The 71516-nt window shown below is 42.1% G+C and overlaps 4 protein-coding genes across 8 annotated transcripts; 2 read left to right on the top strand and 2 right to left on the bottom strand.

The window, feature by feature from the left end:
- Positions 1 to 33645: 33645 nt before the first annotated feature.
- LOC120046754 (glucose-induced degradation protein 4 homolog) lies at positions 33646 to 42335 on the bottom strand. Its single transcript, XM_038992235.1, has 6 exons — positions 41947 to 42335; positions 39298 to 39357; positions 36346 to 36453; positions 35697 to 35798; positions 35427 to 35557; positions 33646 to 35068 (listed from the first exon to the last, which is right to left on the bottom strand). The coding sequence occupies exons 1-6, from the start codon at positions 42133 to 42135 to the stop codon at positions 35005 to 35007; spliced, it is 654 nt and encodes a 217-aa protein (XP_038848163.1). The 5' UTR covers positions 42136 to 42335; the 3' UTR covers positions 33646 to 35004.
- On the top strand, positions 41850 to 45433 carry LOC120046753 (ATP synthase mitochondrial F1 complex assembly factor 2-like). 2 transcript variants are annotated; one of them, XM_038992233.1, is made up of 8 exons: positions 41850 to 42944; positions 43054 to 43098; positions 43203 to 43354; positions 43534 to 43631; positions 43795 to 43875; positions 44039 to 44151; positions 44376 to 44491; positions 44628 to 45433. In XM_038992233.1, the coding sequence occupies exons 1-8, from the start codon at positions 42740 to 42742 to the stop codon at positions 44763 to 44765; spliced, it is 948 nt and encodes a 315-aa protein (XP_038848161.1). In that variant the 5' UTR covers positions 41850 to 42739; the 3' UTR covers positions 44766 to 45433. The 2 variants fall into 2 exon arrangements, with proteins under 2 accessions (XP_038848161.1, XP_038848162.1); XM_038992234.1 differs by having other exon boundaries at positions 41853 to 42944; positions 43206 to 43354.
- Positions 45434 to 46381: 948 nt separating this feature from the next.
- On the top strand, positions 46382 to 61612 carry LOC120046752 (TOM1-like protein 2). Of its 4 annotated transcripts, none has more exons than XM_038992231.1 (15): positions 46382 to 46520; positions 47230 to 47314; positions 48016 to 48244; positions 49009 to 49143; positions 49289 to 49480; positions 49629 to 49745; positions 49980 to 50113; positions 50259 to 50307; positions 51515 to 51677; positions 51876 to 51999; positions 52179 to 52260; positions 58073 to 58132; positions 58680 to 58716; positions 58793 to 58942; positions 59106 to 61612. In XM_038992231.1, the coding sequence occupies exons 1-14, from the start codon at positions 46469 to 46471 to the stop codon at positions 58933 to 58935; spliced, it is 1602 nt and encodes a 533-aa protein (XP_038848159.1). In that variant the 5' UTR covers positions 46382 to 46468; the 3' UTR covers positions 58936 to 58942; positions 59106 to 61612. The 4 variants fall into 4 exon arrangements, 3 of the variants coding, with proteins under 3 accessions (XP_038848159.1, XP_038848160.1, XP_038848158.1); XR_005476850.1 differs by having other exon boundaries at positions 46384 to 46520; positions 58793 to 59515; positions 60083 to 61612; XM_038992230.1 differs by having other exon boundaries at positions 46384 to 46520; positions 58793 to 61612.
- A 7804-nt stretch (positions 61613 to 69416) lies between these two features.
- LOC120045700 (forkhead box protein L3-like) lies at positions 69417 to 71323 on the bottom strand. The gene is made up of 4 exons (XM_038990643.1): positions 71217 to 71323; positions 70433 to 70534; positions 70278 to 70344; positions 69417 to 69884 (listed from the first exon to the last, which is right to left on the bottom strand). Exons 1-4 carry the CDS (start codon positions 71321 to 71323, stop codon positions 69417 to 69419), a joined length of 744 nt encoding a protein of 247 aa, XP_038846571.1.
- Between the last annotated feature and the right edge of the window lie 193 nt (positions 71324 to 71516).

Genomic DNA, 71516 nt, shown 5'->3' with positions numbered 1-71516 from the left:
GAGCATGGCATGACACTTGGACTGGTACGTTTTATCAGCAACTTGTCAGAAAGGCTGATGCATGGCACGTGGAACATCATTCCACTCTCAAATACCAGTAACACATAGGTGAAGCACCTATCCTTTCATTCAGTCAGTTCCTGGAACCTTACCTTACATTTGGAGATGAGGCACTGGAGTCTGTCACTTCCCTTTCCTTGTTGTCTCCTAGAAAAAAAGCTGCAATAGCCTATGTATCCATGGCCATACAGAATATTAGAGAATATTACAGTTGTAGGGTCTTTACTTTCAAAAAATAGAAAAAATTGCCTATGCCAGCATTGTTGTTATCTTATTTTTATAACATCATAATGAGGCCGGTAGTAAAGAGGTAAAGGGGGACCTTTTAAATACAGAAACTGTGTGTGCAGGCCTTTGGTTTTGTCTGTATCAGGCATGTGGTTGGCGCTTGCAACACCACGATAGTGGGTTCGATTCCCGGGACCACACATACATCAAATGTATGCACACATGACTGTAAGTCGCTTTGGATAAACATATCTGATAAATGGAATATATTATATTATTAATATTATATTATGTGCATTTTGACTCTTGATTAAAGAAATTGGCAATGGATACTTCGTCACCCACTTTTGCTGTAAACTGTATAGTGTAGTAACATAATAAACACTGTATTTTACTGTAAGTAAATCTATTCAATCTTATTGTTTTGGGAACCAAATATGAAATACCGCTACATGTTTATAGCCACTTTGTGGCTCCTTCGTCTCCAGTGAATGTGTTGATATGTAACGTGTTAACCAAGACACAATAACAATAAAACGATGTCTATAAAATGTGTGTCTGTGTGCGTTTGTGTATGTGTGCGTGTATTGTCGTGGAACATTTCTGATTCAAAGGAGAGAGACTTTTAGATTTAATCTAAACAATCAAACGTTATTATCGATTAAGAATTGCAATAATGAAGCTGGTCAATGACCACCCTTAAGTGATCGCTGAGAGCCCAAATAAGCAGGGTTAGGTTACAGCTTTTTATAGAAAAGTACATCCTCCTGAATGTTCATGACAAACCACAGATGTATAGAATTATACATTGTGCTATCAAGCAACAGATAGCAAGATTTACATTGCGGCAGGTTTCTGTCACTAGCTCATTTACTGCTTGTTATACAGGGTTGGCTTCTCAGGTTTGCAATCCTTAACACACAGATACTAATCATTCAATGGAATGCAGACTGTAGGTTCTATCACCAAGCCATCATAAATTAATTGTTAGCGCCAAGCCCCAGAGGTGCAACTCAGTCCTACAGACACAGATGATGCAATACGTGGTGTATACTACTGTCATGTTCCTGACCTGTTTTCTGTTAATTTTGTATGTGTTTAGTTGGTCAGGGCGTGAGTTGGGGTGGGCATTCTATGTTTTGTGTTTCTATGTTTAGGTTAGTGGTAATTAGCCTTATATGGTTCTCAATCAGTGACAGGTGTTTGACGTTTCCTCTGATTGAGAACCATATAAAGGTAGGCTGTTCACACTGTTTGTTTGTGGGTGATTCTGTAACGGTCGTCCTCCTCCTCTTCGGAAGAAGAGGAGGAGTAGGGATTGGACCAAAGCGCAGCGTGATAATTTGACATAATGATTTTATTAAAGTAAAGACGAAAACCGAAAACACTTCAACAAACTACAAAATAACAAACGAACGTAGACTGACCTAAAACATGAGAACTTACATATAACACGAAGAACGCACGAACAGGTACAGACTACAACAAACGAACGAACAAACCGAACAGGAGGGGGAGGGGGCTGAGTACGCACCCTTGTGGGGCCCCTGTGTTGAGTATCAGCAAAGTGGAAGTTATGTTTCCTACCTTCACCACCTGGGGGCGACCCGTCAGGAAGTCCAGGACTCAGTTAAACAGGGTGGGGTTCAGACCCAGGGCCCCGAGTTTAATGATAAGCTTGGAGGGTACTATGGTGTTGAAGGCTGAACTGTAGTTAATGAACAGCATTCTGACGTAGGTATTCCTCTTGTCAAGAAGGGATAGGGCAGTGTGCAGTGTGATGACGATTGCATCGTCTGTTGATCTATTGGGGCGGTAAGCAAATTGAAGTGGGTAATGGGTGTCAGGTGTGATAGAGGTGATATGATCCTTAAGCCTCTCAAAGCACATCATGATCACAGAAGTGAGTGCTATGGAAAAATAGTCATTTAGTTTGGTTACCTTTTCTTTCTTGGGTACAGGAACAATGGTGGACATCTTGAACCACTTTGTCATTATCGGGTATTGTGTGTAGATTGATGAGGACATTTAAAAAAAAAATCAATTTTAGAATAAGGCTGTAACGTAACAAAACGTGGAAAAAGTCAAGGGGTCTGAATACTTTCTGAATGCACTGTAAAACACAGGAAAATCATGTTTTTGACTGCACTTGGCCTATTTGTTTTAGCTTTGTTGAAGATATAGGCATTTTATGAATTAGATTTGCTCACCTCACGTGTCCTCTCTCCTCCGTCCTCTCTCGTCTCCTTTTGAAAAAGGTCCAAGTTAATTGAGGAGAGTCGGCGAGGAGAGTGAAAGTGGATGGAATGCAGTTGATTGAAATGAGATAGTGCTTCACTCGCACGTTATTAGGGGGTGGATCTCAAAATAATGACGTTTACGGGGTGGATCCCAAAATAAATGTGTAAAGTGTTCAAAACAAATTATGTATGTTGTGCAAGACATTTTATAGATAAAACAATACGTAGCATATTGTTTTTAATCGTGCATATTTTTCTCCTCTGACAAAACAAAAGATGATTCAACCGTTTCAAATTTTTACTTCAATGGGGTGATGTCAGAGTTGGGATGTCCCATTGATGTCCCTGTGACAGATTTCAAAACTCTTCCATGGTAACATACACAATAGTATCCTCAGATTAGTAGTGTTGTGGCTGTCCCCCTTAAATAGCTGCCGCCGCAGTACCATAGGGTCCGACTTCGAGAACCAACTGGGGCAATGAGTGTTCTCCTGAAATGCAAACAGGTCCACCTGTGCTCTCCTGACCCTGTCCTAAAGCTGTACCACCACCTGAGGGTGTAGACTCTAGGCCCCCCCAGCGGTCCGTCTCTCGAGAGCATGCCGCTGCTTTGTTCAGGACCCCGGGGATATGTGCTGCACGCAGCGATGTCAAGCGGGTCTAGGCCCACGGCAAGAGCTCCCGAGCCAAAGGATCAGGAAATACTGTCCTACCAGGTAGGGCTGGAAGTGTTGAAGAGCTAGGTGAACCACCCTGAGCTCCAGCACATTGATGTGATGACCACTCCATGGGGGGAATCCAGTGGCCAGCTGCCAATGAACATGGCACCTCAACCCGTCAGAGAGGCTTCAGTGCACACCAGCTCTCTATGGTGGACTCGGATCAGGCTCACCTCCTTTACCAGGAAGTAGCGGGATAGCCACTTTGATAGGATCCTCAGACTTGCACCAACAGTTGACAGTGTCTGTGTTGTTTTGACCGCCAGAATTGAACCATGGCTGGAGTGGTCTGACGGAGAATGCCCAGTGGAACCAACAGTGAAGCCACACTAACAGAGTAACAGTTGGCAATCTAACACCGACATGGCTCGTCCGAGCCGGAAACGGTTGAGATAGGATAGGATTTTGTTACTCTCACCTGAGGGAGCCGTGCCTTCATGAGAGTCAAGTCTATGGACATCCCGAGATAGGTCACCTTCCGTGAGCGTGTCAGGTGACTCTTCTCCTCCTTTAGGGTGAGGCCCGTAACTCGAATGTGGCTCAAGAGGGCGCTGGTGTCCGCTGTGGCGTGTTCCCTGAATAGGGTAGACTATCCAATCGTCCAGGTAAGGCAGTTACTCCTCCAGTAGAATGTGCCACCACAACAAAAGGCAAAGGCCGGCGGGCCAGCCGAAATGCTGCAGTAATAGTGTCAATGTGAGAGTCCGCTCAGATAGGCCCTGGCCCAAAACTCTCTCACCATAGTTAATGAAAACTGAGAAAGATTTAATATTGCCTGTGTCTGTGAAAAGTGTCCTTTTCCCTAGCCAGGCACAACACACTGGGGGAAGCCCCTAGTACACTTGCAACTGCGAGAGAGGCGTGTGTGGACAACTGTAATGGCCGGTTAACGTGTCTGTCATACAGAAACCATTGCCAGAATGAGGGTTTTGGATGTAGATTGACACTCCTTCATCTGAAGTCATTCGGAAACATTCAGTCAACTAGTGAGTCACCACTAGAAGACCCTGACTAGAAGACCCACTAGAAGACCCTGACACATTTGAGGCGCCAGAACTATAGTGGTGGTCTTTATTCAATGCCCATGGGGACTCCACTTGTCTCTCTCAGTTTGGCCTTTGGACCTGTGAGAAGCTGCCAATGCCAGCGGCAAGCACCTCAGGGTGACTGCAGTGCCACCATTCTTAGGCGCAGTCCGCTGGCTGTGGGCAGAGACACCTCACATTTCTAAAGGCGACAAGCCATACTGGAAATGGTAGTTTCTCTCTGTGGGAAGAAGAGATGGGTAGTATACCCTGCACTATAACAAAATAGTATGGCAACCCCAGCTACAAACTGTAAGACCAGCAGTGTAATCTCGCTGTTATGTGAGTTTCAAAGGGAAACTAGGATAGCTACTGTCTGTATGTAAACTAATGTAAGAAAACTATAGTAAGCCCAGCTATAGTTGAAAGTTTACCTACACCTTAGCTAAATACATTTAAACTCAGTTTTTCACAATTCCTGACATTTAATCCTAATAAAACTTCCCTGTCTTTAGGTCAGTTAGGATCACCACTTTATTTTGAGTTAGAGTTGAGTGCGAGTTGAGTTAGTCGACTCGTGAAGATTTGGACAGATTAGACTCCCAGTCCCAGGATCTCCCTACCCAGGATCTTGGGTAGGCCCAAGGTGGCTTAGCAGTTCAGACGTCTTTTTCCGTATTGTCGTGTCGTGTCCTGTATATATATATATTTACACCTTTTCTTCACATATCTTTAATTTATTTTATTATCCAAGAACTCAACTACAAAAGCTTTCCTGCAAAAGCTTTCCTGCAACCCGCTTCACCAATTACAATAAGTATTATTTACCTCAATCTGAAAATCCATCGTGGAAGACAGCCAGGGGCTAATTCAGAAGCTAGCCTGAAAGCTAACCAGAAGCTACTCCGATAGCTAGCCAGAAGCTAATCTGTAGCTGCCCCGAAATTAGCCGGTTTGCTGGCTAGCGTTGGTGTTTCAGCTGCCCACGTTTTGCGGTCATCAGCTATTCCTTTAGCTCGATAATCTACCGGCACTTTTGTGCAACGCGACTCGGACCGGAGCATTCCGGGACTTTTTTTTTTTTTTCTCTCAGTTTCCCCGGATTCCAACCGCAGGCTCTGGACACTTGCACCTTGATTTCGCAGCTAGCTAGCTGCATACCGTGTGACTATTGGCTTACGTCGACCCCGGAGCAAACTCAAATCATGCTGGAGCTAGCCAGCTGAGGAGTTCCATCACCATCCGGACCCGTTTCTTTTGTTGCTGCTGCAGATACGGAACCCCACCGGGCCTTCACGACTGACTGCCGACGTTATTCTGCCCGAGGGATTTATCCAACCGGCACCTCCGTCCCGACGTTACCTGAACGCTCATCTGAGGCCCGCTAATCGTTAGCTGTCTTATCGGCTGCTATCTGAACAAAACCCCACTACACGGAACCTACCGACGGAAACGCACGAGGTATCTACAAACAGACCTCCATCCTATGCTGCTACCGATAGCCATATACCCGGCCAGCTGTCTGGATCGCCACGACCCCAACCAACCTCTACTCACTGGACCCTTATTGATCACTCGATTAAGCATGCCTCTCCTTAATGTAAATATGCCTTGTCCATTGCTGTTCTGGTTAGTGTTTATTGGCTTATTTCACTGTAGAGATTCTAGCCCTGCTCTCTATACCATATCCAACCTCTCAGTTCCACCACCCACATATGCGATGACATCACCTGGTTTCAATGATGTTTCTAGAGACAAGATCTCTCTCATCATCACTCAATACCTAGGTTTACCTCCACTGTATTCACATCCTACCATACCTTTGTCTGTACATTATTCCTTTAAACTATTTTATCGCCCCCAGAAACTTCCTTTTACTCTCTGCTCTAGTAGCTCTAGGCGACCAATTCTCATAGCTTTTAGCCGTACCCTTATCCTACTTCTCCTCTGTTCCTCTGGTGATGTAGAGGTGAATCCAGGCCCTGCAGTACCTGGCTCCACTCCTATTCCCCAGGCGCTCTCTTTTGATGACTTCTGTAACCGTAATAGCCTTGGCTTCATGCATGTTAACATTAGAAGCCTCCTCCCTAAGTTTGTTTTGTTCACTGCTTTAGCACACTCTACCAACCCGGATGTTTTAGCCGTGTCTGAATCCTGGCTTAGAAAGACCACCAAAAATTCAGACATTTTTATCCCCAATTACAATATTTTCAGACAAGATAGAACGGCCAAAGGGGGCGGTGTTGCAATCTACTGCAAAGACTGCCTGCAGAGTTCTGTTATACTATCCAGGTCTGTTCCCAAACAATTTGAACTTCTACTTTTAAAAATCCACCTCTCTAAAAACAAGTCTCTCACCGTTGCCGCCTGCTATAGACCACCCTCTGCCCCCAGCTGTGCTCTGGACACTATATGTGAACTGATTGCCCCCCATCTATCTTCAGAGCTCGTGCTGCTAGGCGACCTAAATTTGAACATGCTCAACACCCCAGCCACCCTACAATCTAAGCTTGATGCCCTCAATCTCACACAAATTATCAATGAACCTACCAGGTACCACCCCAATTCCGTAAACACGGGTACCCTCATAGATATCATCCTAACAAACTTGCCCTCCAAATACACCTCTGCTGTTTTCAACCAAGATCTCAGCGATCACTGCCTCATTGCCTGCATCCGTAATGGGTCAGCGGTCAAACGACCTCCACTCATCACTGTCAAACGCTCCCTGAAACACTTCAGCGAGCAGGCCTTCCTAATCGACCTGGCCGGGGTATCCTGGAAGGATATTGATCTCATCCCGTCAGTAGAGGATGCCTGGTCATTTTTTAAAAATGCCTTCCTCACCATCTTGAATAAGCATGCCCCATTCAAGAAATTTAGAACCAGGAACAGATATAGCCCTTGGTTCTCTCCTGACCTGACTGCCCTTAACCAACAGAAAAACATCCTATGGCGTTCTGCATTAGCATCGAACAGCCCCCGTGATATGCAACTTTTCAGGGAAGCCAGAAACCAATATACACAGGCAGTTAGAACAGCCAAGGCTAGCTTTTTCAAGCAGAAATTTGCTTCCTGCAACACAAATTCAAAAAAGTTCTGGGACACCGTAAAGTCCATGGAAAATAAGAACACCTCCTCCCAGCTTCCAACCGCTCTGAAGATAGGAAACACTGTCACCACCGACAAATCCACTATAATTGAGAATTTCAATAAGCATTTTTCTACGGCTGGCCATGCTTTCCACCTGGCTACCCCTACCCCGGACAACAGCACTGCCCTCCCCTCTGCTACTCGCCCAAGCCTTCCCCATTTCTCTTTCTCCCAAATACAGTCAGCTGATGTTCTCAATGAGCTGCAAAATCTGGACCCTTACAAATCAGCCGGGCTAGATAATCTGGACCCTTTCTTTCTAAAACTATCTGCTGAAATTGTTGCCACCCCTATTACTAGCCTCTTCAACCTCTCTTTCGTGTCGTCTGAGATCCCCAAAGATTGGAAAGCAGCTGCGGTTATCCCCCTCTTCAAAGGGGGGGACACCCTTGACCCTAACTGCTACAGACCTATATCTATCCTACCCTGCCTTTCTAAGGTCTTCGAAAGCCAAGTCAACAAACAGATTACCGACCATTTCGAATCACACCACACCTTCTCCGCTATGCAATCTGGTTTCAGAGCTGGTCATGGGTGCACCTCAGCCACGCTCAAGGTCATAAACGATATCGTAACCGCCATCGATAGGAAACAATACTGTGCAGCCGTATTCATTGACCTGGCCAAGGCTTTTGACTCTGTCAATCACCACATCCTCATTGGCAGACTCGACAGCCTTGGTTTCTCTAATGATTGCCTCGCCTGGTTCACCAACTACTTCTCTGATAGAGTTCAGTGTGTCAAATCGGAGGGTCTGTTGTCCGGGCCTCTGGCAGTCTCTATGGGGGTGCCACAGGGTTCAATTCTTGGACCGACTCTGTTCTCTGTTTACATCAATGATGTCGCTCTTGCTGCTGGTGATTCTCTGATCCACCTCTACGCAGACGACACTATTCTGTATACTTCTGGCCCTTCTTTTGACACTGTGTTAACAACCCTCCAGGCGAGCTTCAATGCCATACAACTCTCCTTCCGTGGCCTCCAACTGCTCTTAAATACAAGTAAAACCAAATGCATGCTCTTCAACCGATCGCTGCCTGCTCCTGCCCGCCTGTCCAACATCACTACTTTGGACGGCTCTGACTTAGAATATGTGGACAACTACAAATACCTAGGTGTCTGGTTAGACTGTAAACTCTCCTTCCAGACCCACATCAAACATCTCCAATCCAAAGTCAAATCTAGAATTGGCTTCCTATTCCGCAACAAAGCATCCTTTACTCATGCTGCCAAACATACCCTTGTAAAACTGACCATCCTACCAATCCTCGACTTCGGTGATGTCATTTACAAAATAGCCTCCAAAACCCTACTCAATAAATTGGATGCAGTCTATCACAGTGCCATCCGTTTTGTCACCAAAGCCCCATATACTACCCACCACTGCGACCTGTACACTCTCGTTGGCTGGCCCTCGCTTCATACTCGTCGCCAAACCCACTGGTTCCAGGTCATCTACAAGACCCTGCTAGGTAAAGTCCCCCCTTATCTCAGCTCGCTGGTCACCATAGCAGCACCTACCTGTAGCACGCGCTCCAGCAGGTATATCTCTCTAGTCACCCCCAAAACCAATTCTTCCTTTGGACGCCTCTCCTTCCAGTTCTCTGCTGCCAATGACTGGAACGAACTACAAAAATCTCTGAAACTGGAAACACCTATCTCCCTCACTAGCTTTAAGCACCAGCTGTCAGAGCAGCTCATAGATTACTGCACCTGTACATAACCCATCTACAATTTAGCCCAAACAACTACCTCTTTACCTACTGTATTTATTTATTAATTTATTTTGCTCCTTTGCACCCCATTATTTCTGTCTCTACTTTGCACTTTCTTCCAATGCAAACCAACCATTCCAGTGTTTTTTTAAGTTTTTATTTTACTTGCTGTGTTGTACTCACTTCGCCTCCATGGCCTTTTTATATTTTTATTTATTTATACATATATCTGTTTGCCTTCACCTCCCTTATCTCACCTCACTTGCTCACATTGTATATAGACTTATTTTTTTTCACTGTATTATTGACTATATGTTTGTTTTTACTCCATGTGTAACTATGTGTTGTTGTATGTGTCGAACTGCTTTGCTTTATCTTGGCCAGGTCGCAATTGTAAATGAGAACGTGTTCTCAATTTGCCTACCTGGTTAAATAAAGGTTAAATAAATAAAAATAAAAATAAAATTTAAGAATGTGAAATGTCAGAATAACAGGAGAGAGAAGGATTTATTTCAGCTTTTATTTCTTTCATCACATTCCCAGTGGGTCAGAAGTTTACATACACTCAATTCGTATTTGGTAGCATTGCATTTAAATTGTTTAACTTGGGTCAAAAGTTTCAGGTAGCCTTCCACAAGCTTCCCACAATAAGTTGGGTGAAATTTGGCCCATTTCTCCTGACAGAGTTGGTGTAACTGAATCAGGTTTGTAGGCCTCCTTGCTCGCACACACTTTTTCAGTTCTGCCCACACATTTTCTATAGGATTGAGGTCAGGGCTTTGTGATGGCCACTCTAATACCTTGACTTTGTTGTCCTTAAGCTATTTTTCCACAACTTTGGAAGTATGCTTGGGGTCATTGTTTATTTGGAAGACCCATTTGCGACCAAGCTTTAACTTCCTGACTGATGTCTTGAGATGTTGCTTCAATATATCCACATAATTTTCCTACCTATTTTGTGAAGTGCACTAGTCCCTTCTGCAGCAAAGCACCCCCACAACATGATGCTGCCACCCCGTGCTTCACGGCTGCGATGGTGTTTTTCGGCTTGCAAGCCTCCCCCTTTTTCCTCCAAACATAACGATGGTCATTATGGCCAAACAGTTCTATTTTTGTTTCAACAGGCCAGAGGACATTTCTCCAAAAAGGACAAACTTTGTCCCTATGTGCAGTTGCAAACTGTAGTCTGGCTTTTTTTATGGCGGTTTTGGAGCAATGGCTTCTTCCTTGCTGAGTGGCCTTTCAGGTTATGTCGATATAAGACTTGTTTTACTGTGGATATAGATACTTTTGTACCTGCTTCCTCCAGCATCTTCACAAGGTCCTTTGCTATTGTTCTGGGATTGATTTGCACTTTTCGCACCAAAGTACGTTCATCTCTAGGAGACAGAACGCATCTCCTTCCTGAGCGGTATGACGGCTGCGTGGTCCCATGGTGTTTATACTTGCGTACTATTGCTTGTACAGATGAACATGGTACCTTCAGGCGTTTGGAAATTGCTCCCAAGGATGAACCAGACTTGTGGAGGTCTACAATTTTTTTCTGAGGTCTTGGCTGATTTCTTTAGATTTTCCCATGATGTCAAGCAAAGAGGCACTGAGTTTGAAGGTAGGCCTTGAAATACATCCACAGGTACACCTCCAATTGACTCAAAGGATGTCAATTAGCTTATCAGAAGCTTCTAAAGCCATGACATAATTTTCTGGAATTTTCCGAGCTGTTTAAGGGCACAGTCAACTTAGAGTATATAAACTGACCCACTGAAGTTGCGATTTATTTAATTATAAGTGAAATAATCTGACAGTAAACAATTGTTGGAAAAATTACTTGTGTCATGCACAAAGTAGATGTTCTAACCGACTTGCCAAATTATAGTTTGTTAACAAGAAATTTGTGGAGTGGTTGAAAAACGAGTTTTTATGACTCCAACCTAAGTGTATGTAAACTTCTGACTTCAACTGTATATACTGAAACCCTCAGTGTAATAGAGTCGAGATGTAAGTTTCCAGGGGAAAATAGGATAGGTACTGTCATAACTGTAAGTTAAACAGAACTAGTAACCTCAGCTACACACTGTACAAGACAGCAGTGTAATAGAGCTGAGATGTAAGTTTCCAGGGGAAAATAGGATAGTCACTGGAAACTAACATAGTTACTGTATGTAGTCTACTGTTAGTAGTGCAAAAGAGAAACTAAGGTAAACCCAGCTACACATTGTGTGAAAAAAACAGTAGTGTAATAGAGCTGTCAGTTTCCAATTAAGGGATAGTTACTGTTTGTACTGTAAAGTAGTGCAACATACAGTGGGGCAAAAAGGTATTTAGTCAGCCACCAATTGTGCAAGTTCTCCCACTTAAAAAGATGAGAGAGGCCTGTAATTTTCATCATAGGTACACTTCAACTATGACAGACAAAATGAGAAAAAGAAATCCAGAAAATCACATTGTAGGATTTTTAATGAATTTATTTGCAAATTATGGTGGAAAATAAGTATTTGGTCACCTACAAACATGCAAGATTTCTGGCTCTCACAGACCTGTAACTTCTTCTTTAAGAGGCTCCTCTGTCCTCCACTCGTTACCTGTATTAATGGCACCTGTTTGCACTTGTTATCAGTATAAAAGACACCTGTCCACAACCTCAAACAGTCACACTCCAAACTCCACTATGGCCAAGACCAAAGAGCTGTCAAAGGACACCAGAAACAGAATTGTAGACCTGCACCAGGCTGGGAAGACTGAATCTGCAATAGGTAAGCAGCTTGGTTTGAAGAAATCAACTGTGGGAGCAATTATTAGGAAATGGAAGACATACAAGACCACTGATAATCTCCCTCGATCTGGGGCTCCACGCAAGATCTCACCCCGTGGGGTCAAAATGATCACAAGAACAGTGAGCAAAAATCCCAGAACCACACGGGGGGACCTAGTGAATGACCTGCAGAGAGCTGGGACCAAAGTAACAAAGTCTACCATCAGTAACACACTACGCCGCCAGGGACTCAAATCCTGCAGTGCCAGACGTGTCCCCCTGCTTAAGCCAGTACATGTCCAGGCCCGTCTGAAGTTTGCTAGAGAGCATTTGGATGATCCAGAAGAAGATTGGGAGAATGTCATATGGTCAGATGAAACCAAAATAGAACTTTTTGGTAAAAACTCAACTCGTCGTGTTTGGAGGACAAAGAATGCTGAGTTGCATCCAAAGAACACCATACCTACTGTGAAGCATGGGGGTGGAAACATCATGCTTTGGGGCTGTTTTTCTGCAAAGGGACCAGGACGACTGATCCGTGTAAAGGAAAGAATGAATGGGGCCATGTATCGTGAGATTTTGAGTGAAAACCTCCTTCCATCAGCAAGGGCATTGAAGATGAAACGTGGCTGGGTCTTTCAGCATGACAATGATCCCCAACACACCGCCCGGGCAACGAAGGAGTGGCTTCGTAAGAAGCATTTCAAGGTCCTGGAGTGGCCTAGCCAGTCTCCAGATCTAGTAAACACAGCTCCACACTGAAACCCTCAGTGTAAAGAGCTGATATATGAGTTTCCAAAGGAAACTATGATAGTTACTGTCTGTACTGTAAAACAGTGTAACAAAAACTATTGCAACCCAGAAACTGTGTGAAAAAAGCACCAGTGTAATCTCACTATGGTTGGGCTAACATACAATAAATGAAGCCAACAGTGTAATATTAATGGTCTATAGTATACACTGTAACCACTGTATGATCATATAGAATGGGACCTACAGTATCAGCCTTTGTCTCATACACTATCTGAATGAAGGAGAGGAAACATGAATGGCTGTAGCTTTCTCTTGTGGAAAAAGAATTAAGCCAACAGTGTAAACTGCCTGACCATGAAGGGGTAGGGCATTCTACCTCACACACATGATCACTCCAATAAGGATCACTCCAATAAGGATACCATATTGGAGTGATCCAATATAGTATTACATAACCAGACTGTAAAATGTTGGAAAGATGGGGGGAGGGTGAGTCAAAGGGCAATGGGCTGGATTCAAACCCAATGCAGACTCTGGCATACGTGTGTGGCTTGCCAGGGTCAGAAGCTGTAACCACTGGACCACAAAGGCCACGGATTTGATTTGCTTTCTGAACTGACTGGGATTGAAATGGAATTGACCCCAACCTTGATGAGCACCTCTTCACGTAAGGCTGCTCCCTATTTTTGTTGTAGCCTATAATTGTCACGCCCTGACCTTAGAGAGACGTTTTATTTCTCTATTTGGTTAGGTCAGGGTGTGATTTGGGGTGGGCATTCTATGTTGTTTGTTTCTATGTTTTGGCCGGGTATGGTTCTCAATCAGGGACAGCTGTCTATCGTTGTCTCTGATTGGGAATCATACTTAGGCAGTCTTTTTTCCTTTTGGTAGTTGTTTGTAGTTATCTTTGTTAGTGGAACTATAGCCCTAGTAAGCTTCACGGTCGTTTCTTTGTTTCTTATTTTGTTGGCGACATTTACATAAATAAAGGAAAATGTACGCTCACCCCGCTGCACCTTGGTCCGGTCATTTCCACGACGACGATCGTGACAGTAATGCAATTTCATGCCCTGCCCTCTCTGTCTCATTTCTGTACTTAAAGTGAAACGGACAGCGTTTTAGCAACTTAAAATCATATATAAATCTGTTCATATACAGGGCATTTGGAAAGTATTCAGACCCCTTGATTTTTTCCACTTTTTACAGCCTCATTCCAAAATTAATAACTTTTTTTTTTCTCCTCATCAATCTACACACATACCCCATGATGACAAAGCAAAAACAGGTTTTTAGAAATGTTTGCAAATTGTGTTTAATTTAAAAAAAAATGACATATCACATTTACATAAGTATTCAGACCTTTTACTCAGTACTTTGTTGAAGCACCTTTAGCAGCGATTACAGTCTTGAGTCTTCAAGCTTGGCACACCTGTACTTGTGGAGTTTCTCCTATTCTTCACTGCAGAATACCGCTGTAACATAGCAAAATGTGGAAAAAGTCAAGGGCTCTGAATACTTTCTGAATGCACTGTACACCCCCAGGAAGAATATGACACCTTTTTTTACATTTACTTAGATATGGTCATTCATAGAATATTTGGGGATGTTATATACTAAGGCATTGATGAAAATTCTATAGCAATATAGAGTGAGAAAGCTGCCATGCGTTTGGACAATAAATAGACACTGCAAAACCTAATAAAAACATCTGTCTTGTCCAGGACCGGAGTTTACGCAGACCGGTGAGTCATAGCCAATCACAGCTACAGTAAGCCTACATACAAATAAGCCATTTGCCACACGGGCCTGCCATCATTCACTTTGAACAGGATTGTGTGTTTACAGGCAGTAGTAACAGCGTGACTTTAGATCATTAGAATGCATTCGCCAAAAGCCACAAAATGTACTTGAACAGACTTCTGCAAATATGTAAATACCACAGGAGTCCTCTAACATTTGGGAACTTCACAGTCCCATTGATCAAACAACCATGAAAAGGGAGGCTCTCTCCCTTTTCAATTCCACAACAACTACCTAATACACACAAATCTAAGTAAAGGAATGGAATAAGAATATATACATATAAATATATGGATGAGCCATGACCGAGCGGCATGAGCAAGATGCAATAGACGGTATAAAATACAGGATATACATATGCGATGAGTAATGTAAAATATGTCAACATTATTAAAGTGGCATTATTACATTGACTAGTGATCCATTTATTAAAGTGGCCAATGATTTCAAGTCTGTATGTAGGCAGCAGCCTCACTGTGTTAGTGATGGCTGGCTGTTTAACGGTCTGATGGCCTTGAGATTGGATCGGGTGGTTGTTGTCCTTGATGATCTTTTTGGCCTTCCTGTGACATCGGGTGCTGTAGGTGTCCTGGAGGGCAGGTAGTTGCCCCTGGTGATGCGTTGTGCTGATCACACCACCCTCTGGAGAGCCTTGCGGTTGAGGGCAGTGCAGTTGCCATACCAGGCGGTGATGCAGCCCGACAGGATACTCTCAATTGTGCGTCTGTAAAAGTTTGTGAGTGTTTTTGGTGACAAGAGGGTTTTTGGTGACAAGCCAAATTTCTTCAGCCTCCTGAGGTTGAAGAGACGCTGTTGCGCCTTCTTCACTTCACTGTCTGTGTGGGTGGGTGGACCATTTCAGTTTGTCCATGTGTACGCCTTGATGATTGAGTTGGAGGCGTGCATGGCCACGCAGTCATGGGTGAACATGAAGTACAGGAGGAGGCTGAGCACACACCCTTGTGGGGCCCCAGTGTTGAGGATCAGTGAAGTGGAGATGTTGTTTCCTACCTTCACCACCTGGGGGCGGCCCGTCAAGAAGTCCAGGACCCAATTGCACAGGCTGGGGTTGAGACCCAGGGCCTCAAGCTTAATGATGAGCTTGGAGGGTACTATGGTGTTTATTGCTGAGCTGTAGTCAATGAACAGCATTCTTACATAGGTATTCCTCTTGTCCAGGTGGGATAGGGCAGTGTGCAGTGTGATGGCGATTGCATCGTCTGCGGACCTATTGGGGCGGTATGCAAATTGAAGTGGGTCTAGGGTGACAGGTACGGTGGAGGTGATATGATCCTTGACTAGTCTTTCAAAGCATTTCATGATGACAGAAGTGAGGTGCTACGGGGCGAAAGTAATTTAGTTCAGTTACCTTTGCATGCTTGGGTACAGGAACAATGGTGGTCATCTTGAAGCATCCTCCCAGAAGCTAGCTAGCTAGCTAACGTTAGGCTCTGTGTTTTTAGCTTGATCAACAACTAATGCCAGCCAGAGCGAGAGCCAGAGCGAGATGAGCTAAAATCTAACAAGGGAACATCAGATAAACTCTTTCAAACTTTGACAGCTAATTGGCGGTCAAAATTGCATTGATTGATAAACAATTGGGAATAGTAACCTACTCGTCCTTCTGCAGCTTGCCTGCTAATGCATGCTTGTCCCAACCCACGTTTTGAAAACTGAATGGGAACTTGCCTGCCTGCCCGCCCATTTGATCGATGCCAAATACATTTGATTGACAACTAAGAGATATGTTAACTGTGGATAACAGTCGTTAAAGTTCAGCATAGTTAGCAAATTCACAGGCCAGACATAGACTATTTGTTTTTACAAAAGAACATACAACTGTGACCCAAACTGCCCATTATTGTACTAGAAAACATATGCCCTTTATAATGTCCACTTACAGTGCATTTGGAAAGTATTCAGACCCCATGACTTTCTCCACATTTTGCTACGTTATTATTATTATTATTCTAAAATTGATTAAATTGTGTTTTTTTCTCATCAATCTATACACAATGCCCCTTAATGACAAAGCAAAAACAGGTTTTTAGAAATGGTTGCATATGTATTTGAAATAAAACACTAAAATATAAAATTTACATAATTATTCAGACCCTTTACTAAGTACTTTGTTGAAGCACCTTTGGCAGCGATTAAAGTCTTGAGTCTTATTGGGTATGACGCTACAAAATTGGCACACCTGTATTTGGGGAGTTTCTCCCATTCTTCTCTGCATATCCTCTCAAGCTCTGTCTGGTTGGATGGGGAGCATTGCTGCACAGCCATTTTCAGGTCTCTCCAGAGATGGTTGATTGGGTTCAAGTCCAGGCTCTGGCTGGGCCACTCAAGGACATTCAGAGACTTGTCTCAAAGCCACTCCTGCTTTGTCTTGGCTGTGTGCTTAGGGTCGTTGTCCTGTTGGAAGGTGAACCTTCGCTCCAGTCTGAGGTCCTGAGCGCTCCGGAGCAGGTTTTCATTAAGAATCTTTCTGTACTATGCTCTGTTCATCTTTCCCTTGATCCTGACTAGTCTCCCAGTCCCTGCCGCTGAAAAATCCCCACAGCTAGATGCGGCCACCACCATGCTTCACCATAGGGATGGTGCCAGGTTTCCTCCAGACGTGATACTTGGCATCCAGGTCAAAGAGTTCAAGCTTGGTTTTGTCAGACCAGAGAATCTTGTTTCTCATGGTCTGAGAGTACTTTGGGTGCCTTTTGGCAAACTCCAAGCGGGCTGTCATGAGCCTTTTACTGAGGAGTGACTTCCATCTGGCCACTCTACCATAAAGGCCTGATAGGTGGAGTGCTGCAGAGATGGTTGTCCTTCTGGAAGGTTCTCCCATATCCACAGAGGAACTCTGGAGCTCTGTCAGAGTGACCATCGGGTTCTTGGTCGACTCCCTGACCAAGGCCCTGCTCAGTTTGGTGTCTTGATGAGTCTTGGTGGTTCCAAACTTCTTCCATTTAAGAATGATGGAGGCCACTGTGTTCTTGGGGACCTTCAATGCTGCAGAAATGTTTTGGTACCCTTCCCCAGATCTGTGCCTCAACACAATCCTGTCTCGGAGCTCTATGGACAATTCCTTCAACCTCATGGCTTGTTTCTTCGCTCTGACATGCACTGTTGGACCTTATATAGACAGGTGAGTGCCTTTCCAAATCATCTCCAACCAATTGAATTTACCACAGGTGTACTCCAATCAAGTTGTAGAAACATCTCAAGGATAGTCATTGGAAACAGGATGGACCTGAGCTCATTTTGAGTCTCATAGCAAAGGGTCTGAATACTTATGTAAATAAGGTATTTCTGTTTAATTTTTTTTTTTTGAATTAGCGAAAATGTCTAAAAACCTGTTTCCACTTTTTCATTATGGGGTATTGTGTGTGTGTATTTAATCAATTTTAGAATAAGTCTGTAACGTATCAAAATGTGGAAACAAGGGGTCTGAATACTTCCCGAATGCACTGTATGTCATGGAATTTTTTAAAACCTCTTAAAAGTTGGTTTTGAAGCATAAACTTGTGGTTTGATATTTGTTTTTGATTTTATGATTGTCTGTTTGTTTCATTTCTGCAAAGTTGTTAAAACGCAGTCAGTTCCATTCTGTGGAACATTCATACACTCATCATCGACCTCTGAGCCTTACATAAATATAATTAACTCACAAGCCATATTCTTGAATTAAAACACACTATGATGGGACACAGGAAAATATAACTTTATTTAATTCCAGTGATGCTTTTTTATTGTCAGGAAATACCAGCCATGCCCTTGTGTCACTGCAGAGCAACACTGACCTTCCTACTATTTCTGGGAAATAAATAACATAAAGATCCATTGTTCTGGTGTAAACGTGTCTAGACAATGGGTTTTTCCTCCACTGCATATCAGTTGAATGAGAGGGATGGGGGTTTCCAGACCTGCTACTATATACCCTACCAAACCAAAAGGGCTAACTAACCAACACATCATATCTACAAGGACAGTAGATACCTGAAATTATACTGCAACTTACAAGTTATTTCTATGACAAGGGCACAGGACAGAGGATGTGCAATGATGATTTATGGAGTGATTGACTGGGGTTTGTTACCTTGGACAGGGAAGTTATTTCTTTATGGGTCATCATGAAACTCTGGGGAAAATACATGTTTGGTATATAGAATGTGGTTATCTGAGTTAGTCATATATAAATATGACAATGTATATGTAATTAGAACTATGTTGTGACTGGGCTTTCAGTTGCGCAGCTCAGCGGAGACTATTAGGGCTGCAGAGTCTCTGTCCTGCTTTAAAGCACAGCTCAAGACCATGTTGTTCAGAAAAGCTTTCAAGGAACTCTGCTAATTCTGTTCTCATGTCCACCAGATCTAATGACACCTGTAAATAGTGTCACGCCCTGGCCTGAGTATTCTTTGTTTTCTTTATTATTTTAGTTAGGTCAGGGTGTGACATGGGGAATGTTTGTGTTTTGTCATTTTGGGTGGTTATATGGTAAAGGGGGTGTTGGGTGTAGTGTATGAGTTTGTGTTGAGTGAATGTTTCTAGGTATGTCTATGGTTGCCTGAGTGGTTCTCAATCAGAGACAGATGTCTTTCATTTGTCTCTGATTGGGAGCCATATTTAAGGCAGCCATGGGCATCATGCATTTGTGGGTAATTGTCTATGTCTAAGTGTTTAGTATCAGCACTTATGTTTGTATAGCTTCACGGTCGTCTGTTTTGTTGTTTTGTATAGTGTTCGTTTCGTTTTCGTCTTCTTCCTTAAATAAAGAAGATGTACTTTCCACACGCTGCATTTTGGTCCTCACTCTCTCCCATTGACGATCGTGACAAATAGCTTTGTTTGTTGTCTATGTTTTGGAGTGTTTTTATCATTATACATGTTTTTCGCCTTGGCTGTGAGAAAAGTATTGAAGATTATTAGGGCCTAGTGAAGAGAAAAACGTTTATAAATGGTGAGGGGTGGTGGTACTTGGATAATATATTATAATATTTTTTTTTTTTACGGTATAGTGCTTTACAAAAATATTTAGAGAATGTCGAAATAAAATTTAGTGAATAAAGTGGCAATATTTCGACAATGAAGTGGCAATATTTCGACAATAAAGTGACAATATTTCAAGAATGAAGTGGCAATATTTCAAGAATGAAGTGGCAATATTTCAAGAATACACACACACAGTATCCCAAAAGCAATACCATTCTAACGGCAATGGTGAGTTGTCAGACTGCGAAGAGACATGGAGTTGTGAGCATCAGTCACAGGGACTGGCGGGTAGGATAGTTGGGCTGGTAACCGGAAGGTTGCTGGACTGAATCCCAGAGCTGACAAGGTAAAACTCTATCGTTCTCCCCCTGAGCAATGCAGTTAACCCACTGTTCCCCAGGCGCTGATGACGTGGATGTCGATTAAGGCAGCCCCCCGCACCTCTCTGAGTCAGAGGGGTTGGGTTAAATGCGGAAGACACATTTCAGTTGAATGTATTTAGTTGTACAGCTGACTAGGTAATTCCCTTTCCTTCACGGTGCCCTTTGAATTCGCTACAATGTTATCCTCAATCCCCTGGGTATGTCAACACCTTGTACAGTATATTTTAGACTAGAGAGTAACAGCTAGACCAGCAGCCTATATGTTGAAACGAAAGGTTAACTTACAAACGTGTGCGTAATGGCATGGGGTTTTATGTTGGCTACACTTCCAATGAAGTAGCATCATAGGCCTATGCTTATTATCTTGTGAATGTCACGAATTGCGTGGAGAAGGATTACGTGTCCCTGTCGGGATCAAGGGCTGCCCCCAAACGATTGTCATGGAACTTGCATAGCCACGGAGTATGGGCAGGGGTTTGGGTAAAGCCCCGTATGAGAAGGGTAATTGTATGTTCCATTATTATAACCTAACAGCAAACGGGTATAGCCACTTGCCTCTGTAAGGTGAACAAGTGGTAGCCTAAGTTAGCGGTATAGCTGAGACAAATAGCCTATAACAGGGATGATGCCCCTTCTTTGGGATAACTTATGCATGCTTGATTCCTCCCATCCTTGAAGACATCACCGATATATGGATAGTGAAAGGAGATATTACGGTAGGCTACCAAGTCATGTCAGATAAGTGATTATTTCTTTATAGCCTATAAGAATTTATCTAATAGGCCTATATTTAGATCAATGATTATTTCAAGAAAGGGAGAATCCAGCGATAAATATATTCAAACTATCAAGTTTTAAGGTATGACCCAGGTGCAGACAGTGTTGAAGAAACAAAAGTTTAGTCCTCAAACAGGGGCAGGCAAATGACAGGTCAAGGCAGGCAGAGGTCAATAATCCAGAGAGGGTGTAAGGTACAGGACAGTAGGCGGGCTCAGGGTCAGGTCAGGCAGAGGTCGGTAATCCAGAGTAGTGGGGCAAAGGTACAGGACGACAGGCAGGCTCAGGGTCAGGGCAGGCAGAACGGTCAAAACCGGGAAACTAGAAAACAGGAGCAAGGAAACTGCGGGAGCAGGGAAACAAAACGCTGGTAGGTTCTATGAACAAAACGAACTGGCAACAGAAAAACAGAGAACACAGGTATAAATACACAGGGGATAATGGGAAAGATGGGTGACACCTGGAGGGGGGTGGAGACAAGCATACCTGGTTGAGCGGGGTGCCGGTGTTGGAACTCGGAGATGAGGCTTGGGTCCAGGATGTCCCTAGCGGAGACCCAGCACCTCTCCTCCGGGCCATAACCCTCCCAGTCAACCAGGTACTGGAATCTCCTGCCCCGAAGTCGAACCTTCAGGAGACGTCTCACCATGTACGCCGGTTGGCCGTTGATGAGACGGGGGAGAGGGGTGGGACTGGAAACAGGAGACAAAAGGCTGTAAGACATGGTTTTAGTACTAGACACAGGAAAGGTAGGAAGTATACGGAGGGCACGGGGCAACAGAGGACAAACAGCAGAGGGGCTAATGATCTTGGAGCAGGGGGGAAGGTCTCGGCTTCCGGGGGTGTAGCGGTGTGCCAGCGCATCTGGCTTGACCTTCTTCGATACCGGTCGGTGCTGCGGAAGTGAAGTGGCCCGGGCCTTACTGAACCCCTCCCGGAGGTCCTGGTAATCTGCGGGGCTGGCGGAGAGGTCCGGGGCAACTTCCAAGCCCCCACGAAGACGTCCTGGGGCAGGCAAAGCTGACTTCAGGCAATGAGTGTGGCAGGACGGGCTCGAGCCCACGATGGCACCAGTAGCCCAGTCAATAGAGGGATTGTGTCTCTGGGCCTAGAGAATTCCAATACCACGGGAACCTGCGGAAACTCAACTAGCAGGAATTGGATTGTCTCGCTGTGGTTCCCTGATACTCGTAGGTTGATGGGGGTGGTATGGTTGGTGACCCGGCCTATAGAGCGCCCGTCCAATGCTCTAACATCCATGGGAATGGAGAGGGGTTGAGAGGGGATGCCCAGTTCAGACACCAGGGTGACGTCCATAAGACTCACATCGGCCTCCCGAGTCGATGAGTACCTGGAGAGACTTGGACTGGTCGCCCCACAGCAGGATGGCATGTAGAGGGGGGCGAATAAGGGGAGAAGAAAATGATCTTTAAGACCCATCAGAGTACTTACGCCAACGAATGAGCTATGTCTTTTGAAGGGACAGGTAAACACATAATGACCGGCAGTACCGCAATACAGACAATTCTGGGTGTCAAGTCTGCGTACACGTTCAGCTGGAGACAGCCTAGCCCTGCCGAGCTGAGCTGAGGTGAATCGGCAGTCTTTGGAGGTTCTTGGAGGAACTCGGGTAAGCTCGAATCCTCTCTGGGACATGGACGCCAGGAGCTTCCGGAGTTCATCAGATGCAAGGTGGGATCCTTGAGTGAACTATTGGGACCGCAATCAGACCTCTTCTCCCTCCTACGTTCCCGTAGCCGACCATCGACCTGGAAGGTTAAAGCGATCAGTGAGTCGAGATCCGTCGGTAGTTCCCGGGCTGCAAGCTCGTCCTTTACTTCCTCCGATAATCCGTGCAGGAACGTGTCGAACAGCGCTTCCGGGTTCCAGGCGCCCTCCGCTGCTAGCGTGCGGAAATCCACCACATAGTCTGCCACACTGAGGGAGTCCTGCCGAAGCTGGAGTAGCTTCCGGACAGCCTCTCTCCCGGACACCAGAGCCTCGAAAACTTTTTTCACCTCCGCCACGAATCCCTCCAGACTGAAGCATGTGGCCGACTGTTGTTCCCAAACGGCCGTAGCCCAGTTTTATGTCATTTTTTATGTTTTGTGTGGACCCCAGAAAAAGAAGGTTCTGCTTTCACATCAGCTAATGGGTGTCCTATTAAAATACCAAATACCAAATAAGCGTAACTCCTTGTTTGAACGAGTGTTTTAGATCAAAATAGATGGCCATTTGTTTGTTTTGCCACAACTTTTTACGGCCACACACACACATCTGCAAACACACAACGCTCCCGTCTCTCCCTATGTATGTAACCATGGTTCTTCCTTCTGAAAATGATCTGTGGCACAACCTCTTTGTCCTAATAGTTATAATAATATGGTTATTTAGTTTTTAAAGAGCAAGGATTTCCTTGTTACTAAAGCCAATTCTAAAGCATAGGTTCATCAAACTCAGGCATTTCAACAGTGGTGGACACAGCAACAGGGCTCCCTGCATGTCTCTGGGAGACATGCAATTAACCAAATCCCCATACATTAATCTTGAAATATAATTGCCACTTTAGGAATATTGCCTCTTTATTCTGAAAATATTGCCACTTTATTCTAAAAATATTGCCACTTTATTCTAAAAATGTAATCTTGACATTATTCTTGAAATATTCCCACTTTATTCTCAAAATATTGCTACTTTATTAACTAAATGTATTTAGACTTTATTCTCGAAAGAAATTTAATTTCGAGCTTATTCTCAAAATATTGGCACTTTATTCTCGAAAGTACTATCGTGCCACAAAAAATCTCCAAGTACAACCACCCAGTGGCGACCAATCACTCAGGGCAGGTGGGGTTTTGAGCTCCACACTTATAGGTAAAAAAATGTAATATATATAAAAAATATATTTTGGGGGGTGGTTGCCTGTTTTGCTTGCTATTTTGGCATTAATACGTGTCACATATCAGTTTGCAAACAATGTAAAAAAAAATATATGATTGAGTTAATAAAGCCACATACAAACATGGTCTCTGTTTTGCTTTCTTGAGTAAGGCAGCTCCAAAATGCAGGTGTTTCAGTTTCTGTGGTGGTGGGGCTAGCCAGCAGAAAATACAGAGCGTTGCGCCTGATTGGCTCAGTTTTCTGTCACTCATCGGACAGTACATCACCCCAATTCTAAACGTAAATCTCAAAAATGTTTGCCCCTTGGGTTCTGCCATAGAGTTATATTAGAAGTGCTCATCCAAGAAGGCTAAAGGTCATTGGCCATAGATAGAATGACATCAAATCACGTTATATCTACAATAGCTTTGATTGGACTGATCATGTCAACATCTTACTTTCAAAGTCTTAGCTAGCAGTCCTCATCAGTTGTCATCAAGCCGACAATCCTTTTTAATCCTTGTCATATGAAGATTAATAATGAAGAGAAATTATAAATAAAACGTATCGGTGCTCATCGGCCATTGTACATAAAGATTACACAACAAGATGGAAATCGCAAATTCAACAATGAGTTGTTTGGAAGGAATGCTAACTCCAAGCGTTGCAAAGAAACCACTAATGTTAGCTTGCTATTCAATGGAGTTACTGTGTTTTGTTTTCAGAGTTCCCACCATAAATCCAAAGAATGCCAGACTTTGATGACAAACTTTGCTCAGAAAGGACCGCTGCGCCACCTTCACAAGGTGAGTCCAAAAGTGTCTTGGATGCTGCTGCATGAATTATGTAATATGCAAGGGGGAAATGTTTACTCTAGCTAAGAAAGTAATACTAAGTGTATATTGTGTAGTAAGCTGTTAGTAGCCCATGTGCCTCACCCTAATCATTTTGTCTATTTTCACCAACACGGTATCGTATACCCATCGTTCGTGGCCTGGTGTGTGCTTGTTTGGCAACTTTTTTGTACAGCTTTGACAGCGCCACTGATAGTATTGGTGGTGCTTGACTTGCACGTGCAAATTCATCACGCACAACATTCTACAGTAGAATTGTGTTATTTGACGTGTCAAATTAAAAGCTTATTTAATTGACTGTCTGCTCAGGCTAACAGCCTCACCTGTGAGGGAGGGCCGAGCCAACTCACTCACAGACACACTTAGCAGCCGAGAAGAGAGAAGGACAGCTGTGAAAACAACAGCTGGAAAATTAGTTGGAATCACAGTAGCATTTGGATGCATTTTAATAATGTAGACAATGTTAGAGCACAGAGTAGAATTTGCCAAAACAAAATCTCATATAAAGCCGGTTCTACGCTCAACCTACACCGGCATATGCGAACTGCACCCAACTATGAAGCTAGCTGTAGCGGAGTTTCGAGAAACTAGCAGGCCTGCTAGTGATAGTGGTGGAGCCAGCACCTCCACATGTGGAGATATATCGACTCAGTCAAGTAGGCCTACTCCGCAACCCACAGCAACGCAGTCTTCTATGGATCAGTTTATGCCAAAGTCTATGTCTGTAGCAAAACAAGGCCAAATTGATATCGTATTGGCTAAAATGATTGCCACCGATTTCCAGCCATTTTCGATTGTGGAGGAAAACCCTTTCAAAATCACTTATTCCACAACTGTACGAAAGCACACAGGCTTCAGTATGGGAAAGAGTCCAAAAAGCTACTGCAGTTTGCCTTACCACTGACTGCTGGACATCAAGGGTAACCAGTTCTTACATGTCAGTTATATGTCACTTCATTGAAGATTTTTCGATGTCTAGCTGTCTTCTGGACTGCTTTGAGTTCAGCAACAGACACACCTCAGAGAACTTGGCAGAGGAACTGTTGAGAGTGGCCAGAGAATGGCAAGTAGATGGAAAAGTGGTCTGTTGTGTTAGCGACAATGCAGCTAACGTAACTAAAATGGACCCATCATCCATGTCTTGCCCACACAATCAACCTGATTGTAAGAGATGCTCTGAGGGTGATGATGCCTACTGTGGACAAAGTGAAAGCAGCTGTGGAATACTTCCACAGGAGCACAGTAGGTGCTGAAAAACTACACAAGGCCAGATGGGGATGCCTGAGCTGAGGCCTAAACAAGACTGCACTATAAGGTGGAATTCAACATTTTATATGTTGAAGCGGTTTCTTGAGTCAAAGGATGCCATCATCTCTACCCTGGCCAATGTCAATGCACCTGTTGATGCTCTGACCCAAGAGGAATGGGAGGTGGTGGAGGAGTTGTGCAGAGTCCTGGAACCCTTTGAGCAGGTCACTGTGGAGATCAGTGGAGAGATGTACAGTAAGCAGTTATTACTACATCATTATTTAACCCAGTATTATATATGTATATGAGCAGTAGATTAGAATGTAGTATCAGTAGACAAAACATAAACCTGAACTAATAAGTTACTGTTCTGTCTTTTCAGCTATGTGACAGCCTCAAAAATGATACTCCTGTGTAAGGGTCTAAAGCGAATCACAGCCAGCCGCCAGAGAGAAGCAAATGTAACCACAGGACATGTGACAGAGTTGATGGACACCCTACGTTCATCAATGGACAGAAAGATCCACAGAATGGAATATAATCACGTGCTATCAGAAACCGCTGCACTTGACCCCAGGTTTAAGAAGTTAGCCTTCAGTGATGCCAGAGCGATTGATGAGGCTCTTCAAAGATTAACCTCAGCAGCAGGGGGGGACAGCCCCAGCAGTCAGCTGGCTCAGGCACCAGGGCAACAGGAAGAAGAGGGATCAGATGGAGCAGAAGCACCAGCAGTAGCGCCACAAACGTCTGCTGTTTGGATGCTGTTTGACGAGAGAGCAACTGGGGATGCAGCACAAAGATGCAATAACGGAGGTCAGATCCTTTTTGTTTTAAGTGGGATGCTGCAGTTTTGCACATTGTTAATTATTTTTCTTTGATATGGTGCAATATTCTATTATTATGCTGTTCAGATTGTATTAGTCTTGAATTGTTACATTTATATGCACTTTGTTTATATACATAAAAAAGTTATACTTTAAATGCAAATGTTTAATAGCATTTTTTTTCATAACAAACCAATGCATTTTTAAATATGATTTCATTTAATAATTTAATTAGAATTGTTTTAACACCAATCATAGTCAAACTATCGCAAACTGTTTTTTTTTTAAAGAGCCATTTGGGAGCCAAAGGAGCCAGCCCTTTTTGGTGAGCTGAGCCGAACAAGCCGGCTCACTGAAAAGAGCCGGAATGCCCATCACTACTATTTTCACCTCTTAATTTCACCTACTGTTCTAACTTGGTAGCGCACAAATAGCCTATAACCTGTTTTAGAGCAATGTATTCATCGAATATTGTAAACGCTTTCATTGTCTGTTTATATGCCCCATTTATTTATCCTACAGTTCTAACTTGTACAGGTTCACTGTAAGAACGGCCCATGTTCTGAATTCTGTCATTGTACATTTTCAAAAGTGCTAAACAAATAGTTATAGTGACTATTTCCGAATTCACTTGCTCATGTCTTAATCGAAATTACGGATTGCCTCTTATCCGCTTGTCGTCCCCTTATGCCATAGTTTGTACATCTCAATTGTCAGTATTAAGCAAGTCTGCCATATCAGATATGTGTTTTTTAAAGGTAGTAATTGAGGCTGAATTAATTGTTTCGATAACAGACAAGGCTCCGCTGAAAGCCAGGTGTAGCAGTGGTAAGGTGTTGGGACTCTGCTGTTCAGACTCTGCTGTTGGGACATCTTTATGTAGGCCCTAACAGTTTGTGGGCACCGTTTGTCACTGTTATAGTGCAACTAATGTATTGTTTAGTGTTGTGTAGTGTTGTGTAGTGTAGTGTAGTGTAGTGGCTTTACTGGCATGCATCCCACTTTTTTTTGTTTGCTCCACCAAGATTTACATGCTAAAATCGCCACTGCAACCACCCATCACGTTTATTATTTTTTTCTCTTCACCTGGCCCTAATACTCTTTCATAGAAAAGTGCTTTACAAATTAAATGAATTATTATTACCTTCACAAATAAGCAGTTTATTCATCAATCCTGTAAACTTTTTTTATTTTAATGTTTAACGTTATATTATGAAAGAATAGATAGCAGGGTTGTATCAATGGGGTTTGCTCTACAGGTCTTTTGCTGTTCTCTTGTGGTCATTTGAAAAATAGCAACAACTTTGGTCATGACTTCAAGCACTGCCCTGGGGTTCATCCAGTGACATGAGGTTCATCCAGTGACATGAGGTTCATCCAGTGACATGAGGTTCATCCAGTGACATGAGGTTCATCCAGTGACATGAGGTTCATCCAGTGACATGAGGTTCATCCAGTGACATGAGGTTTATCCAGTGACATGAGGTTTATCCAGTGACATGAGGTTCATCCAGTGACATGAGGTTCATCCAGTGACATGAGGTTCATCCAGTGACATGAGGTTCATCCAGTGACATGAGGTTTATCCAGTGACATGAGGTTTATCCAGTGACATGAGGTTTATCCAGTGACATGAGGTTTATCCAGGGACATGAGGTTTATCCAGGGACATGAGGTTTATCTAGTGACCTGGGCTTTATCCAGTGACCTGGGCTTTATCCAGTGACCTGGGCTTTATCCAGTGACCTGGGCTTTATCCAGTGACCTGGGCTTTATCCAGTGACATGGGCTTTATCCAGTGACATGGGCTTTATCCAGTGACATGGGGTTTATCCAGTGACATGGGGTTTATCCAGTGACGTGGGCTTTGTCCAGTGACGTGGGCTTTGTCCAGTGACGTGGGCTTTGTCCAGTGACGTGGGCTTTGTCCAGTGACGTGGGCTTTATCCAGTGACGTGGGCTTTATCCAGTGACGTGGGCTTTATCCAGTGACGTGGGGTTTATCCAGTGACGTGGGGTTTATCCACTGCTGTGGGGTTTATCCACCGGAGTGCACTGTACTGTATATACAGTGAGCTCCAATAGTTTTGGGACAGTGACACATTTAGTTATTTTGTGTCTGTACTCCATCACTTGGGATGTGAAATTATATAATAACTATTTAATTTGAGGGTATTTTCATCCATATCGGCTGAACCGTTTAGAAATTACAGCACTTTTTGTACCTAGTCCCCCGATTTTATGGTACCAAAAGTATTGTGACAAATTCACTTATATGTGTATTAAAGTAATAAAATGTTTAGTGTTTGGTCCCATATTCCTAGCAATGACTACATCAAGCTTGTGACTTTACAAACTTGTTGGATGCATTTGCGATTTGTTTTAGTTGTGTTTCAGATTATTTTGTGCCCAATTGAAATGAATGGTAAATTGTGCATCACCGCCTGGTACGGCAACTGCACTGCACTGCACTGCAAAGCTCTCCAGAGGGTGCTGCGGTTTGCCCAATGCACGGGGAAAAACTTCCCGCCCTCCTGGACACCTACAGCACCTGATGCCATAGGAAGGCCAAAAAGATCATCAAGGACATCAACCACCCGAGCCACTGCCTGTTCAACCCACTATCATCCACATCCACATACACAAGGCGAGGTCAGTACAGGTACACCAAAGCTGGGACCGAGAAGCTGTTTTTCAGTCTCTATCTTAAGGACATCAGACTGCTAAACAGCCATCACTAGCACATCAGAGGCGCCTGCCAATAGGCATAGATTAGGAATGTATAAACTGCACTCCACACTATTCTACAGTATCTTAGTCACTTTAAATTGTGTTTACATATTACATCACCCATTTCATATGTATATACTATATTCTATTCTATACTACACCACTGACTGTTAAACAGCCATCTCCAGCACATCAGAGGCTGCTGCCTACAGACATGGATTAGGAACCACTGGCCATCTTAAGGAAATGAAACACTAGCCACTTTAATAATGTCTCCGTATCTTGCATTACTCATCTCATATGTGTAAACTGTACTCTATAATATTCTACGGTATCTTAGTCACTTTAATTGTGTGTAAATACTGCATCACCCATCTCATATGTATATAGTGTATTCTATACTATGCCACTGTATCTTAGTCCAATGCTGCTCTGACATATATGTATATATATTCTTAATCCATTCCTTACTTAGTTTTACGTGTATTTTCGGGTGTATGTTGTGAAACTGTTAGATATTACTTGTTAGATATTACTGCACTGTCGGAGCTCGAAGCACAAGCATTTCGCTACACCCGCAATAACATCTGCTAAACACTGGTATGTGACCAATAAAATTGCTTTGATTTTGATTTGATTTATACCCACTAAGCCTACTTTATATTGGCAGCTCATACCCTCTAGGTCTACTTTATATTGGCAGCTCATACCCTCTAGGCCTACTTTATATTGGCAGCTCATACCCTCTAGGCCTACTTTATATTGGCAGCTCATACCCTCTAGGTCTACTTTATATTGGCAGCTCATACCCTCTAGGTCTACTTTATATTGGCAGCTCATACCCTCTAGGTCTACTTTATATTGGCAGCTCATACCCTCTAGGTCTACTTTATATTGGCAGCTCATACCCTCTAGGTCTACTTTATATTGGCAGCTCATACCCTCTAGGTCTACTTTATATTGGCAGCTCATACCCTCTAGGTCTACTTTATATTGGCAGCTCATACCCTCTAGGTCTACTTTATATTGGCAGCTCATACCCTCTAGGTCTACTTTATATTGGCAGCTCATACCCTTTAGGTCTACTTTATATTGGCAGCTCATACCCTCTAGGTCTACTTTATATTGGCAGCTCATACCCTCTAGGTCTACTTTATATTGGCAGCTCATACCCTCTAGGTCTACTTTATATTGGCAGCTCATATCGTCTACTTTATATTCATTGTGAGAGGACAGAGGATATGGCTTTTGAGTCTCGCCTCATAAATGGAAGGGGAAAACAGTGGAATTGAATCACATGTTGTTAGTCTCTGAAACACTGTTACCCCATCTGACCACAAACGCTTGGCGTTTAAGATCTCCCATTGGTGTCCTCGAAATAGCGATAAGATAGTACTTTATTAATCCCCCAGAGGGGAAATTTGATTGCACCAGCCAACACTTACACTGAAAACCTTCCTAATATTGAGTTGCACCCTCTTTTGCCCTCAGAGCAGCCTCAGTTCGTTGGGGCATGGACTCGACAAGGTGTTGAAAGCGTTCCACAGGGATGCTGGCCCATGTTGACTCCAATGCTTCCACAGTTGTGTCAAGTTGGTTGGATGTCATTTAGGTGGTGGACCATTCTTGATACACACAGGACAACTACAAATACCTAGGTTTCTGGTTAGACTATAAACTCCTTCCAGACTCACATTAAGCATCTCCAATCCAAAATTAATCCTAGAATTTGCTTCCTATTTCGCAACAAAGCCTCCTTCACTCATGCTGCCAAACATACCCTCGTAAAACTGACTATACTACCGAACCTTAACTTTGGCGATGTCATTTACAGAATAGCCTCCATCACTCTACTCAGCAAACTGGATGTAGTCTATCACAGTGCCATCTGTTTTGTCACCAAAGCCCCATATTCTACCCACCACTGCGACCTGTATGCTCTCGTTGGCTGGCCCTCGCTACATATTCGTTGCCAAACCCACTGGATCCAGGTCATCTACAAGTCTTTGCTAGGTAAAGCGCCGCCTTATCTCAGCTCACTGGTCACCATAGCAACACCCACCCGTAGCACGCGCTCCAGCAGGTATATTTCACTGGTCATCCCCAAAGCCAACAACTCCTTTGGCCTTCTTTCCTTCCAGTTCTCTGCTGCCAATGATTGGAAAGATTTGCAAAAATCACTGAAGCTGGAGTCTTATATCTCCCTCTCTAACCTTAAGCATCAGCTGTCAGAGCAGCTTACCGATCGATCACTGTACCTGTACACAACCAATCTGTAAATAGCACACAACCTCATCCCCATATTGTTATTTATCTTTTTGCTCTTTTGCACCCCAGTATCTCTACTTGCACATCATCATCTGCACATCTATCACTCCAATGCTAAATTGTAATTATTTTGCCTCTATGGCCTTACCTCCCTAATCTTCTACATTTGCACACACTGTACATAGATTTTTATATTGTGTTATTGACTGTACGTTTGTTTATGTGTAACTCTGTGTTGTTTTTGTCGCACTGCTTTGCTTTATCTTGGCCAGGTCGCAGTTGTAAATGAGAACTTGTTCTCAACTGGCCTACCCTAGTTAAATAAAGGTGAAATATATATATTTTTTAAAACAGCTCTGGTGGACATTCCTGCCGTCAGCATGCCAATTGCACGCTCCCTCCAAACTTGAGACATCTGTGGCATTGTGTTGTGTGACAAAATTGCACATTTTAGAGTGGCCTTTTGTTGTCCCCAGCACAAGGTGCACCTGTGTAATGATTATGCTGTTTAATCAGCTTCTTGATATGCCACACCTGTCAGGTGGACGGATTATGTTGTCAAAGGAGAAATGCTCACTAACAGGGATGTAACTTAATTTGTGCACACATTGTTTTAGAAATAAGCTTTTTGTGTGTATGGAACATTTCTGGGATCTTTTATTTCAGCTCATGAAACATGGGACCTACACTTTAGATGTTGCGTTTAGATTTTTGTTCAGTGTAGTATGATATGTTGGACAGATGGTTACTTGAGGCAAACATAATTAACGCAAACGTCTAGCATATGCGAGTTCGAAGCTCATCACGGGTCAAATTTAGCATCTAATGATTCTCCATTCCATTCGTATTTGGGAAAAGGAACATAAATTCAGGAGGTGGAAAGAACCAATATCGCCAGGCACCCGTATTTGGAATTACCCCACTGTACCTCCAGCGTTTAATGATACCACCTTTAAATTCTGGTTCCCAAGCAGCATCATACATTTTGAGCATGTGTACTATGATGGATCTCTGCTGTCATTCAATCAGTTACAAGAAAGATTTGGATTATCCAAAGCAGATTTCTTTATGTTCTTACAACTCAGAAATCTTATCCAATTCGCTTCAACAAATCTGGATGAACCTAAAGGCATCTAGCATAGAAAACATAACGAAAGAAGCTTCTACGCCAAAGACGTTGATTGCCAAGTTATATCAAGGGTTGATTGAAACTCTACCTGATCTAAAGGAAGAAATGGAGAACTATTTGTCACAGATATGTGAAAATGCTCATACCTGCTCCTACAACATGGGACAGAAACTACAGCAATTTAAGATCATTCATAGGATTTACCACACTCCTGCCAGAATGAATGTAATGCACCCAGAAATGTCACATCGCTGTTGGAGATGCAAAAAGTTTCCATGTGTTTGCTGTGTTCAATACAGTTCCATATATTCATTCCAGCCATTACAATGAGCTTGTCCTCCTATAGCTTCTCCCACCAGCATCCTCTGAACACTATTTTGGGATAATGTATGTGCTATCATTTTATTGTTTATAGGAATTTTATATCCACCCATCTCCAAGATTGTCTGTTGGGAAATGTAAATATTGGTGATCAATATCAGAGAAAGTTTTGCAATCCAGGTCTAATTTCTACGGACAAATGAATAGCGATCAATTGGTACGCCTCATATTCACCCTTAAACTGGAGGACTGAACTACCAAGCTACACCCCATTAGATTCTATATAACATAAACCAGACACATTTGACAGAATTTGGAAATCGTATGTTGACCGTCTCAGAGAATGATTTGTGTAGTGGGCGTTTTGTTTTTGTGTTGTTTATGAAAACATAAAAATAAAGTAATTGGTTACTTTCACTGACCGCCAAGGATTTAATTAAGGCGATTACGCCGAAATGTAATCCGGTTGTATGTCAGATCAGATCGATGCAGAAACAGAGCTTAGTTTTTCTTTATTTTCCAGGCGTCACCAGTCGAAGCGTCCTGTGTTAAGGAATCCTTTTTTTCGTTATGACCCAGAATACTTGTAAACTATTGACAAAACATTGTGTATCAGATAGGTATGACCACTAGAGGGCAGTGGTTTGTAGGTAGGAACAGGTAACCAAAAAATGCACACATTTTTTCCGCTGTGCATTCTTGACCTTGATGTTGCTCAGAAAATACAACCAGATAGAATATTTATTTAGCTCATTGTAGGTGTTTGTATGAGAAATATAAAGAGCAGGACCCATTGCTAGTATGTCATTGCAGTACAGTTAATACAACAGTCATTTATTTTTCAAGAAAAAGACAAGGCGTTTTGATATGATTTACTCCATTCCTCATATCCACAACCAGTCAGGTCACACCAATCTACTTTCACTCCACACACACACACACACACACACACACACACACACATTTTGATAAGCTTTAAAAAGATGGCACCATTCCATGGCAAGGGACTGCTTTAACAGGCAATTAGACACAATATTTCCTTTAATGAGAAAGACACGTTTAATACTATCATTATAGAATAAATCTGGTTTCTGAAAACGAGTTGTATGGTTGAAGTCAGAGTTGTACTGTTAAATAATGTTGCATAGTTAACGATGAGGTGGCATTGATTTTTTTGTAAGTGAAAAGTAAAATGCTGCCGACTGCATGGGGCTAATAACATGATTCCATGTCAAATCCAACCAGGATCTACGTGTGGCATTACATTATGCATGTACACTGGGTTAGCAGTGTTGCACTGGAGTTAAACACAACAATGTGTGGCAAATAAACCCAGCAACAGAGGCAATCATGAATGTCACCTCGTTAGTCAGAGACCTCCAGACACTCATTACTCTGTCTTCTGAAGCTTTAGAATGGGTAGCTGAAGATGTAACTTGGAAAATCTCTTCGCAGGCAATCAGAGAAGTTAGCTGAGCTTTCCAATAAAACAATAACACTGTCATTCAATGAGCTATAAAGTCTATAAAGCTCCAATCCAAAAGATGCCTGACCTGTAGTTCAAAGATCAGTAAACTTTATGCCAAACGCTAACATTCAGCTTCAAAATTGACCCAGCATTTGATAGAGTAAACTTCTAGAAGAATCCTTGTCCAATATCTGTTCAGCTCAGCTGTGATTGGATAACAGCAGACAAGTCCATAAGAGGGAATCTTCAGCTGTATTTATAGTGTCCAAAGATAAGTGCTGTAGTAATAGAGTCCAGGACTCGACCTCAAAGCAGCAGAGTGAAAGAAAACAAGATATTTTAAACCAGACATTAAAACAAATTAAGAAATTATAAAGCGTCACACTGCTGCAGCTGTCTGCCCCAATCTTACGACTGAAGTTCCTGCCTGCCCTGGGGCAGAGCAGTCCTTTCCCTCAGTCTTTTGCATCCATCTTTCCATCCCTTAATCTGTGAAAGCTCCAGCCTAAAAGACCTCCTTCCATCTGTCCATCAATAAATCCATAATTTCCTTTACTTCATCCTCAGATGTCCTCTTGGTAATCGTAACAACAGTTTCCATGTTCCCTTCTCCCCAGTCCTTCCCCAGCCTCAGTAGCTTCTGCAGGCCTTACAGTCCTTCTGAGCCAACAGAGCCACAATTCCTGGGTCACCGGAACTCATAGATGGCTGCACTGTGTTCTGGAACATGGGTGAGGTTCAGAGACTGGTACCTGTGAAGGAGACAGAGTCAGACAGTGCTAGTTAGTGTGGAAAGTCAAGAGAGGAGAGATGCATTGGCCTGTCCCAAATCAACCTCTAGTCCTTGACTCATATCTTACAGAGAACAGTGCATTCTGTTTAACTTGACTGAAGTAAAAATCACATAACTTCATGCCCCACAGAAACAGGGCATGAACACCATTCTGACCTTGATAACCTGAGGACATCAAATATTTGCAAAACCAGTCTAAATAAAAAAATATTTAGAGAAAATAAATCATCAGAACTGATGATGCACAGGAATATGTTCTAAGTTATCAGTCATAAAATGTTCATGAATTAACCCGTTGGTATTTAGTGTCCCGTTACCATTCTGAGCTCCTGTGGTAGTAGTACCCCTCAATGGTGGCTGTGGACTTCTGGAAGCAGATATAGTAGAAACCAGCAAAGGAAGCACCACTGATGTCTTTAATTGTGTGATCAGGGACCAGGAACTGTTCCTGTGGAGGAGGAAAACAACAGTTAGTACATCCTTATAACAACATTATACAGGGGAAATGTTTCCAAACTTCATATGCATGTTTCAGGTTTTCCTTGGTCGGGGAGGAAAAGGTGACATGCGGTCAGGTTTAAGCTTACCTTCCACCTCATGAAAATGTAGTCAGAGTTCTTCAGCTCATCATAGTCAAACTCATCCGAGTTAAACGTTTTTGCATACTGGTAGAAGGCTTGGAATTTGCCCTGGAGCCCAAATAGAAAATTGTTAAAACACACCACAAGGGGTCCTTTTGCTGGATCAGTACAATCTGTTAACAATCAGAACTATTGTTGTTGCTTGACAAATCTACTGATATCAGACAGTAAAAGCCAAACCACTGTTCTGTAGCAACCTGATCTCAGAAACACAGAACTAGAACTGTGTGTAACTGCGTCATATGCTGGATAAGGGGAGATGCATGAGAGACGATATTAACCAGACTAGTGAAGTCTCCATCCCCATAAACAGAAACTCTTAACCCGGGCCAGCTTAATTGAATCCTCTCATTAATTGAAATCTCCGCCCCCACTTTCAGCACAACCTTCACTCAATCCTGATATGACCAAATAAGCAGTGACTGCAACCCAACATCATTCATGGGGGGGTGGGGGGCAGGGGTGATGCCCCCACATTCTCACCAGACAAGATTAGCCTACTTCATTTGGATCTGAGGCCTAAAGCAGAGCAATGTTGGTGGAATCACGTTTTTTTTTTTTAAAGGCTAAATTAAAGATCACATCTTTGATTTACCCAGTGCTTGCGATCCACATCCTCATCTGCATCCCACTTCCTGGTTAGAAATGGACGCTTCCTGCTGATGATCTCCCCAGCAAAGAACGTAGTCAGAGTGGGGTACTCCTATGGAAGAAAATCACAACAGAGAAAGAGAAACAAGTTATAGGCTGGGAATCAAATCAAACCAAATGTTATTTGTCATAAGTGAAATGCTTACTTATAAGCCATTAACCAATAATGCAGTTCAAGAAATAGAGTTGAGAAAATATTAACTAAATAAACTACAGTAAAATAAACAATAACGAGGCTTTAAACAGGGTGTACCGGTACCTAGTCAATGTGTGGAGGTACAGGTTAGTTGAGGTCATTTTTACATTTACAGTTGAAGTTGGAAGATTACATACACCTTAGCCAAATACCTTTAAACTCAGTTTCTCACAATTCCTGACATTTAATCCGAGTAAAAATTCCCTGTCTTAGGTCAGTTAGGATCACCACTGTATTTTAAGAATGTGAAATGTCAGAATAATAGTAGAGAGACTGATTTATTTCACCTTTTATTTCTTTCAACACATTCCCAGTGGGTCAGAAGTTTACATACACTCAATTAGTATTTGGTAGCATTGCCTTTAAATTGTTTAACTTGGGTCAAACGTGTCGGGTAGCCTTCCACAAGCTTCCCACAATAAGTTCGGTGAATTTTGGCCCATTTGTCCTGGCAGAGCTGGTGTAACCGAGTCAGGTTTGTAGGCCTCCTTGCTTGCACACCCTTTTTCAGTTCTGCCCACAAATGTTCCATAGGATTGAGGTCAGGGCTTTGTGATGGTCACTCCAATACCTTGACTTTGTTGTCCTTAAGCCATTTTGCCACAACTTTGGAAGTATCCAAATAGACAATGAGCAAGACCCATTTGCGACCAAGCTTTAACTTCCTGACTGATGTCTTGAGATGTTGCTTCAATATATCCACATAATTTTCCAGCCTCATGATGTCATCTATTTTGTGAAGTGCACTAGTACCTCCTGCAGCAAAGCACCCCCACAACATGATGCTGCCACCCACATTCTTCACGGTTGGGATGGTGTTCTTCGGCTTGCAAGCCTCCCCCTTTTTCCTCCAAACATAACGATGGTCATTATGGCTAAACAGTTGTATTTTTGTTTCATCAGACCAGAGGACATTTCTCCAAAAAGTACAATCTTTGTCCCCATGTGCAGTTGCAAACCCTAGTCTGGCTTTTTTATGGCAGTTTTGGAGCAGTGGCTTCTTCCTTGCTGAGCAGCCTTTCAGGTTATGTCAATATAGGACTCGTTTTACTATGGATATAGATACTTTTGTACCCGTTTCCTCCAGCATCTTCACAAGGTCCTTTGCTGTTGTTCTGGGATTGATTTGCACTTTTCGCACCAAAGTACATCCATCTCTAGGAGACAGAACGCGTCAAACAATAGTACGCAAGTATAAACACCATGGGACCACGTAGCCGTCATACCACTCAGGAAGGAGACGCGTTCTGTCTCCTAGAGATGAATGTACTTTGGTGCGATGAACATGGTACCTTCAGGCATTTGGAAATTTCTCCCAAGGATGAATCAAACTTGTGGAGGCCTACAATTTGTTTTCTGAGGTCTTGGCTGATTTCTTTATATTTTCTCATGATGTCAAGCAAAGAGGCACTGCATTTGAAGGTAGGCCTTGAAATACATCCACAGGTACACCTCCAATTGACTCAAATTATGTCAATTAGCCTATCAGAAGCTTCTAAAGCCATGACATCATTTTCTGGAATTTTCCAAGCTGTTTAAAGGCACAGTCAACTTAGTGTATGTAAACTTCTGACCCACTGGAATTGTGATACCGTGAATTATAAGTGAAATAATTTGTCTGTAAACAATTGTTGAAAAAAAATGACTTGTGTCTTGCACAAAGTAGATGTCCTAACCAACTTGCCAAAAACTATAGTTTGTTAACAAGAAATGTGTGGAGTGGTTGAAAAACGATTTTTAATGACTCCAACCTAAGTGCATCTAAACTTCCGACTTCAACTGTAGGTAGGGGTAGTGACTATGCATAGATAATAAACAGCGAGTAGCAGCAGTGTAAAAACAAAGAGAGAACAGTCTATGACTTGGGTGACTGGAGTCTTTGCCAATTTTTTGGGCCTTCCTAGTATATAGGTCCTGGATGCCAGGAAGCTTGGCCCCAGCGATGTACTGGGCCGTACGCACTACCCTCTGCAGTGCCTTAAGGTCGGATGCCGAGCAGTTGCCATACCAGGCGGTGATGCAACTGTTCAGGATGCTCTCAATGGTGCAGCTGTAGAACTTTGAGGATCTGGGGACCCATGCCAAATCTTTTCAATCTCCTGAGGGGGAATAGGTTTTGTCATGTCCTTTTCACAACTGTCTTGGTGTGTTTGGACCATGAATAGTTTGTAGGTGATGTGGACACCAAGGAACTTGAAACTCGAAGTGAAAGGGGGCATGTTCAGCCCTCCTTTTCCTGTAGTCCACGATCAGCTCCTTTGTCTTGCCCACATTGAGGGAGAGGTTGTTGTCCTGGCACCACCCTGCCAGGTCTCTGACCCCCTCCCTATAGGCTGTCTCATCATTGTCGGTGATCAGGCCTACCATTGTTGTGTCGTCAGCAAACTTAATGGTGTTGGAGTCAGGAGTACAGGAGGGGACTAAGCACGCATCCCTGAGGGGCCCCAGTGTTGAGGATCAGCATGGCAGATGTGTTGTTGCCTACCCTTACCACCTGGGAGTGGCCCATCAGGAAGTCCAGGATCTAGTTGCAGAGGGAGGTGTTTAGTCCCAGGGTCCTTAGCTTAGTGATGAGCTTTGCAGGCACTACGGTGTTGAATTCTGAGCTGTAGTCAATGAACAGCAATCAGAAACATGAAAATAAAAGCTTGAGATTCAACCTCTATTTAACCTCTTCAGTATCACGTAATTCATTCTCACCTCTGTCAACCCTTTGATCTTCAAGTACCCACACAAGTATGATGCTTCCATGGTCACATGCTGAAAGAAACAACACTTCATTGTGAATATAAAGGCTGGACATACAGAAAGTAAGATCAATGAAAAGCTGATTTCTGCTGGAATCTCAGGACTGATAGGAGAGCTGGTAATGAAAATGTTAACCCTATCACATGTCACTTCAATTAATGATAGGGTCATCCTAAAGCTAGGTTTAATTAAGCAGTAAGGCCTGAGGGGGTGTGGTATATGGCCAATATGCCACAGCTAAGGGCTGTTCTTAAGCACGACAACGTGGCGTGCCTGGACACAGCCCTTGGCCATGGTATATTAGCCATATCACAAACCCCTGAGCTGCCTTATTGCTATTAAAAAACTGGTTACCAATGTAATTAAAACAGTAAAAATATAAATTGTTGTGGTATACGGTCTGATATACAACAGCTGTCAGCCAATCAGCATTTAGGGCTTGAACCATAAAGTTTATAATGGCTGTTAGAGCATCCCTGACAAAATGTAAGATGACACTGGCAGTAGGGCTGGGCAATATGGCCAAAATATCATATCAAAGTATTTTCCAAATTTGATGGTATGACGGTATTTAACGTTTTTGAAAAAAGTTTTACTTTGAGTTGTGCGTGACCCTACGGTGGCAACACATTCAATGGGCCTTTCTTCATTCTGATTGTTTTATACTGTTCAATTCAACCAAAAATAATTTCCATAAATTTCTGCATTCCCTGCACTCATTTGAGACAATTTCCACACTGTCACATAGGGCTGCATGATATGGGCAAAAAAACTAGACCTCATCTATAACCAAATGTTGCAATTGCGATTTGACTGCCGACTTAGATGAAAACACTTGGGTGAACTGTTGGAATCATGGAAATAGAACGATTATTATAATTACACTACTGTTCAAAAGTTTGGGGTCACTTAGACATGTCCTTGTTTTTGAAAGAAAAGCACATTTTTTGCACATTAAAATAACATCAAATTGATCAGAAATACAGTGTAGACATTATTAAAGTTGTAAATGACAATTGTAGCTGGAAACAGATGATTTTTTATGGAATATCTACATAGGGGTACAGAGGCCCATTATCAGCAACCATCACTCCTGTGTTCCAATGGCACGTTGTGTTAGCTAATCCAATTTTAAAAGGCGAATTGATCATTAGAAAACCCTTTTGCAATTATGTTAGCACAGCTGAAAACTGTTGTCCTGATTAAAGAAGCAATACAACTGGCCTTCTTTAGACTAGTTGAGTATCTGGAGCATCAGCATTTGTGGGTTCGATTACCCGCTCAAAATGTCCAGAAACTAAACACTTTCTTCTGAAACCCGTCAGTTTATTCTTGTTCTGAGAAATTATGGCTATTCCATGCTAGAAATTGCCAAGAAACTGAAGATCTCGTACAACGCTGTGTACTACTACCTTCACAGAACAGCTTAAACTGGCTCTAACCAGAATAGAAAGAGTGGGAGGCCCCAGTGCACAACTGAGCAATAGGACACGTACATTAGAGTGTCTAGTTTGAGAAACAGAAGCCTCACAAGCGGCAGCTTCATTAAATAGTACCCGCAAAACACCAGTCTAACTTCAACAGTGAAGAGGCGACTCCAGGATGCTGGCCTTCTAGGCAGAGTTCCTCTGTCCAGTGTCTGTGTTCTTTTGCCCATCTTAATCCTTTCTTTTTATTGGCCAGTCTGAGATATGGCTTTTTCTTTGCAACTCTACCTAGATGGCCAGCATCCCTGAGTCGCCTCTTCACTGTTGACGTTAGACTGGTGTTTTGCAGATATTATTTAGCGATTAGCTGCTAACACGATTTAGCTAAAACTTGCTAAGAAAATACAAAACGAATAGTGTAATTATAACACGCACGAAGGAAAGTGGCAACAACATCGTTGCATTGACCATGCAGACCAAACAAGTCTCGTGGTCAAGCAACAAATGCTTGAGTGACAGGGGGCGGGACTAGGTCTGTGTGGAAAGCAGCATAGAGATAGCGAGAGAGAAGAGATGACTCAAGTAGCGGAGTAAACTAATATATATATAAATAAAATGGACGTTACAAGACTTATCACATTTAACAAACCAAACATTCAAATAGCATTATACCAGGTAAAGTAAAAACCCAAAACCGGTCCGTGCATCATTACCGGCATATAGTAAAATACGGAATACCGCCGAGCATAACCAGTGTTGGGGAGTAACGTTAGTGAACGACACGTAGTTCAACTAGTAACGTTAATTTAACTACATTTTGCATTAGCTTGGTGGTAGTTTAACTAAATTCAAATATATGTAGTGTTTTCAGTAGTTAATTACTTTTTTGCCCTAAAGTGGTGTAGCTTACTACTGGAACACTTGACAAACATAGGTACAGGTAAGCGTTTTAAGAATTAACATTTTTACAATAATGGATGGATGGCGTCTCAATGCTGTTGCTAGTAAATCCCGCGACCAGTCATCAAAACTCAACTCCGCCTCGATATAAGAGAACCGAGTTGAGGGTTCCTCAGGTAATTTCTGGACGCTGTCAATCATTACGTGTTATGACATGTCAGCAAAATAACTCGTCAGCTGACTGGCAAATTAAAGTTTCATAAATCGAACTTGCCTGCAAAACAACCTCGACATCGTAGGAGTTGCCTTTGCTCTTCTGGTGTCCTCGGAACTTGGAGCCGCTGTACAGAAGCGAGGCGACAACCCCGGGCTGGTGGGTGTTGATCGGGGGAGCCGGGATAAGCGAGGCCGAGGATGTGAAGGCCATGGGGGTGTTACGGAGGTATCCAGCGGGGACAGGCATGATTCGGGTACCGCGGGGAGGACACCGACCGCAGTCAGTGGCCGTCCGGGCGATAGACGTGGGAAGGGGGTACGGAGAGCACGAATGAGGCGGCTCACCTACATCCAAATACCTCCAAATCTGTACCTCCAAATCTGTAAGCACTTCAGTCACCACCAGTCTCGAGTAAAGTAAGCGGATTTTGACGCAGGTGCCGTAAGGCAGCAGCATCCTCCTCTCTCATTAGCTGAGGAATTTCAGTGATCTAAAACCTCGCTCCTGACTGGCTTATTTAGCGCAATGCTCTCTGGGAAGTGTGAGGATGTCGTTTTTTCCTCTCTGGTACTGTTCCATTCTGGTTGATTTTATAACCACTATGGAACTACGTTTCCCATGTATCTGGGAATTCTGCCGTCTGTCAAACACGGAAGGTCAATCTCATGTAGAGATGCGATGCATTGCAGTGAGAGGTGTGTGGAAATACAATCGTATTTCTCCAAATGGTTAGTTTTAGGTCAGTCAACCTTCAACTACTCTTCAGTCGTTTCTTATAGTGACCGCAATATTTCCTACATTTTGAATAGCGACACTATCCGGTATTCATAATTCCTGCTAGCTAACGTTAATGCAAGTTTTGAACCCCACTTGGATTGGGAAAACTTGTTTGTTAATAACTCTTGTCACTGACACGATGCTGAGGAATCTTGTGAGATTGCACAGTCGTGTGGGGCATGCCCTCTCTCCCCCCATTGTCTACCCAAGAAGTCAAGCTCTCAAGCTGCCGCTCACTCTACTCTCTGTGAACTCAAAATATTACTCCATTATCACAGGTAAGAGGTGCACCATTTGATCACCTTTTTTCATCAAATATCTGGCTATATGCACCATGGAGGTTGCACAGTTCTTGACATGTTGACTTTGTTATGCTGTCATCAACAGAAAGAAAGAAATTCTACAAGGATGTCAGCATATCCCACGGAGAGGGTGAGTACTGGACCGGGCGAGTGAGATACTTTCTCTTGATTGAAATAAGTCTGAGTGCTAAGAATTCAAGAACTTACTGTAACATTACCTTGATTCTTGGTCAGCAGGTGGCATGTTTGAGATCAACCTGGACCAACGGAAAATGAAGACACCAGGAGGAAAGCTGTTCACAGCCCCCAACGAAGCCTTAGCCATTGCTGTGGCAAATGAGTGGGATACTCAGAAAGACACGCTCAAGTTCTACAGCATGCATATGGTATGACCTTTTACTTTAGTTACTTATTTTGTTTGATGCTTCATGTTGGCTGTATCTGGAATGACACACTGTACCCCAAACAGGGCACTACTTTCATTAGCTATTTTGACTTGGGCACTGATTTAAAACTAATGGGGGAAAGGGGTGCCATTTGAGATTTGTTCTCTCTCCTACTTCAGACCACTCTCTGCAACACAGCCCTCGATAACCCTACATTCCGCAGCAAGGACCAAATAATCACTGCTGCCCTGAAGTATCTGGAGACTGACACAATTTGGTACGCAGATGTCTTCGTAGTAGCATAGGGTTTTAGTTTCTGGTGAATAAAAGTAACCTGCCTAACAAAGGACCAATATGATACACAGGTTCTCTCCATCAGATCATTAATGTGTGTGATTTTGTAGGAATTATAACTCTGTGATTATGTTGTCTCCTTGTAGTTACAGAGTTGAGGAGCCTCCAACTTTAGTGGAGCTTCAGAATAATGAATGGGACCCTGTGCTGAACTGGATTGAAGACAGGTTAATTTCACTTTAACATGATCATTGACTCATTTGCTGTGAGTTACCTTACTAGAAGTTCCATGGACATGTCTACTTATTTGCATGTCATCTTCAGCAAAGGAGGAAAACAGATTTGTAGCATTGTCTTGAGAGTACTTGAATTAATGTTTTCCTCTTGCAGGTACAACGTAGTCATTGGCTCTTCTACCAATATACTGGGGCCAGAGATCCCACAGGCAACGATGGATACTTTTCGCCAGCACCTGGGTTCCTATAACTTCTGGTCCATGACAGGTAAAAACAACTAAAAGCGTAATTAGAGATACTCCCATCCTGTGCACATGTGCAAATTCTGAACTGTGTGGGTGCTAAAGGAATCAGCCTCTTGCCTAGACCAATGGAGAGAGAACCCTCAGAAGTTGCACCGCTGTTCATGATCACATCATATTACTGAGTCTCTTAGTTAAATAGAGAGTACACGACTGCACTAATACTATTTGCGTGTCCTCTGTGTGTAGGACTGGAGTATGTGATCACCCAGCTGAAGTCTGTGGTGCTGGCATTTGCATTGATTGACAAACACATTACAGTGGAGCAGGCCGTGCTGCTGTCACGACTAGAGGAGGAGTTCCAGGTATGAACTCGCCACAGAATCAATGCATATACAGATTAGAAAAGCATCTTGGCTATGTATTCAATCTCCTTGTCTGTTTCTGTCTTCCTCTCTTACTAACGATTTATTTTCCCCTCACTCTCTTTCCCCTTCACAGATCGGGCATTGGGGAAATGTAGAGTGGGCTCATGATGTTGACTTGTATGAGCTGAGAGCACGTACAGCAGCAGGGGCTCTGTTTGTACATTTCTCCTCTGAGAGTTCAACGGTCAAACGCAAACTCATGCAAGACTAAGGAGGCCCTTCGGCGCTTCCCTGAGTCAAACATACAAGCTCAGACAGCACTCTAAGAGCAAAGACAACAAAGGCAGTGTACTGGCCTCTGACTGGGAAGAAATCCCAACTCCTTAGGACTTGAATTTATCTCTGGTGTTGTCCTTGGCGGAACAAAAACACATATTTTATCTGCACAGGTCCGTGACATAATCTGCCGTTTATAAAACGTCCTGTGATGATTCATTTCAGTAAAGAGGAACCGTCTCCTCTGCCACTCCTTCCCTATAAAGTACAGCCAAGTATGATGATCATCTCTTCTACATGTGTTTTGAATCACTAACCAGGTTTCCATCCAACCTTTTTATGGGAGTAAAGTACATGTGGGACAAAAATATCATGGCAGGCTTGATGGAAACAGAACATTTGTCTGCAAACTTTACAAATGTCGACAAAACACAATATGATAGACAAGTTGGGCTCTTTTTGTATCGGTCAAATTAATTACATGAGAAACGTTGGTGGAAATTATTTTAAGTATTGATATATTAACCATCATATCGATGTAAACTTGGAGTCGGCTGATAACATGTGTGGTTCTCCCACTATGACTAGTCTGGAAAGTATTCACCGTTTGGGAACCACTGTATTGGGCTACAGATTAAATAAAGTGTAAGGTGATCAACTCAATTGATGCCCCTTTCCAATAAATATAGAGGGTCTTATTCTGGTGACATGATCATCGATGCTTGGCTGCTGTTTGACACAAAATAATCTCGTTTGCTAGAGCGCACGTGCCAATACCAGAGTGGGCACACTCGCTATATAACACATTGTTTTGTGAGAGAACCATCAGTAGAGTTGAAAATGCGATTGAAACCCATTTAACTTGTTTTTGTTATTCGGTACATGGGAATTTAACGCAACGGGTAGGTGCGTTACGTCATCACGCATCTACGTCATTGATGGAACCACATCTCGGTGGGAAAATGCGTATTTTGTTCTTATGCAGATTTTTTAAATATTCCCATGAAAATCTGTCCCCAATTGGATGGAAACCTAGCTAGTACCTCAGTCATCAGTGACTTTTTGGAACATCGGATGTTTTTATGGAAACAGTAAGTGTTACCCTCTGTCTGTTTCAGCCCAGACTTCTCACCCACTCCCACTGTATTTATTATGTGGTGACTAGCTTGTACAAAGTTTACTCTTTTGCTTCAGTAAAAATTGAATAAATCTATCAATGGGTCAAACTGACTAAAGTATGTTTATTACATGCACAGCAGGGACATACATCACCAGCTTTTTTGCCTAACAACTTTGCATCAAACCCTAAATGCATTAGAATAAAAATGACATGGAAACACTTTGTATTTTTTTGTTAGAAAACATTTTGAAATCCTATTGTAAATTCATTGAATTATTGTCTTGTTGATGTGAGAATGTAAACATATGTAATGTAAACATACTTTCTCAAGGGTTTACATTGGATTGTGTCCACTCCACAGATTGTAAAATCCTATTCAGTTGGAAAAAAACTAAAACCAAAATGAGTAGGTTTTATTGTTGGTTGTCATTTATTTACAATAATAATGTAAAGATGGACGTTAATGTTGCTCAATCAGATTCACATGCTAGATGCAGATGATTGCTCGAAGGGCGGGGCTTACTTGTGCCTTTCCCATGAACTGGTGACTTCGTACAAATTGTTTGTTGTCGATCAAGATGGAGTTCCTTTTGGGAAATCCATACAGCACTCCGGTGGGACATTGCATTGGTAAGTCTTTCTAAAATAAACTGTGATTGAAAGGAAACGTCAGATAATCGTGTTTCACGTTCTTGAATCGCACTGACATTTGATTCTAACTTGCTATCGTCTTTAAGCTCTTTGGCTATCGACCCACTTATTAGCCGCGACGCTATATGCCTGGCTGACTTGCTATTATTTTGGTTATTTGCAGGCTGATTGGAAATAAAGATGTTAACTAGCTATGTGTATATACTCATAAACAATAGTTGGTGGTAATCTTGCTAGTTCGTGGTGGGGATCTGGAACAGTATGTTGTATCGCTAGCCTGCTATAACTAACGTCAACTATCTTGTATTCATTCCTACTACTAAACTAGCTAGTTACCAACCAAGCTAGCTAGGTTACAGTCTGTACTGTATCTGGTTGCGCTAACTGGCTTACTAGCGAATGATTGTAGCTGGCTAGCTAGCTATTCGATTGAACCATGTCTGTCGTTTGCCATACATTTGACAACTGATACAACTGGATTACTAACCTGGGCGCAGCTGTCCTAAGCCGCAATAACCAGTCCTCCCCAGTACGAGTGTGGGCAACTAGCTAGTTAACACTACCTGTCTGTTCCACAGAATAGAGTTGACAGTGGTTGTGAGCCAATTAGCTAGCTGACAAGTTAGTATGTGATCATTACAATTCTACTGCTCTGACAAGAGGAAATGTAATGTTCTGTCTTCTTTAGAGAGAGCCACGGATGGCTCCCTTCAGAGTGAGGACTGGACCCTCAATATGGAAATATGTGACATCATAAATGAAACTGAGGATGGGTAAGTAGAAAATAGCTTTCTAACTAGGCCAATGAATAATATGAAGTCAAAACACATTTTACACCTCTTCTGGAGCTGTGTGAAGTTGGACTCAATTTGTCCCTAGTGACTTACATGTGAATATGACCATGCTTTCTTGGTGAAGATCTCTGTCTTTGTTTGCCGCTTATCAAATACTTGTCTTATCAGAAGCAGTAATGGACTTGAGGATGGATTTGCTCCAAGTGCTCTTCTACTATCTAAGGCTTGGATGGCATTCTGGTCCATTAACCTTGTTTGTGAAAGTGTTGAAAGCCATTGCCTGTTTCTGTTTGATAAATGGGTGGGAAGTTAGGGTATGTTGATTTGCCCCTACTCCCAGTTTATCTCAAAGTATGACATCAGTTTGATAAAGCCCTATATCAATAATTCAAGGGAAGGCCACACCTACCTATCACAGTACCATTGATTTGTTATCTGCATTATAGTGTAACCTAAACCAGAGCACTCTATTAGACCATGTAAGTAAAACATTGAGTGTTAAAGGGTTTAAGTAAAGTGTTACTAACATTATTTCAGTCAACATGGAGAAATTATGTTTGGTGGTGCTGTTACTACATTGTTACTACACAGTAGACTATATGTTTTGTGTATCATGCACATCATGTTTCTGTCTCCTCCCTCTCTGACCCTGTGCTCTGCTCTGTGTGTTGTTGCTGCAGGCCCAAGGATGCTATCAGGGCCATGAAGAAGAGGCTGAACGGAAACAAGAACTACAGGGAGGTGATGCTGGCACTGACCGTCCTGGAGACATGTGTGAAGAACTGTGGGCATCGTTTTCATGCCCTCATCACCAGCAGGGACTTCATAGACGGTGTGCTTGTGAAAATCATCTCTCCCAAAAACAATCCTCCCACTATTGTGCAAGACAAAGTGCTCACCCTGATCCAGGTAAAGGATCACACACACTTGTGTGAATGTGTATGCATGACATGTTTTCCTTTATATTTGACGACTTGAGTGATGGCATTAATAGAACCAGCTTTCATTGAGTATTCTGACAGAATTGTCTGAGGAGATGATGATAGTTTGTCCTTGGGAAAATGGGAGTCATTTGAGGAAGTATACTGTATGTCAAGTGCTTTGAGAATGTACTGTACAGTATAGGCTACATACTGAGGCAGTGGAGGAGGGTGTTTGGTTACATGTAGCTGCAGTGTTAACCAGGCAGGGTCTTGCTGGTGTGCTACCTGCAGCCAGGCCACTGGTTCTCTGTTTACTGTGGGGATCTCGGGTAACCCTGGCCGATTACCTCAGGTGGCTTCTAGTTTCCCGCTGACATGGTGGCTGTTGATGTCTGCTAGAGCACACAGACCTGACAGCAATATCATCTTGTACAAGTACTGTAACACATAACAGAGACCTGACAGCAATGAACTGAATGGTTTCTCACCAGACCTCGTGCAAGTGTTATATTACAAACACAGCACAGTTTTCTCACAAAGATGTATGTGTAATGATGATACACCAAAGATGCTCACATGCTTCCTTGCTCGGCAAGCAATAGCTTTTGTGGTAGCCTAAATGTAATTTTTGACACCTCTGACCTTAATACTTTGACCACTTAATGAATACAGCACTGAGAAACATGAGAAGATTATACAGTGTATATAACATTTGTCTTTCTCATCCTCCTTCTCCCTCCTGTCTCCCAGGCGTGGGCTGATGCGTTCAGGAGTAGTCCAGACCTGACGGGTGTGGTCCAGATCTATGAGGAGCTGAAGAGGAAGGGTATAGATTTCCCAATGTCGGACCTGGATGCCCTGTCTCCCATCCACACTCCTCAGCAGGTACAACTGCCACTGTCACATCCATTTGCATGCATTTCCTTACTCTAAATTGAGTATGAAAATACATCTGCTGTTCTGCCATTTTTCAACAAGTTTATTTGAGTTTTTTGGGGTTTGAGTCTCTTTTTTTCTTTCTCATTTAAAGCTGTTGACTGGCCCAGAGGAGAACCAAGCCACCGCCCCTCCCCTGGCCCAGCCTATCCCCCAACCCCAACAGCAGCCTCCTCCCCATGCTGTCTCCGCCCCATCGTTTGCATCGTCTGTTCCTCCCACCTACTCCGCCCCGCAGGTCCCCAACCTTGGCGCCTCTGGGTCTATCAACCCTTCACCTGAACAGGTAGGCGAATGAGTGAATTGCCATTACAGTTGCACAATCTGTTCCCTTCTCAGATTTGTAAGAAGGCTTTAAAATCTTCTGGATAGCTTGCATTCTAAGGTGCAAGGAGATGGATCTGAGAGGAGTTGACATGGTATTCCCTGTTCAGATCTGCCGGTTGCGAAGTGAGCTGGACATTGTGCGTGGCAACACAAAGGTGATGTCAGAGATGCTGACAGAGATGGTTCCTGGACAGGAGGACCCCTCGGACCACAAGCTCCTGCAGGTCAGACTCCTTGCCCCTCTTTCTCTCTGGTATTCTTATAGCGTGTAAATAGGGCTGGGTTTCTTGGCCATGTGACATGACGAGAACTCCTAGACTTTATTTTACGGAGGCCACTGGTAGGGTCTGCTTCATTGTTTCTGGTGTACTGGTGGAAGTATCTGTGATATCAACAAGTGATTTCAGCCTGGGCAGCACTATATCTTTTGACGGCTAACCCTCCTGTGCTTTTTGTAGGAGCTGAACCGGACATGCCGGGCCATGCAGCAGAGGATAGTGGAGCTCATCTCCTGTGTGTCTGACGAGGAGGTCACAGAGGAACTACTGCACGTCAACGACGACCTCAACAACATCTTCCTACGCTACGACAGGTAGGCTAGCTTACACACACCCACCCACCACTATGAGAGATGGCTAACATTTCTGTCTCAACACCTTTTTCCTCTGAGAGGCATGCATGACTTTATAGTCATTATGAGCAGGTATGGACTACTTGTTATTTGGCTTCTCTCTCAGGTACGAGAGGTATCGGTCAGGCAGAGCATCTCAGGGTATCAATAATGGGGTGAGTTAGCAGTGACAGCCATAGGACGTAACCCCCCCCCACACACACACAATGACATCCCTTGCTTATTTGTACATGGTTGTCGCATATTTCTGTGGTAAAGTTTCTGTACTTTGTCTTCCATAGCTTGCCTGTTTCTCACGTTTCCTCATTCTGTAACGTTGTCGAGTCTGTCTAAAATACAACTGTTTTGTCTAGAGATTTCGGCATGTTACATGTTAGATCGTCTGTTGATGTCCGCACCGTACCATTAATATCATGTCCACACTGACCGTGGCGTGTTGCCCAGGCATGTTAATGATTTTCATGGTCTTTTTCCTTTCTGTTTGTCTCTATGTCTAGCTGAGGCAGGCAAGTATGAAAGTCGCCCCAATAAGTAGTATGTCACGTATTTGGCTGAACTATATGGACCCTGTACATCCCATTTGTTCCATGTGGCATGTTTTAACCACCCACTCCCCTCAGTAACTGACACAGAGACAGTCTAAAGCTGGGAGTAGTTGCCACTAGACACTGATCTAAGGCCAGGTGGGTTTCCTCCCTGTATGGTTAAAGTTGGGATTCAGGGTAAACTGATCCTAGATCTGTGCCTAAGGGGTAACATCTACCCGTGTCTAAAGATGCACCAACCCCTTCCCCACCACCACCCATCATTCTCAAGAGGAAAAATTTATCTTTCGCAGCCAAAAGAAAAAACACCCACCCAGTGCAAAGGTCATTGCCATGGTTACTGTGGTCACTGCTCATAAATGAATGACAATATCACAGACACACCAAACAGCTCATTCTTCGCCACAAACAAATCATATTATCGCAATTCTCTGACTAACCCATTCTGGCTGAGTACCTACCCCTCCCTTCAGAAAAACTCCCATAAACAACAACTGTTTCTCATTCATGGGCAGATTCCTGTTTTTCTCCAGCTAACCTATGATATTCCCTGACCTCTCACGTGCTTTATTTGCCTGTACCTTTCTGTTCAAGGTAAATCTTAGTCAAATTGATGAACAAACTGAAGCCAAATGTCAGAGCCCTTTATGTAATCCCTCTCCCCTTACTTCAGGACTAGTTTGTCACTTTGCTGTAGTGATAGTAATGGAAAATGGAATTAGCATTCTGTTTTGGAATGGCTCCTAAAAGAGTGGTCTTACATTGTCTTCAATGGGTCTCTTTCTCTCTTTCCCCTTCTGTCATCCCTGGATCCCAGGTCCTCAGTGAGGCTACAGAGGACAACCTTATAGACCTGGGCCCTGGTTCTCCTGCTGTCGTCAGCAACATGGTCACTTCCACCGCCACGCCTCAGTACTTCACCGCCCCCACCGCACGTCCTTCCTCACCTGCCTCCCTCGCCTCTCGGCTGGCCGGCCTCGGTATGTCCTCCAGACTGTTACTAAATAGACTTCGGTGTACAGTAAAAAGACATTCTACTTTAACAGTGCTGAAGCATTTTGTTCTCTTTGAACTGTTTGCCAGGTAATTTAGCAATGTGACAAGTTCTTAAAAACATAAATATTTATATTTAAATTTTGTTGGAACAATATGGCGGCTGTCTTTTTGTTGTTCCTCAGACGTGGATGCCAGTGTGACCAGCACTCTGAGCTCTCTGCCCAGCTGTAAGCCTCAGGACGACTTTGACATGTTCGCTCAGACCAGGACCGGAGCTCTGCCACTGACCACCGAGACACTCGTCACGTAAGAACACATCATACATGTTCTCCTGTTCAGAGACAACCCCTACCTCCTAGGCTTGTAATGAATAGAGCATACACAATTAGCTTTTCTACATGACTGACAGTGTCTGTTCTGCACCATACATTTTAAATCTGAATGTTTTATAACTGTCCTTCTGGTCATTACCTCTATCCTGGCAGAGCTCCTCTAGAGGACCTTAATGCTGTAGGTGGGATTGAGCTGCCTCCTACTCTGGAAGTCAGGCAGCAGCCTGCAGGAGGGGTGAGTATTGTGGCTGGTCAACCTTTAGAAGTGCGCTAACATCACTAATGATCACTAACTTTTCCATGCGGTCTGCTGTTACTGTCGGGTAGGGCTGTCCCCAACAAAAAATAATCTTGGTCGACCGAGATTCTTCTGTTCTTTAAAACGTGTATTTTTCCATATATACACACCCTATGTGTTTCAATAAAATGAACTATATGCATGGCGCTTGTCTGATTCTTTAAGCGCACTAATTGATGAAATAATTAAGACACACTAATGACTAAAGAGGCAGCCAGAGATAAAGATAACCAGAAGAAAATAAACCTAAGTGAACAATGTTACTTTAAGTTTTCAACCATACAGTAAGTAGAGCAGCAGTAGTAACAACCAGATGAAGTGAGGAAAATACTAGGAAATTAATTATACAGAGTACAGTTTTAATTGAACATATTCACATTTTAAAAAGCTGGTTTTTATGCTTGATCTGGCAATGCGATCCAGAGACTCAGTACGGAGGGTGTGATGCATTTGCAGAGCCGCCTGAGGTCTGTGGAAGCCAAATCAAGCACCTCCAAAATGTTGTAACATTGCAGCGGGCTCTGTAAGGCTCCGCATTGATGTGAATGGTAGGTGGGAGCTGTACGTCCTGTATAAACACAAACTCCCTTCCTTGACAACTTTCTTTACAACAACTCTGCGAATTGCAAGAAGTATGAATGCCCAGACTTCTGCAAAGGCAGCATCGCATTAAATGCTGTACGGCCAATGCAGATGCCGGATTGACCATGCTGCTAGCTTAACTGTCACAGTGGTATTCAGTACAGTATGAATGGCCATGGCCCTAAGACTGATTGGACTGTACCAGAAGAAGTGCCCCTCTGCAAGGCCCCCTTTAACCTTGTACATTTTCCCATTTGTAAGTTAATATTTGTCTGTATCCTTTTCTCGAAATTAACATTTAAAACCTGTTTTTCCCCCAAAAAATGTGCCCCCCCCAAATGTCGGAGTCGCTCCTACGCCCCTGGCTTCAAGACTGGTGATTATACACAACAAACTAATACTTTCTATTTGACCGAATCAACCAGGTAACAACTTGTGGGAGTCAACCATCTGAATTAGACCTACAGCAGCCAGGTTAAAACAGTCAAAGCTAAGCTTATCACTGACTCCTCCAAATGCGAATAGCCTATGTCTCTCAGATATAAGATATGGAAAAATCTTATAAGCTATGTAATAAAGAGCAGATAAAATAAGACATTTGTTAAGAACATAACAAATTGAACAATAAAATTGTTCTTAATTAAAATAATGAACCGCAAGAGTTACAGCCGATAGGCCTAGTATTCAATCAACATACAGTGCCTTAAAAAATGATTCATACCCCTTGACTTATTCCAGATTTTTGTTATGTTACAGCCTGTATTCAAAATTGATTAAATTCAGCCATCTACACATGATGACAAAGTGAAAACATGTTTTGGGAAATTGTAGCTAATTTTTTGAAAATGAAATGCAGAAATATCTAATTTTAAATAAGTACTCACACCTCTGAGTCGAAACATGTTAATCACCGTTGGCAGTGATTCTGGTTAAGTCTCTGAGAGCTTTGTGGACCATGATTGATTCAAAATTCTTCAAGCTATGCCAAATTGGTTGTTGATCATTGCTAGACAACCATTTTCAAGTCTTGCCATAGATTTTCAAGCAGATTTAAGTCAACATTTTAACTCGAACATTCAGCGTCTTCTTGGTAAGCAAATTGAAAGTAAATTTGGCCTTGTTTTAGGTTATTGTCCTGCTGAAAGGGGAATTCATCTCCCAGTATCTGGTGGAAAGCAGACTGAACCAGGTTTCCTCTAGGGTTTTGCCTGTGCTTAGATCCATTTTATTTATTTTTTATCCCGAAAAATTCCCCAGTCCTTAACAATTATAAGCATACCCATAACATGATGCAGCCACCACTATGCTTGAGGATATGGAGAGTGCTACTCAGTAATGTATTGGATTTGCCCCAAACATAACACATAACACCAAACATAACACTTCTGGACAAAAGTGTATTGCTTTGCCACACTTTTTGCAGTATTACTTTAGTGCCTTATTGCAAACAGGATGCATGTTTTGGATTTTTTTATTTATTGTGTACAGGCTTCCTTTACAATCTGTCAATTAGGTTAGTATTGTGGAGTAGCTACAATGTTGTTGATCCATTCTCAGTTTTCTCCTATCACAGCCATTAAACTCTTACTGTTATAAAGTCACCATTGGCTTCCTGGTGAAATCCCTCTGCAACTGAGTAATACTGATATTCAATGTCTGCTTTAAACATTTTTTTTTAACCCATCTAGCTTATTTGCAAGACATTGGAAAACCTCCCTGGTCTTTGGTTGAATCTGTGTTTGAAATTCACTGCTCAAATGAGGAACCTCACAATTATCTGTATGTGTGGGGTACAGAGATGAGTTTGTCATAAATTATGTTAAACTCTTATTGAACACAGTGAGTCCATGTGACTTGTTAAGCCATTTTTTTAGGCTTGCCAATAAAAAGGGGTTGACTACTTATTGATTCAAGACATTTCAGCTTTTCATTTTTAATTAATTCGTTAAAATTTTGAATAACTTAATTCCATTTGTCATTATGGGGTATTTTGTGTATGAAGAACAAGTTGTCACAACAGTAGGCAATTTAAGTCACCTTCAACAGCAGCTTATGATCTCTAATGCGGAACATAAAATGGCTTATATAGGCCTAGGCTACTTACAAAAAAATAATAAGCATAGACTATTGCACAATTCCAAACGTTTATCCACCTGCATAATAGCTTAGTCTTCTCTCTTGTCAGCTGTATCGGACTGGCTTACTTTACTTCCTCACATAGACCTGGGCTGCCACTTATTAACCTACTTCCCCAATCTTTTCAAGTTATGAGACAGGAACACCAGCTTGTCAACATTTTCGGACAGAAGGCAGCTCCTGGTTTTATTGAATATAAGCCCTGCCTTGGAAAAGATCAGCTCTGATGGAGTAGAGGTCGCCGGGATGGAGAAGAGGTATTTCGCTGCTCTGGCCAGCTTCGGATACCTGTCCTCATTTTTTCTCCACCAAGCTAGCGGTCCACCGTTGACTTTCGTTATATCTTGGAGATATTCCTTCATTTCTGCTTTGCTATCCCGTTGATCCTCTTTCTCTTCCTCATCTCCACACATGAGCATCTCCATCTCTCGCTCCTTGTCCGTTTTCTTTTTCTTTTGTGCAGGTTCCTCTTCTTCCTCCGTGGATGTAGAGTTGTCTCGTTCTCTCTCATGGGGCCCTGGCTCCTCTAGCTGTGACGCGCTCAAACTGTCGGCCAGCTGGGACAGGTTGACATAGGCTTCATCCCGTTTTGCATCGTCAAGGAAGGAAAGCAGCTTGAAGCGGGGATCTATGACTGCTGCTTGGATGTAAAGACTACTGTCAAATATTTGGTCGTTGAGCTGCCATCTTCTATCAATTTCCTGCACCAGCTTTGTTTTGAGACTCTTAGTGGTAGGGCTGTCGTCCTCCGCCATGGCCAAGTGGCGGCGTTTGAGATGCGCCAGCATGGGTAAGGTTGCAGATAAAGATGTGTTGTCCTCAGACAGCAGCTCCGTCAGGGTGACCATAGGCTTCAGCACATTCCAAATGTCTTCTGCCATGTTCCATTGCGCTGTGGTGAGATCAAGGCTGTGTTCCCTTTTCCCTGTGTAGTTTGGATCGGAGAGCACGTCGGTTATGGGCCATCTATGTTCTAGCAGACACTCTAGCATTGTCTGAGAAGAGTTCCACAGCGTGGAAACGTATTGAGGCAGGAGGTGTTCAGCCACCTTTTGTTGTTTCTGCTTCAGTCCCTTTCTGGCTTCCTTCTTAAAATGAGCCACGAGGTGTCTGGCTGCAGCCGCAGTGCGACAGATGGGGTCTTGTTCGAGAGCGGCATTGATGCACAGCTGTAAGGTGTGCCAGGTACATCTGACTCCTTTAACGTCTGCCCATTCCGCTTCCTGCCTCAGTATATCCGCACACAAAACCATGTTTGCGGCGTTGTCGTGTACCAAAGCAACCCTTTTACATCCTGGAATTTCATATGCGTCTGCAACTTCTCCAAGTCTCTCTGCAATGTTGGCTGTGGTGGGATTCTCCTCCATTTGTTTTGTCTCCAGCACAAGACACTGCAGTCTCCAGGCCTTGGTAATGAAATGGGCAGTGATGGTCATGTAAGACTCCATTCTCAGGGAGGTCCACATGTCGGTTGTAAAACTTACTGCCTGGCTGTTTTGGATATACTCCAAAACCTTCTCTTTTGTGTTATGATATTTGGCAGTCAGAGCATGCATAACAGTTTCTCTCTTGGGAACGGTGTAACCAGGCTCCAAGATTTATCATCTTCTTAAATCCCACGCCTTCTATCAGGTTAACGGGCCTCATGTCCAGGGAAATGAAGTCCACGATACCATCGGTTATCTCTCTTTTTCTTTTTTCTGAGATGTGGGGCTTTTGGTCCGAGGTGGTTAAACCTGAGCTAGCAGTGGAGGCGCTGTACTGGGGATGCGCCTATAAATACACAAATAAAGTACATTTTAAATTCTGTATGCTATTACTATGTTATTACATTGTAATATGCCTATTCAATTTGGTAATGTTCACTTTTCAATCATATAAAACCTGTCAATGTTTTAGCATGCAACTAGAAAAACAAAGGAGGTTAACTTACTGTTTTCAAGTGGTATGTCATATTTGTTGTCGAACTATGGTAAGCAAACCGCTGTTGGCAGAGTTCGCATTCCACTTTTTTGGTGTCATCCTTTACTACAATGAAATGTTGCCAAACTGCAGACTTTTTTGACATTTTGCCTTTAATTAGACCTAATAAGAGTTTCAAGTAGCTACCGTATGTAGCAGTAGGTAAGTCTTAGGCAACAGTTAGGCAGATTCGCGTGTGCTGTCTGCAAAAAAATCTGGCCGATACACAGATAAATGAAAGGGGATGTTTGGCATTATATGTTAATAGTAATTAACCACACAATTCGGAAAACATTTGTTGTAAAATGATAATAAAAAATTATTAGCGTTGCACCATTTTGTTCTTGCATAATATAACTATATACAATTTCAGTAGCACATATGTCTTAGTGATGGACTTTATCATCCCCATGGCCTTCACAATGGATTAGGCCACTGAGACAGGCGAGAATCAGACGGGTGTCTCCGTCGACCAACAGCCTATCGACCATACAATCGACCAGTCGACTAAATGGGGTCAGCCCTGCGGGCAATACATTATTTTCCACCATTGGCGCGTGTGTTTAATGTTGGCCTCTGCTCTAACCATTGATCCCAAGCTTACACTCACTCAGAAGTAGGGATTTCATATAGAGATTTGTTTTTGATGGGATAGATCTTTTTAGCTGGCCTGTGGTAGTTGGTGCTTGTTGTTTTGAGCAGACAACCTCTCTCCCTAACTACAACTCTAACATTAAAGTCTAGTGCATGGCCATTCCATCCAACAGTTTTTTTTATACAGCCTGGAAGATGCTGCCTCTTCATATTGACTGTCACTGCATGACGCTGCAAAGCTTTCACATGGCTGAGTGTTTCATGGTGTTTGGTACTGCATGTCATCGATCAGTAGCAGAGGTCTATGTACCATTTATCGAATGGTTTGGTTGCATTTTTATTAAATGTTAGGGTTAAGTATTGCTTTTCACGTTATTTCAGTTATTTTTTATATTTAAGTTGGTTTTGTTTGTCTTTTTTTTTCTGTGGATATTTTTTTGTTGTGGTGCTGTTTGTCCATGACGTTGCCCTGTAGATTCCCGTTGGCCAATCCTCTGTCATGGATGACATAGAGGAGTGGCTGTGTACTGACGTGGTGAGACTATGATTTTATTCTGCCTGTTTTCTTTTCTCTTTTTCCTGTTGCATCCTTCCATTTTTGGACTCCTCTTGTTCTTCAGAAATCTAACTATCACATTCCACTTTCTTTGTCTTTCAACACATTTTCGCATCTTTGACCAATCACGTTTCTGATCCTTTGTAGCTTTCTGTGTAGTCATAAATAATGGTGTGTCCTGGCAGGGAACAAAGGACGATTTCTGTCCTCTTTGGTGCATGGTGGTTTTGTCTTAACATTTAATTTGATGTAAGAATATGTAGTAATACTGTGTGTGTGTTGAAGTTCTCTAACCTAAATGGCATTGCGGTGTTGGTGAAATAGGGGATCCGCCGTTGTGTGGGTGTAATCCTGTCTGGTTTTAAGCACAGAAAAACTTGTCAATGCTGGGTCTGGTTGTGTTTCAATCAGCACTTTTGGGTAAATGAAAGGTCAAAATGTAAAAGTATATTATAGGAGTTTAAATTCAGAATTCAGGTTATCCTTAAAAGATAGTTCCACAATGATGCTTTTCCTTCCTCGACAGCAAGGAGAGGAGGGCGAAGAGGGTGTGACCAGTGAAGGTAGGAAACAATTATTCACCTCTAGTAGCTAGCATGTATAATATGCTTCCTCTGATCCCTCTCGTCCTCCTTCTAGAGTTTGACAAGTTTCTGGAGGAGCGGGCAAAGGCAGCAGAGATGGTGCCCAGCCTCCCCTCACCCCCTAGTGGTGATCCCGGTGCAACTACCGGTGCACCCAAGAAGAAGGCTGAAAGACCAGAGGACGCCCTGTTCACTTAGTACAGTGGTTTTCAAACCTCTCCTCGGGGACCCCCAGACATTTCACAATGTTGTAGCCCTGAACTAGCCCACTGATTCACCTAGTCAAGGGCTTGATGATTTGTTGAGTCAGGTGTGCTAGCCATGGAATAGTTCAAACGCATGGAATGGCTGGGGGTCCCTGAGGAGAGGTTTGAAACCCCTCGCTTAGTAGACCTCTCTTAACCTTTTGACTTCTGACCTGACCAGCGCCTGGAGTCCCCAGACTGTTGTCTGTGACAAATCCACTTTCTCATCCTCCCACTCTGGAGCTGTCTACCATCAGCTAAACGTCTGCTACCCAGTAACACATATTCATGTTCTCAGGCAATTTACTACACTGCGAAGGGAACCCCCACGCATTGTAATTATTATTTTTTGTTGTTGAAAGAAAGCAGCTTCATTAGGAACAAGGTTGCAATGTATTCCCATAATCAACCGTCCCTATCTAACAGTTGATGGTTTGGGACTGTCTCCAGCTTCAGAAGGACTGTGGAGTATCAACAGCCATCTTTATAAACCAGCAGCTCACTCTGTCCCGGGGCTGGTCTTCCTCTGAAGGGTAATATGAGACGTTCCCTACTTACAGTACTACCCATATTCTGCTCTGTTCTGACAGCAAGAAGCCATCCCTATCCAGTCGTCCCCTACTCTACTGCATGTATTAACAGATCCATCCACCCTTCAATCCCTCCTCGGACTGAAAGGGAGTTAAATGAAGTCCAGGGACAGTTATTGTTAACCTTTTTTATAGGTCAGATGAGGGCAGGTAGTATTGAAATATATCATGAGATGTATGAATGGGGAATATTCTGGATCATTGTATTGTTTTTACGATGTGTTTAATTCCAAGTCTATTATATTGTCCATTATAGCCCCTGACTGGATGTCTTACTTCATCCATTTAACTTTGTTTTTGAGTGTGTAGATTTCTAGAATATTAGTTTGGAGAGATTTATTTTTGGGTTATTCATTTTCATTTGATGTTTTTTAGAGTAAGACAACATTCATTAAATCATTAAATGCACTGCTATGGTTGTTTATTGAGGTGTTATACATTTTATTTTAATGAACAAATAAGTAGTATCTACCTGACAATGATTTTCTGTTCATCCATATATTGGGACAGGTACAATGCTCCTGGGAAGCCAAAGACCAGATGTTGTCGTGGAGCCCAAGCATGAATGCATCACATTCATAGTGAATAGAGTAGCTGATAATGCTGTAAGAGTCAGTCAGAAGTGATAATGTATTAGTCAGTCTTATGAGAACAATAACTTTAGGTTTTAAAGTCTGTAATGTGGTTTTCACTACAGATATGGAGGCAGACTGAATATTGTATGTCTGGTGTTGAATAATAACTGAATTAATGGACTGAAGTTTTGTTTAGTGGATGTTAAAAAATATATATATAGAAGAGATGGTTATGAACACTATGAAGGGGACATTTGGTCTCTGATTGGGGAGTCCAATGTTATATTTTCACCTGAACTCTACCATGTTCTTGTCTCTCGCTGGCTGTGCTGGCACATCACTCAGATGCTAGCTAGTTAGCTCAGTGGTCTCACCAGCTGATCAGAAACAGTGTGACTGTGCTGAAAAGAGGGATGGCCTGAGTGGGAGCCAGGCTCTCACCATTTAGCGAATGTGACATTGATGTTTTCAGAAACAACACTGCTATACTGGTAAGAGCAAGAACATGGAGTACTGAAATCCATCTTTATTCTCTTTCTTGATAGTACACGTGCCGTTTCATACAAACACTTGACAGTCCTTCATTACCTTATTCTGCTGTTATGTTATTATTAAAAGATCTAGTTGAGTGAGTTGGTACGTTTAACATATCTGTAATCAACGGCGAATGTTGAAATATTGACAAGTGTAGGAATAATTTATTTAGTATTTTCTTCTGTTCTATCAGTATTTGAAATAGTTTTATTTTACAAGGCAGAATGAAATCATGAACTGCTTTATGAGACTGATCAAGGTTTTTCATGTGTGTTAAACATGTTTTGTTGATCGTTTATGGACTTTTCCTACATTTTTCCTACACAATGATTTATGCTGATTCAATGTTAGAAATTGTATAAATGTATTCGGATTAATTTGCAACAACTTTAACGGTCACTATTTATGGCAAGTGTCCACTCGTTGGTTTGTAACTAAGAAAATAACCCTATTGAATGTGTTTGTTTTTCCATGGTTTGTTGAACAAGCAGTACAGTCATGTTACTGTATCTTCCCCTCAGATATATATATATATAAAGACAATCTCATGGGACAGCCTAGCACATGATGAACCAACATCATAGGCGTCAGAAAAATGACCTCGCTTCTGAAAGACACTTTAAAAGAAGTGTTGACATTGCACATTATGAAAAGGTTTTCCGTCTCTTCTGTGAATGGAAATATGGTGTGTGCATGTAGAAGGGTTGCCCTGCTATAAGCCTGTACATCTCGTGTATTGGAGGGGGAAGAAGTATTGCTATGTGTGCCATCCAGTATACATAGTTTAATATAGCTTGATATTGATCTAGCTTGCTCAGTGGAACTTTGATTCTATACTTTATCTTGTATAATAAGGTGGTCACTTTGAAGCCTGCTCTTAGAAAGAACAAATAATGTTTATATGGTAAAAAATAAAGGGTATTTTATAAGGGAGGCTGTATGTATGCCTACTGCTTCAGCTGTTTACTGTGTTACAGTGAGCTTCAAAAGTATTGGGACAGTGACACTTTTTGTTGTTTTGGCTCTGTACTCCACTTTAATTTGAGTGTGTTTTCATCCATATTGGGTGAACCGTTTAGAAATTACACCACTTTTTGTACATAGTCCTCCCATTTTAGGGGACCAAAAGTATTGGGACAAATTCACTTATGTGTATTATTTTTTAACCTTTATTTAACTAGGCGAGTCAGTTAAGAACACATTCTTATTTTCAATAACGGCCTAGGAGCCGTGGGTTTAACTGTCTTCTTCAGGGGCAGAACGACAGATTTTTACCTTGTCAGCTCGGGGATTCGATCTTGCAACCTTTCGGTTACTAGTCCAACGCTCTAACCACAGCTACCTGCTGCCCAAATTGAAGTATAGTGAGCAAAAATATAAATGCAACAATTTCAACGATTTTACTGAGTTATAGTTCATGTAAGGAAATCTGACAATTTAAATACAGTCATTAGGCCCTAATCTATGGCTTTCACATGACTGGGCAGCCATGGGTGGGCATAGGCCCACCCACTGGGGAGCCAGGACCAGCCAATCAGAATTTAGATTTTTTCCCCCACAAAAGGGCTTTATTACAGAAAAACTCCTTAGTTTCATCAGCTGCCCGGGTGGCTGGTCTCAGATGATCTCGCAAGTGAAGAAGCCAGATGTGGATATCATACCGCCCAAAAAATGCTAACCTCCCCTGTTATTATAATGGTGAGCGGTTAGCATGTCTTGGGGGTATGATATTTGTGCCTCTAACTTTCTCACTCATCTTTATTCACAGTTCATTCAGGAACATCCATAATTATGGTAGCATCCACATTAATGTAGACGTGTTTAGAAACATATTCTATTCTTATTTACAATAAAAGTGACTCCAAAATGACAACATTAATTACCATTAATTTCTATTGGGCACAAAATAATCTGAAACACAACCAAAACAAACAGCAAATGCATCCCCACAAAATGTGTGGAGTCAAAAGCTTGATGTAGTCATTGCATGCTATGGATATTGGACTAAATACTTAACTTTTTAGTACTTTAATACACAAGTGAATTTGTCCCAATACTTTTGGTCACCTAAAATGGCAGAACTATGTACAACAAGTGTTTAATTGTTAAACAGTTCACCCGATATGGATGGAAATATCCTTAAATTAAAAAGCTGTCAGTCTGCACTTTAACCTCATAGTCATTGTATCATTTCAAATCCAAAGTGCTGGAGTAGAGCCAAAACTCAAATATGTCACTATCCCAATACTTTTGGAGCTCACTTGTTTGACTCTATTGTTTGACTCATGCATGTGTTGAACACCAATAAAACGCTATAGCAGTGTAATCTGCACCAACTTTATCCCTTTGTTTTTTTTTCTTACTGTATATAGTTTAATGCTGTGTATATAGTTATGTTGAGTCTAGACTGTATCAACTTGTCTGATACATTTGTGTGCAGTTTTGGCTGTGCATGATTACATATGCTTGCAAATAAATAACACAAAGTACATTACTGTATATTACTGTACTGTGGAACAGAAGTAAACCTTTTCATGGCTTCTGCCTCACATACAATACTCTAGTCTAATTTGACCTACAGTAACCATTCACCTTGCTGTGGAAACACTGCATTCCCTCCAATCCTCACCCCATGGCTCTCTCTCATCCCTTTCTTCCTTAGGGGGGCAGGCCCTAACTGCCAGTAGTCTAGGGGCTCTCCCATTGGTTGTTTAGGATCACCTCATCTGGAGCATGACTGGCTCCTCACATTCTGCTCCATACTGCCTGCTGCATTTTCCCGGTCAAAAATATGGGCGTGTCTTATTGCACAACTCATGCTTTGCACAAGCTTGCTGACCATGTGTGGACAGTTGTCCACAAATTCTATTCTGTTCTATTCCATAACGTGTGGATTTCACTTTGGAAGGTAAATCTTAGTAATAATATATTGTTGCATTAGATGGATGTTTGTTCTTCTTGTTGCGAAATTTTATGACAATGTACATGTATTTTGCAGTGTGTTCATATTTCATATTTGATTGATTATTTACTGAATTATCTCAATCTTGTATAATAATCCTTTCTCATCATTTCAACTCTATAATTTACTATAATCTGCCATTTTTGGAAAATGTGAATGATTTAAGTGACCCCGCCAAAACACTTTCATTATAATAACTAGAAGATTCAAAACCTTTATGAAAACCTCTAAGAAAAAAATGTGATCATGCCACATGTGATCGAGTACTGCGTTGAAGACTTACGTATTGTCCAGTAATGTGATAGTGGTAACAGAACATCGATCTGAAAGAGAAAAAAGCTGCCTCTGCGTTATCAATGATTGAAATAGATAGAGATGTCCTAATAAATCAATTACATTATTAAAACCATAGAGCTCTTGATTAAAGTATGTGTGTAGAGGGAGCAGTCTGAGCATAGCATAGGCCAGGGATCATCAACTAGATTCAGCCTCGGGATGATTTTTTCTTGAGCAGATGGTTGGGGGCCGGAACATAATTACAAATACTTTGTAGACTGCAAATTGACCACAGAAAACCCAAACAGATATGTTTGACTAAAACATAACTTTAAACCTTGCTTAAATTTGTATACGATCACGTGTCTCAATTGTGCGTGGGAATACTTGGGAACAAATTTCTTAATTCTTTAGAGTCTAAGACATTGTTGGAGGATGGGGTACTAAACTGACAAGGAATTGTTTTAAACTGGTCATACTATGGATCATTTAGCTGTTATATTTAGAATTTTAGGACCCCTTTAGGTATCAAAAAATATATACAAAATGATTTGATAAAATGTAGATTTTGGCCTTTACTACTAAAGCCTAGAGAAACACATTGAATAACACATTCATAAATGGCAAAAAAGACAGTCAAAAAATAAATCATAAAAAACAAGGTTTTGAAGTGTCTGTCCTAAATCTAGGAGATATAAGAAAACTCAGGAAATACATATATATATATATTTTTTTACACATATTTAACCCCTTTTTTGGGGTATGCACAAAATCACCTTCTTCCTTCCATTAGTTTTTTAAAACCGGTACCGTGACACTTGTGGGGGTCGGATGTGGATATCCCGTGACACTTGTGGGGGTCGTAGAGCAAAACGGAGAACACCATAGTTTTTGGGAGAGTCTCCCCTTTCCATTGCGAGGTAGTAGTTTAGTTTGTAGGTCAAACCATTCGTACGCTACAGATGTTTAAGTGAGAAGACCGATTTCAGGATGTCTCATGGTCTAACAAAGACCGCTCTAGCTTTGCCACCTTTCACTGCAGATGCGGAAGTGTGACACTGGCGGATGCAGTGCATTGAGACGCATCCAATGCACACAAAAAACAACCTAAACTCTAGCTAACTGACACTAACTGACACATTTTTATGGGGATTTTTTTGTTATGTAACTTAGATCGAAGCAACGGTGCGTCAATCAACTCTAGGAGGTTAAATTAAAATCACTTGGAGCTGATTTCCTGGTGTTTTTGCAGTCTTTTATGTCCAACAATGAACATATATATATATATATAATGTTTAATTAAAAACAAAAATGTTTTTAGTTTTTGTTTAGAAAACTTGGGGGGCCAAATAAAATCAACTACAGGCCAAATTTGGCCCGCGAGCCGCCAGTTGGGGAACCCTGGCATAGGCCGACTTACACGACAACATGAATTAACAAGTGGTCTTACAGTCACCCAGCCTCTATTAATGTCAATGGTCTCTTGCCATCCCCTTTTCTAGTGGTTGTTTACATGGGACCATGGATCTTTGCAGTACGTAGTAGTATCAAAGATACTGATAACCTTTTATCTGTGGTAGAACCTACTGAAGGCAGTAGCGGTGTAAAACAGACAGGATTAATGATGTTCTTCTCTTCCTCTCTCTTCAGTTTCAATGGAAACATGACAATCACAGTTCACATTCTAAGCTGTGAGCAGCTCCTACTGGCCAAACTGGATGTGTGAAGGCAAATGGCCATGTGCAAGCAGCGCTGGAAGGGACTGAGACTAACGACCGTCAATCAGCCCATACACTCATAGCAAAGCAGCAAAATTAACTGACGTGTGTGTCTCTGTCTCTGTGTGTGTGTGTGTGTGTGTGTGTGTGTGTGTGTGTGTGTGTGTGTGTGTGTGTGTGTGTGTGTGTGTGTGTGTGTGTGAGAGAGAGAGAGACTGACTTGCGTGCGTGCGTTTGTGTGTATTGACCAGTGCTGTGGTGCATTGTAGTTGCATTGCATGTGTGTGTACATGGTGTGCAATGCGCCTTCCATGCAACACAGAGCTGTGTCATGATGACACACATTGTGCATGCTGTGTAATTCAGTCTTTACAATTGCAAGGAAGAATTAAATAAAAGTCAAGGTCTGATTCTGAAACTTTTTAATCTCATTGTCTACCGTCTTCTCATCTATCATTTCATGATAAATGCATATTAATTATTGTATTTTCACCCAAAGGACATGACTGTGAAGTGTGAATACTGAAACATGGGACAATATAATGTGAATATGCTAGTTAGCTTTTTAAACCAGTCTGCTGTACCCCTATAGATGTTGTCACAGATAATATTCTTGAAGATGGTTTACAAAACGTTGACTCAGGAACAACAAATGGATGTCTCAGATTGGTCCATCAAACATTGGATTAGACATTGTGTTCTGTCTATGGTCTTAGTAATCTGCTTCCTAAATGGCACCCTATTCCCTACATAGTGCACTACTTTTGAGAAGAGCCCTATGGGCCCTGGTCAAAAATAGTGCACTATATAGGGAATCAGGTGTCATTTGGGACATACACTAAAGGAATAAGGTGTCATTTGGGACTCATCGTAAGCTCTGCCAGGCTTCCTGACTGGGACAAGCAGACATGGAACTGGAGGTGGAGGAGAAATGAGGCAGGCTGAATTGGAAATGAGGGTTTACTCTTTATTTTACAGTCCGATGTTTACTTGCTATTTACTAAGAGTCGCAAGCTACCGTAATTACATAGTAATTAGCTAACAAATTACTCTCATTTCTTTTGAGATTCACTGAAGTGCCTCAACATATAAAGCGGTTCCTGCTTGCTAGGCAGTTAGATGCCAATTCTCAGTGAATAGTGATGTAAAATAAAGGATACTTCCTATATTTCTCTTACATCCTATTTCATTTCTGACACCCTTCTAGTCATTTTTAAACCCCAGTTTTGGGTTTAGCAGGGACATCCTAACAGGTCTCCAGTAGCAGGAGGCATACAGGGCCTGAAGGATCTACAGTAAATATAATCTAACTGTAAACACATCTAAACTGACATTGATTTGACATCCAGTGTTGATGTTCTCATTCAAAACACATTTAAAAGCCATTTTAAAACTGTCATATTCCACCCCGCAGAATCTATCCCTGGCCCTTTCACTTGTACTGTAAATGCGGCTTCGAATGGATTCAAATGTATGTGAGTCCTTTCTGGCTTCTCAGGCTATTCCAACCCATCTTCATTAGCTAGATGCAAGCCTGATATCATTACCCAGCAATCTGCATTCCACTGTAGGACTGGTACATAAGCAAGTCCCATACAACAAACTGTGCACCCCTACCCCCTCCAATCCCCTCCTACCACAGCTCAAAGAAATCATGGTTGTTAGTCAAGTAAGGAGAAATTACACAGCCTCCCACATATACAAACATACACTGTATTGTATTGTTAATAAACAACAACACACATATTTATAATGAGATTCATGATCATAGTCATGTTGAAAATGACTCCCAAGAATGAAAATCCAATTATAAAACAAACGCTGTAGATTAAATGACTTACTTATGTTTATGATTTAGATGTTATTAACGTTGCAGATCGTTGCTCTCCCAATTTCCTTCTCCCTATTCCACTCAATCTACCCTGCGTTGCACATTTCAACATTACCTACCTGCAACATAGCCCACAGCAGGTTGACGTTTATTGGGATGAGTCTTGTCCTGGAGGCAGGCAGAACTGAGTGATTTCCGCTAGATAGGCCAGCTGCAGAGTCTGTTTTTTTTGCTCAATATGACATAAATTAAGGTAAAACATATTGATAGCCTCAAAATACATTTAAAATATTTTGCAAAAATGTTTGGATTAAGTAAAAAATATTTCCCCAGAAAAATAAATCAAACATGAAATATGTTTTCATGATAAATGCATATTAATTATTGTATTTTCACCCAAAGGACATGACTGTGAAGTGTGAATACTGAAACATGGGACAATATAATGTGAATATACGTTTAATAAATGTAATAGACGCCATTCTAGAACCCTTGAGTCCGCAGCTACAGCAATAATAGGAGCATTCATTGACAACATAATGTGTGCACCGACTTTTCCCCTGCCTGTGCTCTTTCTCTTTGGTGTCTCAACACAGACCCATGCAGACCCAGACCAGCCTTGCAGCACTTTATGCTAAGTTCATTTACCCAAATAGGCCTACATCCACAGCGCCACCTTATATCAACAGCTTCGTTAATGGAAACCTACTGATCCATAACAGTGGTGGTGCTAGACGTTGGCTGGAGGGCCAAGCAGGTATGAATGTTAATATCACTGATCGATCACAGGATTTGCAAGGAGGCATACGCCGGTGTGTTTAATTATAATTGCGTCAGGGTGGTCGGGAGGGGGTTGCGGCAGTGTTATGGCAGGCCTCGTGTATTTGACTAGGGTCACATCTCGGTCTCACCTTTCAAGTGTAATGCTATATTAAATGCCACTCATGTTAAGTGTGTTGTTGTGTTCTGTTGAACCCCCTCCTGTCCTGAATGATGTAGTCACGGCATAATATAAAGGTTAAATTGAAAATTGTCCCTTCAAACAAGCAAGAGAAGCCCGGCGATGATTGATATCCCTCCTCATAACAGGGAAATAAATGTTAGCAGAGTAGACCCCATGTTTAAACTCCGACATACAATATATGAATATAATGTATTTTAATGGGGTGCCTGGATTAAATATGGACTATGTCAGTCTCAGGAGAATTTAAAAGGTCATTGGGAAAGATTAGGTTTGGAGAGGGCTCAGCCTGGATTAATTCAACCTCATGATAATTGCCTTCAATCACAACAAGAGTTGAAGTGGCTGAGTACCAGCTGTGACATGTGCCCTTTACCCTGTTCATTGCTTTGACACTTTCACTAACCCAAAACATTGTAGAGATTATTACCTTTTAATCTTAATAGTTCATGATGATATCACACTCCCTTCAGTTTTATCAGCTTTCTCATACAGTCAGCATACTCTGTATTATCCTGTACTTAAAATAGGCAAGATATTATATAGATTATAGATATTATATAGATTATAGATATTATATAGGTGAATCATTATTTTCACAGACCTTCGTAACAGAACATCCCACTTTATGGATAAAGCGTAATGTAAACATGTATGCCTTGGGACAAGACTATGAACAGTGTACAAGTTTCTTTTGAGTGTATACTAATGTATATTTACTATAATCAGCTAGGATCCACAGCACAATACTGGACCTCTCTATGTTATTTAATTACAGGACAATAAGGACAAGTCAATAAAATATCCCCTTGCACAAAAGGGCAGTCTTTCGATCTCTTCATTTACTAATTCAGATATGGAGGGAAAACCATCCAGTCTTTCAGATATAGTCTTTCGATCTCTTCATTTACTAATTCAGATATGGAGGGAAAACCATCCAGTCTTTCAGATAGTCTTTCGCTCTCTTTATAGTCAAGACTGTGACACTCACAGGGTCCAGAAGTGCAGGTTGAGGTGTTGGGGCTCCAGAATGTGTATGTGGGGCTCTGTTGTACCACTATGTGGGGGTCTGAAGCCCGGCAGAGGGGGGTCTGGGGTGGAGAGGATGTAGTCAATACTGAATTTAATTTCCGGTTCTGGTTTCCCCTGGCAGTTTGGGTTGAGGGGGTTGTGGTGACCTGGTCTGTGGGCAGGGCTGATGGAGCAGAAGGAGTCCGGGTTGGGGTTAGGATCGGACCGCCTGGTGGAGCCGCTTTGTTGGTTGTTGATGTTGTTATTGTTGTTGTTTACTGGCAGGAAAGGCTCCCCAGGCTCTCTGAAACCAATCTTCATGTTGCGTCGGCGCCGGCGACGCCGAAAGTTGCCGTTCTCAAAGAGGTCGAGCATGGACTCACAACCGGTGGCGAAGGTCCAGTAGTTGCCTTTCCCCTTCTCATTTCCCTCCGTACGGGGAACCTGGAGGGAAATTAAAAAAACACACCAATAAGAAAAGAAATCACGCTCAAATGTGAATTCTACATACAGTACTGTAATGAAACAGTATTATGTCTGTTACCATTTTTGCTGATATTGTGTGCAAAAAAGTATTTGCTTACAATTCATACAGTCGATTGGTAAATTTGTATGTAAACGTGTATGCCTGTCTTTACTGTTACCTTATTATTGTAATATATTTTCTAAGTTTCATACAATATTTCATCAATGAGGATAAAATATTATATATTGTTCTGACTGATATCAAGTGAAACTTGTATCGACGATTGTGATAACATTTGTACTCTGTTTGTTAATGATTCTTAATCAAATGATCAAATATCATCACACAACATGTGATAAAATGTCCCTTACCTTAACAAAGCAGCTGTTGAGAGAGAGGTTGTGTCGTATGGAGTTTTGCCATGCCCTCTGGTTGGACCTGTAGTGGATAAAGGAAACACTACTCTGTCAAATTTGTGGAAGGTATCCAGAAAATGGCTGTTGAATAGACATGTGAAGCTCCTGACCGGTAGTAGGGAAAGCGCTTCATGATGAACTCATAGATCCCTGACAGGGTGACCCGGTGCTCTGGACTCTGCTGGATGGCCATGGCTATCAACGCTATGTAACTGAGGAGAGAGGGCAGACAGAAAGTTATAAAAAGTAAAATGATTTATTTGTTGTTTTTCACATTGAAATTCACAAGAACATGGTTGGAGAGTAACTGATTACATGCCTCTTAAGGGGAAGGTAATCCAAAAGTACCTTAAAGTAATCATCAGATTACATAACTGAGTTTTGGTAATCCAAAAGTGACGTTACTGATAAAAATTTGGGACAGGTAACTAGTAACTGTGACGGATTACATTTAGAAAGTAACCTACCCAACCCTGACCAAGAATATCTTGATAAGACTGATTAAAATTATATTCAGGGTAACTTGTTTAATATTCTTAATTATGATACCAATTTAATTTGGATATTGGTTGAAATACCACAATCTGATTAAAATAATACAACAATATTTGGTTATTTGAAATTAAGAAAATAAGGTAACTGAGAGTAAGTTAAAGGTTTTTAGATTTTAAATGAGTTGCATTGCATTCCTTTGGGATTTATATTATGTTCTATAAAATACCAAAATAATTTGAATTTCTTTAGTACTTTTTTACACATTAAAACTAACTAAAGATAATGTAATATTTTAAATACATAATTTATAATAGCTTAGATCATGAATAATGCTAATAATAATACTCTTGATAATTATATTATAAATTCATAAGCCTATATTAATCATAAGAATTCTACCTGTAAGCAGGTCGACACATCTTCTTGTCTTCATCTGTGCTGCAGGAAGGGTATCCATCTCCATCATAGTTGAAGCAGTTATATGGATACTGTGAGTTATCAAACATGTCTACACTTCCACACTGGCTATTATCGGACTGCTTCATCTAATTAACAAATAAAGGCAATTTTTACCACCCTCTAAATACCAACAAAAGCAGACACTTGTTTCCTTTACAGTGAATGTCAACGGTCTTCTACTCTAGCATACTCTACTCATAGTGGTAGCTACTGAGAATGAAGTCTACCTTCTCCCTCGGT

The sequence above is a fragment of the Salvelinus namaycush genome, chromosome 4 (assembly GCF_016432855.1).
Source record: "Salvelinus namaycush isolate Seneca chromosome 4, SaNama_1.0, whole genome shotgun sequence".
In the NCBI taxonomy this organism is placed as follows: Eukaryota; Metazoa; Chordata; class Actinopteri; order Salmoniformes; family Salmonidae; genus Salvelinus; species Salvelinus namaycush.
This window is presented reverse-complemented; position numbering and strand designations above follow the sequence as displayed.

Coding starts and splice junctions, on each gene's coding strand:
- LOC120046754 (XM_038992235.1), bottom strand. CDS start 42,135: ATGCCTGTCCCCGCTGGATACCTCCGTAACACCCCCATGGCCTTCACA. Junction 39,358..41,946: donor ATGTCGAGGTTGTTTTGCAG/GCAAGTTCGATT, acceptor TGTTTCTTTCAG/CATGTGACCATGGAAGCATC. Junction 35,069..35,426: donor TACCACAGGAGCTCAGAATG/GTAACGGGACAC, acceptor TCTCCTTCACAG/GTACCAGTCTCTGAACCTCA.
- LOC120046753 (XM_038992233.1), top strand. CDS start 42,740: ATGCAAGTTTTGAACCCCACTTGGATTGGGAAAACTTGTTTGTTAATA. Junction 43,876..44,038: donor CTGAACTGGATTGAAGACAG/GTTAATTTCACT, acceptor TTCCTCTTGCAG/GTACAACGTAGTCATTGGCT. Junction 44,492..44,627: donor GACTAGAGGAGGAGTTCCAG/GTATGAACTCGC, acceptor TCCCCTTCACAG/ATCGGGCATTGGGGAAATGT.
- LOC120046752 (XM_038992231.1), top strand. CDS start 46,469: ATGGAGTTCCTTTTGGGAAATCCATACAGCACTCCGGTGGGACATTGC. Junction 50,114..50,258: donor ATCTTCCTACGCTACGACAG/GTAGGCTAGCTT, acceptor CTTCTCTCTCAG/GTACGAGAGGTATCGGTCAG. Junction 58,717..58,792: donor AGAGGGTGTGACCAGTGAAG/GTAGGAAACAAT, acceptor TCCTCCTTCTAG/AGTTTGACAAGTTTCTGGAG.
- LOC120045700 (XM_038990643.1), bottom strand. CDS start 71,323: ATGTTTGATAACTCACAGTATCCATATAACTGCTTCAACTATGATGGA. Junction 70,345..70,432: donor AAGCGCTTTCCCTACTACCG/GTCAGGAGCTTC, acceptor TATCCACTACAG/GTCCAACCAGAGGGCATGGC. Junction 69,885..70,277: donor TCAACAGCTGCTTTGTTAAG/GTAAGGGACATT, acceptor ATTTCCCTCCAG/GTTCCCCGTACGGAGGGAAA.